General features: G+C 40.0%; 2 protein-coding genes across 3 annotated transcripts; both read left to right on the top strand.

Moving 5' to 3' along the window:
• The first annotated feature begins 8642 nt into the window (after positions 1-8642).
• GLB3 (hemoglobin 3) lies at positions 8643-14535 on the top strand. Its single transcript, XM_087371979.1, has 4 exons — positions 8643-8875; positions 13446-13576; positions 13858-14002; positions 14094-14535. The coding sequence occupies exons 1-4, from the start codon at positions 8739-8741 to the stop codon at positions 14170-14172; spliced, it is 492 nt and encodes a 163-aa protein (XP_087228105.1). The 5' UTR covers positions 8643-8738; the 3' UTR covers positions 14173-14535.
• Positions 14536-31155: 16620 nt separating this feature from the next.
• LOC147879872 (uncharacterized) lies at positions 31156-33717 on the top strand. 2 transcript variants are annotated; one of them, XM_087371684.1, is made up of 6 exons: positions 31156-31326; positions 31481-31610; positions 31920-32055; positions 32256-32292; positions 32535-32790; positions 32942-33717. In XM_087371684.1, the coding sequence occupies exons 1-6, from the start codon at positions 31237-31239 to the stop codon at positions 33076-33078; spliced, it is 786 nt and encodes a 261-aa protein (XP_087227810.1). In that variant the 5' UTR covers positions 31156-31236; the 3' UTR covers positions 33079-33717. The 2 variants fall into 2 exon arrangements, with proteins under 2 accessions (XP_087227810.1, XP_087227809.1); XM_087371683.1 differs by having other exon boundaries at positions 31170-31326; positions 32948-33717.
• The last annotated feature ends 38372 nt before the right edge of the window (positions 33718-72089 follow it).

Genomic DNA, 72089 nt, shown 5'->3' on the forward strand with positions numbered 1-72089 from the left:
TAACATTTAAAATTATGTAGATTATATACTAATAACCTTTCAATTTTAAAAAGTAGTCAATAAAAGAATTGAATTAATTTAAAAACTAAGAAAATATTAAAATTTACACACTTACTTTTAGCATGTATGCTTTTATTCCATGTGTATAATACTTGTTAGTTAGTCGAAGAATGAAAAATTAGATAATGTATTTGTAAGGTAGGTATTTAAAACCATAGAATGTAGAAGAGGTTTAGCATACTTACGTATCTTTATTACTATGTGTAATACTTTGCAAAAACCTTAAACAAAGTTTAAGGATTTGCACAAATCTATAGTATCATTGCATCCATATCATTTTTTTACTTGAGCAACCACCAGACATCCATGGTATCCATGATATGGAATACATATTTCTTCTGAATATTTATTATCACATACTTTTTCATTTCTTCTGATACACCATGTAGCATGAATGTAAGAAAATATGAATCGGTGTGCTTTTAGCCTATGTACTTGTCCCTAATCAGTAGGATACTTGGACTAGGTAGACTTATAACTACTTAAAGTAAAGCCTTTGCAAAGGATCGTACCTTCTCATACACCATGCAGCATGAATGTAAGAAAATATGAATCGGTGTGCTTTTAGCCTATGTGCTTATCCCTAATCAGTAGGATACTTTAACTAGGTAGACTTATACTTACTTAAAGTAAAGCCTTTTCAAAGGATCGTACCTATAAACAAAACACTTTGGAAAGCATATAACATATAGTCTATATATATTTAAACTAAATACTTTAGAATCCATATTTTATATAGTCTATATATCTTAAATCTTACACCCTAAATCTTAGATCCTAAAGTTCCCTAAATCTTAGGTTATACAATCTAAGCTCTTAAACTTATATAACAGTTATAATCCCTAAACCTTAAACCCTAACCCCTGTAACTTAAATTCTAAAACCTAATTTTTAATTCTAAACCCTAGATTCTAGACTCTAAGCTCATGATCTTATATACTAAGCCCTAAAACCTAAATCCTAAATCCTAAACCCTAAAACAATAATCATAAACCCTAAATGCTAAATCCTAAACCCTAAACCCTAGATTTTAAACATAAACCCTAAACCCTAAATCCTAAACCCTAAACCCTAAAAACATAATCATAAACACAAAACCCTAAACACTAAATCTTAAATCCTAAGCCCTAAATCCTTAACCCTAAATACTAAAACCTAAACCCTAACCCTAAAATACAATCAAAATTTTATGATTTTTTTCAATTTGTGCAAAAGGTTTGATATATCCTCCAAACTGTTGCAAGTCGAATAGATTAATGGTGCACTCAACCTATTGCAAATATCAAGGAATTTTCTTGATTTGTGCAACAGGTTGGATATACCCCCTAACCTGTTGCTTGAGCAACAGGTTGGGGGGTATATTGCACAAATCAAGAATTTTCTTGATTTGTGCAACAGATTGGATATACCCCCCAACCTGTTGCTCAAGCAACAGGTTGGGGGGTATATTGCACAAATCAAGAATTTTCTTGATTTGTGCAACAGATTGGATATACCCCCCAACCTGTTGCTCAAGCAACAGGTTGGGGGATATATCCAACAACATGCCTCGGTTGGGGTGACCCCAACCTGTTGCTCAAGCAACAGGTTGGGGGGTACCCCCAACCCGTTGCACATATTCTTGATTTGTGCAACAGGTTGGATATACCTCCCAACCTGTTGCTCGAGCAACAGGTTGGGGGTATATCCAACCTTGCACAAATCAAGAAAATTGTTAAGTTGTAGGTTGGATATATTCCCCAACTGTATATCAAATTGTTACACAAATAAGAAAAATTCTTGATTTGTGCAATAGGTTTAAAAAAATTCATTAAATTTTGGTTGTATTTTAGGGTTAAGGTTTAGGGTTTAGGATTTAAGATTTAGGGTTTAGGATTTAGAGTTTAGGGTTTAAGGTTTAGGATTTATTATTTAGGAGTTTAGGATTTAGGGTTTAGGAATTAAATGTTTAAAGTTTAGGATTTACGGTGGTTAAGATGTTTTGGTATTAATTATTTAAAGTTTAGGATGTAGGGTTTAGGTTTAATGCCTTCTCTGCTAGTTTTGATATAGAAGTTATTAAGTAATAATAAGCTCAATGATTATTTATTATGTTCATTTTGAGTGCTAATCTATTTTTGTACATAAAACAGGTATTCACCCTAACAGAGGGTATGGATGTGGTGTTATATAAGAAGAATGAAGTGGTGGCTTTTGGACGAATTCATAGTCTTGATCCTATGAATGTGTGTCATTTCCAACATTGTGGTGAGAGAAACTGTGTAGTGATAATCACCAACGTTGTAAATCCTGAAGTACATTTAAAATATCCACATGGAGACTTTGAAACATTGGGAGATATCTTACAATGTGATATATTTGATATGCAAGCACACAGAACACTCTGGGACCAAGACGAAATTGTTCCAAAGACATACTTTCAAGATATCAAGAAAACTTATTTTGAGGGGGAAAAAGTAGAGATGTTATCTTGCTCCGGAGAAGTTTTAGCAATTGGCAACTTTAAGGGCTATGCTCAGAGTTTTCTCTGTATAGTGGAGATAATTAAGTTGACTAGTGTAGGTGTCATTCAAAATGCAATGGATAGTACTTCACATTTAGACGTCCATGATACTGTGTCTCAACTACAAGTTCAAAGTACTTGTAAATGGGGGTTAGCTTTCTTGAAATCAAGTTTGCCCAAGATAGTTTCCTTCAATGTCATGGAAGACACAACGGAATATTATCAGAAGAAAAATACTATAACACAAATGGGATCCAAATTAATAAGAAGCTATAGTAGTAATCAAGAGTATCATAGTGGCATGCTCACAGGTATTGAGGACATTATAGTAATAGATGTTGATGTAGAAAAGGTTTCTTGTGTTGCAAGTGACTCAAATATACTCACTAGTTGTGTTGCAAGTGACTCAAACAGACTCACTGGTATAGAAGACTTGTCATGTGTTGCAAGTGACTCGAACAGGCTCACTGGTATAGAAGAATTGTCCTATGTTGCAAGTGACTCGAACAGGCTCACTGGTATAGAAGACTTGTCCTGTGTTGCAAGTGACTCGAACAGGCTCACTGGTATAGAAGACTTGTCTTGTGTTGCAAGTGACTCAAACATGCTTATTGATATAGGTGTTGAGAATAATAAGATGGGACCACAAAGAAAAATACATGCAAAGATCGATGGGATAAGTGATGCAATAACAGGAATTGATGATATTAGTGACAATGATCATGATGTTACCACTCGAACACAAGGCAAAAGGGGCAGAGAATCTGAGACTTGTCATGTTGTTCGTAATATTGTTGCTAGCATGCCAGAGAATATAGATGGGAGAATCTTGAGTTACGAAGGAGAAACAGTTCAACCACAAAATTCAAGAGGCATTGGCAACAAATTGACATCAATGAACATGTCTACCAGATTGCCATTTCCAAGATATTATAAGGTATCAAATAATTCTCAAGCCCACACAGCATTTGATTATAAAGATGAAGATTCAACGCAAGACACTATTTACAAAAAGAAAGTATGTGAGTGTGAAGAGGCGAAGAATCATGGCATCAATTCCAAAACCAAAGAGACATGTGATGCTATCCGAGGAGAATATGGAAAGGATGCTTATGCGAGTTTGTTGCAAGAGACTTTGCATTAGAAAAGTTGGGAAAGATGATTGTGCATCCATACGCCTTGGTATTTGGAGTAAGACAGCGCCTAATAGACATAACTATCTTCTTCAAGAGTTTTCATGCTTTCTTCATCAAGGCACTAATCAAGATTTGAGCACAAGACATTGTAAACCTAGATTGAAACCCATGGTTAATGGGAGACCCATTTGCAATCAAGGATATCAATGGTTGATATCAATGGTTAACTGGACTATCACATGGCACATATTGGACCATCTGGGCAGAGGTGAAAGAAAAAGTTATTCATACAATTCATGGAAATACCTACAAGCTTAAATGCCATGGAAGCACTATAAATGCAACCGCAACATTAAAGCAAGTTTTCGAAGACCATGCATTACCGCAGCCTCATCTTCAACAAACGATGCTAGATGGACGTGTCGAATGCCAACAACATCTTCCTTTGGGAATGACAAAGAAGGTCATCCTAGAAACTGTTAATAAATCTTTACAAGATAGAGACGAGAGCATGATTTCACGATCAACCTTGTACAAAATTTGGCGTAGAGATTTTTGCCATGTCAAGACACCATCAAAGCAAAGGATGTCAAAATGTAAGACATGTGATGAATTAAAAAATGCCATTGAACATAGTAAATGTGAGCAGCAGTGAGGAAGATATATTAAATGGCGATCAATCCATTTACATCATGTGCAGGATGCTCGAAAGTTGTATGCTTCTTGGAGAGAGGACACTATTTCACATGTCGATAAGTCCATGTGCATCACCATTGATGGCATGGACTAGAATACAACCACTTTGCCACGATATAGATGTATCCCACCGGCATTGGAGGGCAAACGTGGACTAAAAACACACTTATGTGGAGTATTAGTACATGGATACCGAATCTTTTGTGATGTATGGATTGATAGTTTGCATGACCATGATAGTAACCAAGTTGTTACATCAATCATGAAAGCAATAAGAAAGGTCAGAGATGCTCACAGATGTTTGCCTAACACATTGCGAATACAAGCTGATAATTGTTGGAGAGAGAACAAGAATAAATATATATTTGCTTTATGCTCTATGTTGGTTGGTTTGAAAATATTTGAAGAAATAGAAGTTGGCTTTCTTCTTGTCGGCCATACACATGAAGACATAGATCAAATCTTCAGTGTTATCTCTGGTGAGTTGAAGGCAATGGAAGTTTTGACAATGGAGGATATGCTATTTCGAATTGGGAAAAAAATTGGAGGTTCTCGCAAAGAAGAATCAGAAGTGGCTATCTTAGAGAGGATGGTAGATTGGAGAGAATTCATAGAGCCACATTTACAAACAGGAGATGATGCCCTAATAGGACACACAAATCCATACTACTTTCGGTTTCACATCCATAACAATATTCCAGTGATGCAATGGAAGCACTACTCAGTAGATGGAGATCATTTATGGAGTGAGTCATATGCTTTATTACAACGAATAATTCCATTAGAGGAAACTAGATTTGTTCTTGCAAAAAACAAATCACTTGACATAGATGAAATGAAAGGCTTGAAAGCCTTCATTAAACATCTTCAAAGTATGATGCAAAAATATCTTGAGCAATCAACTAAGAATTTGGAGACAATTAAATCAACTGAAGCACTTATCCAATCTTTAGAAATACAAGAAAACTTAATGAGCATTGAACACTGTGAATCCTTTTGGCCGGAACAAGCTAGGTCACCAAGTTTTCCTTTGGATATAAATATGTTAGTAGATATGGAGGAAGCAGAGGAATGCCTTTTGTGGCAGGAAGGGAGACAAACCCTTACCAGAGTTTATAACATCTAATGAGATTGAAGAGGGTCTATTTGTTGCAGTTTGGGCATCTGATCCAAGTTCAAAGTTGGATGACCAAGGTGGCCCAATTTGGGTTGCAAAGGTTGCTAAGATGGAAAGGGATGACAAGGGAACTCCTATAACATTTATAGCTTTATGGTATGAACCAAAGCCATTGAAAAATCTCTCGAGAAGATATACAATAAAATAACTCTATGAGGGATGCTTGCAAAAGAAACGTGAATGGGTTCCAAATAATGAGGGATTAACAGAGGTGGAAGTCAGTAGCATTATTCATTGCTGGAAATCGAGGACATGAAGTTTTAAAAAGAAGCATGGATACAATGTTGAAAAATGTATCACAATCCCTGATCCAAGTCATGTCCATATTAAACATCATTTGGCAAGACTTGACCCATCAAGTGCAAATACATTACCTGAATCTGATGACTCTGAACGAGATTCAGATGCATAAGATAATGTTTTGTATGCTTTTTTCCATACAAATGGTGTATCTATACACCACTAATAAGATAATTTATTGTATGGTTTGTTTTTCAAAAAAAGGGTGTATCTATACACCACTTATATATTGAATTCAACAAACTCTTTTTTGTCAAAAAAATGGTGTATCTATACACCACTTATATGTTGAATTCAACAAACTCTTTTCATATGGTGTCATATTTTCACTTCATAGTGTTAAAATTGAACTTGAGTTAGGAGACTACTATTATTATTATTATAGTTATTGGATGGGGCACCATGCACGAGTTTGGGAATTATAGCTTCACTAAGCCATTTTTTTAAAAATTAGAGGTCACCACTTGGCTTTTTAGCTTAATAAGGCCATATTTGTATATAAGTGACACATTTAGTGCTCTAAAAAACCCAATTTTTTAGCTCACTAAGTGAAGTTGAGTGGAGAGGATATGCTCCAAAAAAAAGTCCAAACCAAGAGAGAAAGTCTAAAAATTTTGAATAGTGTGTTTTAAGCAGTTCCAAGCTCCAACTATGAAGAAGCAATCAATCTCCCTCAGTGAAGCTCATGCTTCTGCGTCTAATGACTCTGACAATACTAGTGACTCATCTGATATGGATTTTAGCTACTCTGACTACTTTACTGAGATGATGATAATACAGAGGAATCCTCCTTTTAAGTCTGCTATTGTGATAAGCTTTGAAGTTTCCAAGTTCTTGAATATCTATCAGAAGTGTTTTGTTGATGTAACTTCTCCCCATGGGGGCTAGCTATTCTACTCTAAAGACTATGTATTGATCTTTGTTGATATAATATATTACAAACTTTTTCTGCCCAATAAAAAAATAAATTCTTTGTATATATAATATCATGTTACATTGTTTAAGTCCTTAAATTTGTTGAATATGAGGGTTTTATCATATTTTTTGGGTCTATCCAAATGAGGAATTATCGTAAGTCTGCCTAGAGAGTAATGTAGTGCAAAGTTAAAGGTAATATAGTCCTTAAGAAAAGTTTTAGGTCGTGCATGCTCACACATGATAATATGGGGTTATATGAGATACATTCCCACACTTTTATAGTAATATAAGTCCATTAGATGAGCTATAGAAAGTTTGAGATGCACATAATCTCAATTGTATCAGACGAGCTTTTAAACCCTAATTGAATGGTCAAAAAATGATCATTCATGAATTGATATTATATAATATCATGTAAAACAAAAGTTCAAGATTTTATTCTGTGTGTGTGTGTGTGTGTGTGTGTGTGTGTGTGTATATATATATATATATATATATATATATAGCTATAGATATATATTATATTTATTTATTTATATTTATAATTATATTTAACTTGTAGCCAATGATGACATACACATATTTGTCTAATTTTAAAGACCATAAGATATATTTTAGTATTGAAAGTTACACCTAACCTTGTTTTCTATACTAAGGCTATGTTCAAAAAATTTGATACCACTTGAATTAGACTTTTAAATATATCTTGAAATTTGTTCAGCCAACAGTTTTCATGATTCCAAACAGCAACCATGCAATTGTTGCAAAGAAAATGAAGGCTTTTGTCATAGCTTTTTGTCTATAGAAGTATTTTTTCCATGTTCTTGAAGAAGTCAAGAATAAATGTCTTGAAGGGTAATTACATTGGATAGAGGTTCAAACCACTAAAATACAAATTTAGAACCCTAAAAAGGACACTTTTTGTGTATGGAAGTATTTTTTTCGTGCTCTTGAAAAAATCATCAATATCTATCTTGAAGGGTAATTACATTGGATAGAGATTACATTGGAGGTAATCTCTATCTAGAAGGGTAATTACATTGGATAGAGATTCAAGCACTAAACAAACAAACTTTAGAAGTCTAAAAAAGACACTTTTATGTCCTATTGAGCTACCAAACTAGTGTTAAAGCATAAGGATTCATCGTAGAAAACAAGACATTAATAGTACTTTTACCATTGTAAGGGGCACTTGTATGGATCGTAGTTGGTTTGGTGCATGGTTCTTTGATTAAGCACCTTGGTATCATTTAAGCAATGTGCATGGTGGGATACAAGGAACTAAGTGGGGTTTAGGTGTGATGTTTGCATGGAAGATTGCTAAAAGGAGTATAGCATGGGTGAGAAGCCAAAGGCTAACTGAATCCTGAGTTGTCTTAGGAAGGAGATTTGCAATAAGTAAAGCAATAAGTGTGCAAGTAGGATCTTGAAGGAGACCTAGACCTCAAGGATACTGACTTTGATGGGCGTCATGGGATGAGATCCATGGGGAGAGATCCATGGGATCTTACTCAAAATTCAACCCCAACATGACTAATAGTCAAGGTGTTAGCCTTATTGTTGTTAATAGCATTTGAGTTAGTATTTTCTTAATGTCTAATGTAATCATTAGACTTATGGGATCTTACCCAAAATTCAATTCAACATGACTAATCGTCAAGGTGTCTCCTATCACTTGACACATTTTGCATGTTGGAATTGCAAGTGAGGAAGTAGGAGAAAGTCCGAGGTTTATGCCATTCTTGTGAGGGAGTCAAGATTTGTTGGGCCTCGGGATTCCACGTGGCTGTGCGGAATCCATGGAAGGGCAAGTTAGGGCGTCAAAGGTTAAGTCTGACTATTAAGGACCTTTACCTTTTTCGAAGGGACGCCACTGGTCCCTTAAATATGTCCTAATTCTATGCTTGTCTACTAAGTGATTGGCGCTGCCTTACGCTTCCGCCTCTCCATGCAGTCCTTGCAGCTGAAAGCCTCCGAATGGAGTGGCGTGGCTCACGAAGATGCGTTTGCAATCGACGAGACTGACTTGTATGGCAAGCTCGGGCATCAGACGTTCGTGAAGCTCTCCACCGAATTTTACAACAGGTTTTTCTTTGAGGGTTACGTTAATACAACACTGAATCATAGGGCCTTTATAGGTTGCATGTAGTACTTGTTTTGTCCTATTCATACAACTATTATACAATGTAGTGCCATGAAGTACAATGCTCATTTAGTGCGCCACTGCTACATTGAACTATATTCGTTCCTATAGGCAACTACGTTATGCAGCTATTAGAGGCTAGAGCCTTTTATGATCCTTTTGGATTGACACGACGCCATATTATCTATCTAGTAGCACGTCATTCTCGAGGTGTGTTGCTCGTAGCCACAAACAAGAAACGTTAGAGAACTTGCCAAACAAGCAACGGCTAAGAATACATGGGCAGCATCATCGTTGCCATGTGGGCAAGGATCAGAGAAAGAAAAGAGCCTTCTGGGAACCTGGAACAGTACGGAACAGATCTGCCATGAGCTCAGCCTGTACGGCTCTTTTGGAAGGTTTGTAGGGCCTTGGAGAGACAGGAACAGATGCAGCAAAGGGCGATATCAGAGGCGCCTCGTAAGAGTAGCACTAGGTGCTAGTTCGGGGCTGTTTGGAGCTCCAGACAAAGGTGGAAAGAGATGAGCAGGTACGACTGCACTACGGCAGCATGCGGGATCCATGGGCAGGGATACGACCTGCAAGAAGGTCCTGAAGAAGGGCTACAAAAAGGCCCTGGCAGCAGCACAAGAAAAGAGCAAAGGGGGGCTGGCCCCTTGCCCTCATATAGGACTGGTTGGGCTGAGCCAACCAAGTCGGTTGGGCCAGCCAACCAAGTCGGCCAGCAAGCAGCAAGCCAGTCGGCCCATTAGGGCGACTGGGTCGGTATTTTGGATTGCCATCAAGCTGAGATTTCTTTGCCTGGATCCTCTGCATTGAAATCATGATCTTAATGGGCTAAGCAGACTGGGCTGAATTTGCGATTAAATTAGAAACACTCTTTGTCTGAATTCTTGGCAGTGAATCCTCTCTTCTTTCTGGGTACAAGCTATCTTCTCCAAGTTGCAGCTGTCCTCTACAGTCTCCTTAAGCTTGGTCACCAAGGAGAGTGACAAAGCTGAGCTCTGATACCACTTAAACCTTTCTCGAACCCAAACACAGCTACAATATTCAATTCGCAGCAGATCTAGAGTTACGTAGCACTTCAAAAACGAATCTGAAGACTGGCTGGAAACTCAATTCAGCAATCGAAACTCTACCATGGAACTGGAACATGGATTGCAATAGAGGAACAGAGGGAGAAAGAGAACAAGACGCCACACTAGGGCCAATTGGCTCACGGCGGAGCATGAAGCTGATACAACTTGGATTCTCATACAACTAGGAGCCAAATAAAACTTGTTTTGGTTAACCGAAGTCAACTTCCTTTTGTTGAAGTCAATATTAAAGATTTCTGCTTATTTCTTGGCCACATAGACTTGTTGCCAACCATTGCAGCCCTTGCTGCTCTAGACAGTCTCCAATCAATTGCAGATAGATGCGCATTTCCTTGCTCCAAGTAATCCTAACTCCCTCTGCCCCCTGATCCCTTGTCCTCCTCATATGGGCACTCAGAATTGGGTCAGCGACACTTCTAACACTGAGCGTATTGTGGGTTCAACAAGGAAGTGCTTTTCTGCATCCTTGTGTGACAGCCGAAACATGTAAATTTTGAGGGAAAAATTCTATGGGAAGGGCTTAGTGATGGCTGTAATGAAGGGGGAAAAAGGTATTAATGTAGGATTACTCTAGGGAGAAAATTGAAGCAGCAAAGATGAAACAAGGTCCACTCAATCATTGGACGCTAGTGCCTCCTCCAACACAACGAGTTCAATTGATGCAGGAAGCCAAGGAGAAAAATGTTCTGTTAACCTCGAATTTGTCCACAATATAGTTTGTGGCCTATGAACCATAGCATATCGATCAGGATTGTGAGGTATACGTCTTAACCTGCTCTCAATTTTAAAAGGGAAAGAGTTATCATTTGATCCTACACCTAGGGTTATACCCAATCCAGATGTAGGGTCCTTGATTGAGAACGTGCAGTCTGATCTAGGGGTTCCCATCAAGAAACAATTCTAATGAGCATGTCTGACAATAGAGTCTTGAAGCCTAGATCGAAGGGCCACAGTGGAGGCCAAAAAATGGCATCTACCCCTCAAAGGCAGCTATGCTTCAACGCTGGGATCCACATCCAACTCTTCCAGCTCCGAATCCGAGAAACACTCTACAAAGTCCGAATTGGGAAGACAATCTATGGGCCCAGTGTCCAGAGTTGCACCTCAAAGCTTCGAACTCAATGAGAACCCATCGACGGAATCCTTGAGTCCCAAATAGCAGTCAAGGGCAAGTCCTAGAGCACCCATGTACTAGTATGAGAGGAAACCTCTTCTAGACTTTCAGCCATACAATATTGTTGAAGATCTGGTGTCCCATGCTACCGGCCATGATGTTATCTTCTGACATTCGTCAATGAGTCCGAAGTCTTTTTCAAGGTGCAACATAGAGAATTGGGACCTGTATCACATCTCACTTGCTTGACATCGTTGTAGTGACCATTGGGCAAAACGGCCCCCAGATCAACATCCTAATTGGAGGACAATTGATCAAGGATGCGGTCATAGATTCCAACTTGGCAATCAATGTGATGAACCTCGAAACATTCGCGAAACTTGAGTTGAACCTATCCGATCAAGCATTTCAAGCACTGAGGATGGCAAACAATCAGAGCGTTACATATGAAGGCATGCTCTATCAGCTGGTCAAGGTGGTAGGTATTCGAACTTTGAATGATTTCCATATACTCAAATGGAAGGAGGATCGCTCAATACCTAGTCTTTCTTGGAGATCATCCAAGCAGACTGCCAGGTGGGAATCCCCACTCGAAACCTCATATTTGGAAGAGGAAAAGACTGAGTTGTCTAAATGCTTATCCGGACGTGCTAGGTTCTGAAAGAGCTAGTGAATCCGATTCTAAGTCAAGAGAAGGAGATGAGGACACTGAAACCTCCTCCACTGGGTCTAGACTCAATGATGTCTACGGAATCTTCCAAGAGGAAATAGAAGATATGTTTTCCCATACACCGGAAGATGACAAACGAAAAGTCGGTGATAATTAAAAAAAAAAATAGGGAGAACATCATAGCGTTCCAGCACTTCTGTGAACTATCAATTTATCTTGCATTCTGTGAGGCACATTCCCTAGAAGAAGATAAGTATAACTAAATTGGACAGGCCCCTTATTGCTTTGGACAGCCTTCCAGACCTTCTGAGACTGACAACAGTTTCTGATTAGATGGGGGAGCCCCATGGCTTTTGTGATGCTACCCCTCACCCTACCCCATTGACCTCACTCTACTCTTAGTCCGCACTGCCCTGTGCATGATCAGCCACAGCAAGTAAGCTTGCTTTTCTGGCACATTTTTATTCTATCAGACCTGAGACCCAAATTTTGGGAGTCCTGTCTGTACAACTTTTTGTTAAGGTGATTAATTAAATCCATAGAACTCACATCGAAGACAATGACTGGGAAGAGGTGAGTATATAGGCTAACACCCATCCACATAAGAGAGACTTGGTCCCACAGCTGCATTCTATCATGAAGAAGTTGCAAATCAAAACAGTAAGGCTTGAATTGAATCTGCAAATCTTGTCTGTTCTCAATTCCTGTTTGCTCCTGTCTCATAGATCTCCCCAGGTCCTCAACCCTTCTTTGGCCGAAGGGCATCCTTGATAGAAACAATCTCTCATAGGCAGTCTTTCCAGATCACCAAAAACCAAATTCATTTGTGGCTGGTAAAATGCCTGTCTTTCTAGTGAATCCTTTCCATATCAGATAGGGTTTGAGAGATTCCCATGCCTTCCAAAGAGCCTTTCATGATTCTGACCCTTAATGCTGAGTATATTGATGCTGGTCATCCGCAGATTGAACAGGGTTCACTGCAAGCTAAATCCGCAGGGGCGCTTCATAACTTGGTTTCTCCTGATGATGCAGAACTATTGATTTCGCTGTCTCGGCACATCGACCATCAAGCGGGGTCAGCAGAACAAGCAGAGATGAAGAAGATGCCAAGTCAGTCCTAGAGACCAGATTGGCAGACCCTGACTGTGTCCGCCAAGTTCAGGGCCAGTTCTATAAGGCTGCTGTTGTGGGGGGCTTCAGGCATTCAGATACCCAGCATTGCAGACTATGTAGAGAGCCTTTTCAGAGTGCACCAAAGGCACTAGGAGAGAGCAGTAAGGGCACTAGGGAAGGGCAGCAGGAAAGCCATCAGTTTCAGCCTCCAGAAGTGCAGCATGACACTAGAGAAGGTGCTTTAAGATCACAGAGACAGTGTTCTCTTGTTTGCAGAGGTGTAAACACTGAAGGAGTGAGATTTCCACTGCCATGTTTTGTCTAGCTAGGAGATGCAAGTAACCTCCTATTTTGTGTTTCCATTCACACTATCTAGCTATGTGCTGTATCATCGTCTAAAACAATACTAAATGAAAAAGAAAATTGCACTTGAAGATGGATATCTACTGTGAAAGTGAACAGTGCCATTAGCAAGGGCAATCTTTTTTATTTCCTCATCTTTCACTTGATTGGAGCAGGGTGTATGCCGATGAAGACGAGTCCTTTCGCTCGATCTTTTCTAATTCTAAAAAGGAGGATGCTATACAGAATCAATATGAGTTTTTTATACAAAGGATGAAAGGGCCACCTTTATATTCTCAAAGGAAAGGTATGGTTGGTTTCTACTCTGAAGCACAGCACGGTTAGGAGACAATCCCTTCACGCTTGAATTGTGTGTGTCTTTTTTAGAGAAGTTGCAATGCTATGACTTTTCCAATCCAAAAGTCTCTGACAAACGAATCTTCTCAGGTCTTGTGCCATACCATTGAAGAAAGTTGGATTTATTACCACTTTAAGAGTCTTGGCCTTTGGTAAAATAGATTGACTAAAGGCTTTAAATTGCCAAGTTTGTAAACCCTGATAAGAACATTAGCTTGTCTGATCTTCCAGGACATCCGGCATTAATTGGTCGGCATGCAGCTTTCGACATCACAAAGAAGGCAGCTGAACGGTGGCTGGAGCACATGCAGGCAGCCCTCGACAGTGTTGAGGAAATTGATGCTGACTCTAAGAAAAGAATGCTTAATTTCTTCAGGTTTGTGCATGAGATTTTATGATTGTGTCTGCAATGGAGATGTTCCAATGATCTCTTAATGAATTCTTGCTGATATTTCTTGTGGTTTTAGGCATACGGCTTTCTTCCTAGTGGCTGGCAAGGAAATGATGAACAACCGGTCACAGGGCCATTCTGGCCAACAAGCATGACAATCACATTAGGCTTTTAAAACTCAGATTTATTTCACATCATTGCATGTCAGAACTTAAGACTTCCATGTAATCTTTGTGAAAGGCACAATTACCGAACCTGTAAACCTGATGGGCTCAGCACACATGTAGTTCAACCCTGGCAGATCACTTAAGCGTCAATAATGTAGAAGAATGGAGCTTGACGGACTGCCAATTCACATACTGCTTGTATGAAGCCTGTGTGATGGCACTATCTTATTGGTTCAGCTATTTCAAATTGTCATGGGGTCTTTTGCAGGTGATGGAGGTTATTGACATACTGATATGAGCTAGGGAAATTTATGTCTTCTTTTGTAGCGTCGGGTGAAATGTATGTTTAATTGGTCTGGCCTCATTGTAAGTTCTTTTTCTAAATTTTGTAAAACCATAGTTCTTCAGGTTAGATGCATTGTCTTAAATTGAGTACAGACATGGCTTTGGTACATGACCATGGCGGATGGTTGCAACTTGCTGTGCATATTTGTGTGTGTGGTTGCAAATAGTGTGGTTGCAAATAAGAGATACATATTCGCGTGTGTGTGCTTAGGTACAAACATGTGTATCTAATACATTTTGATATAGATACATGTACACATGCAAGCTATTAAGCGTCTTTCCTTTTAAAAGCTATTGATAAGGGAATCTCAAAGTTTGCTTTGCATTTAGAAGAAAGTTTGGGAGTTCAAATCAGAATGGAAAGGGAAGATTTTGAAGAAAGTTGCTCTGAAAGTAGAAGAAGTTCCTTCCGTTAATTGCTCAAAGCAAAGTAACCATCTTTCTAAAGAAGATGAAACTCTTCTTTGAAAATTCCATAGGAAATTTGCCATTTCTTGTATGGATAAATGTTATAACTTTGTTTTTAGTTACAAATTTTTTAACTTGAAATGCCTTTTGAGAGAAATGAACTCGTTTGCCAAAACTTGCCCCCTTTGCCTTAGTTTCTTAAAAGGATCTGATCTCAAAACATCGGAGTTTTTGCAAGTCTTCAGGGTTTATTTGTAATCCAAGTATCCCTTTTCTTTGTGCTGCTTGGGACATTCACAAAACTCCAAAAAAGCCAATATTTATCGCAGCTACTTGTGAGATTGAAATGAATTTACCACTCAATCTCATAACCCTTGTAAGTGAATGGACATTGTATTGACGATCCTCTTTTGAGTTTTAGAAGAGCATTAGCTTGAACTTCTATATATTCGATAGTTGACCCAATGTGTTAACGAAACTAATCCAACACTTTCATAAGATGTTGTGTATCTTCTTGTGCATGTGACAACTTTCAACATCATTTCTATAAAAGAACAGGTTCAATAATCCCTTTAGCACTTGAGATTCCATCACCATTGACTCAACTTATGGGGCCACACAAAGTCGAATAGAGTAGACATCCCCACCTTTTCTTAATAATGCTCAGACACTTCGGAGTGTATGACTCTTATGACTCATACATTTTGCTGTACTTTCTCATATACATGGTTTATAAATGCCAAATATTGCCTTGTTATCTCGACCTCTGTCATTCCTTGGAAAACACTTTAGAAGGATACTATCTTGAATGCCTTTTCATATTTGACAAAAACCACTATAGGCCCATGGCCTTCAACTCGGTTTTCTTCCATTAAGACCCTCAATGTAACCAAATGTATTTGTGGGTTGAACTAGTCTTGAGGCTTGAACTTAGTCAATTTTTAGGAATTCACCCACGAAGCTTATTTACTAGATTCGTGTAACTTAGTAACTAGTAGAGATTTGCACCATTCTTAGTTTTGCACCATTCTTAGTCGTAGTGCTTATTCAATTATTAAAGACGAATTATAGTTGCTTGTTATCACAATTAGTTATGGTCTATGGAACACCTACCAAAGAACGAATGCCATTACACAAAAAAAGATATAAGAGAGAAAAGGTAACATTAGACTATTATTGTATTGTGACTTGCCTTGTACAAGAAAGGTTGTAAGTAGCACAACCTATTATTGGGTGTAGCTTCCAATGTTGCTTACTTAAGATTCAAGACATGATTATGAAAGCAAGGACTACTGATAGAAGACAAGATGTAATCTTCACCCCCTTGGCACTGCCAAATTGGGGCACTTGAACCCAAATTAGAAGTTAATACAAGTCCCCTACCACACATTGCATCTATCTTTTGTGCATATTTCTCAAAGAGCATCTCCTACTTTGCTCCTCTCATATGTACATATCAAAATCCTCCATGTAAAAGTGCATTTATAGCTTTGGAATCTTGAATCAAGAACTAGACTCATGGTTTGAAGAAAGCATTCTACTTTCCAATTGCCACGAACTCTTCCCATCATTGTGATATTCTATGATGCCCTATTTGCATGATTATGATTCCTCGTCCTAGCATGGATCCTTAGCGCACTCCTCTTTGCCATAAGTTGCTTGTGCATCCCATATATCTTGGTAGTTGCTCCCTCACAAGCATATCTAGTGAACTCTTCTATCACTAGGGTAGGGGCATCAACCACTTGGCTCTCTCACATGTTAGCACTATTTGTTGTGGTAGTTGGTAGCGAGCAAGGCCTTCTTGATCCTTGTTGAACTCATGGCTGACTTGGTTATTGGAGTGCTTCTTGGTAGAGTATCTTCTTGGTTTGCCCTCAAGGAAAAACATGTTTAATTAGCTAATGATAATTGTGTCTTCCTATCTCAAAATTTGAAGGTTGTTGTATAGTTAATCAAGTCTTCTATCTTCTTCTTCTTAATATGTTTTAGTAAAAAATCTTTTAAATAGGTACGAGGAATGGATAATTGCAACACAACTTTTCTTGGTTGGTTGATCCTAAGCTTGAGTTCAAAGTGGTGCTCTATGAGTGTGTGCATGCATGCATGTGTGTGTGTGTGTGTGTGTGTGTGCATGCGCGCATGCGTATTGTCAAGAAATAGAAATCACTAGTGATGAAGTGAGTGGTCTATCCCATGATAGACCACAAAGTGATGTGAATACAAGGGTATCATGTATGTTCATCTTGTTTAAGCATGAATCTAGATTGTAGTTGTACTACCAACTTGTTAGTAGACTTTGTACTAGGAGTTAGAGATGAAAGTGGCTACAATCATAGTAAAGGGTTTGAGTTCCACATGCATGAATCTAGACTGTGGTTGTACTACCAACTTGTCACTAGACTTTGACTAGGAGTTAGGGATGACGTGGTTAGAATCATATTAAAGAGTTTGAGTTTTTGGCTATTGATTAGCTAAGGCAGATGCTCTCCTCAAAGGTGTTTGAGTTGTGAAATTTTGTCTATATGTATTTGTGCTTTGGAATGGGACATTCAAGCCCATCTGCAGGTTAGTATTGTTTGATGCAAGCTTGAATTATACAAAATCACTAACATGCCCTTCTTGAGGGCATGAGTAAATGTTCAATATGCCAGGCTTTTCTCCATCGTTGAATCACTTCTTGCAATAACGTTACTTAAACTTCAATCTGATTAGGGTATACTGGTTGTTTAAGTGTTGACCCCGAGCCACTCACAAACTTGATACGATAAACTTTAGTGGCACTATTTCTTTCAAGATAAAATCTAAACAAATGTGCATGTTAGGTAGCTAGCTCATTGCCATTCTATAGGTCCATAATGTGCTATGCAATTTGAAATCCCTATTGGTTCACCTAGTATTAATCATCTTTGTAAAGATTACCTTGAGAATCTTGTCTATCGACTTGGCTTGGATGTCCACGAAGGATAGCATGCAACTATCCTATGCATTATTACAGAACTCACAATTTTGCATAGAAAACACTTTGTTCATGAATGAGAGCCTTGATAGTCTACAACTACATAAGACATCCAGAATAGTAAACATAGTTCTTGAGCACAAATTGAAATGTGCTCCAAGTTGAATTGTCTTAGAGTTGCTTTGGCTTTAGCCCACTTCATACCATAACCATACACAACAATAACATAGTTATTTTGAGCTTGTTTGTTGACTCCTTTGAATGTACCCTTGACATCGAGTCACCTCTTTGTACAGCCTCCCATGCTTGACTCATTTCTAGGGGCCTATGATTGCTCAGTAGTGGATGCCCCTACTAGATGGAAGACGTTACATAACTTGCAATGCTTTACAATGTCTTGAAACACAAGCATCCACTAAATACTTGCATGCATTACTTTAGGGTCATTACCTCACCTTCAAATTACCTCTTACAACATCTTAGTGAGTTTCTTCTAGACCAAATGTCTCTTGTGAGGAGGAAAAAGCTATTTGTTCTTTAGTAGTATAAATGTCCTACAATCAATGTATATAACCGAGATTTAAGGGCTATTTCTTTATGCCTATGTTGGGACTTTTGATTGGGAAAAGTAACTAAGGACAAGTATCATATCAGTTTCTCATGTTAAGATCAATTGCCTCTACTTCAAGTAATGAGACATTAGGTAACTAGATTGATATTCTTGTCTTGATCTTTACCATCAACATATGAAATAAGTAATCCGATCCACGATGAAATCATTTATTTAGATTATGATATATTTTTAATTTAATTATTGCAACAAAAGCATCCATCTTGATAGCCTTCCTTGGATAGTTATTCTGTGAGGTACGTGCTATGTAAACATCAATACACCATACAATATACCTCATGCTTCTCTCTTAGTGGTGCTGTAATTGCGTTCAAGAGATGCACGGATCATGCTAGCATAGAAAAATAGGTAATCTACCTTTCTTTATGGTTGAACTAATTGTTCTCTAATCGTGAACACAAGGCATCATTGTGAACATGGATGATAAAATTGTAGCCAAGCTCAAATTCCACCTTGGTTGCCTTACAACAAGAGATCTCACTACTTGATCCTTTGATTATTAGAGAATTGAGTCTTGCTTCTTGGCCTAATGAAAGCAAGTATCCTTTCAAGAAAATTTGTGGAGGGGCTCAGCTTATGAACTACCAATAAATATAACCTATGAATGACCTTGGTTGGTGCAATCTTTAACTTTTGTACATGGAAGATCAAATTCTAGCCAAGATCAAATTCCACCTTGGCTGCCTAACAACGTGAGATCTCACTATTAGACCCTTGATTATTGGTACATTGAAGCTTTCTTCTTGGCCCAATGGAAGCAAGTCTCCTTGAGATAGATATAGCCTATGAATGACTTACATGTTACATAGTAAACTATTTTTTTGGGGCACCTCTTTATGGCCTAGATCTTGCACTCTTGCCTTCTTTGGAAATGGTTTGATGAGAGTAACACTTTATATTTCACAAAAAATACACACTTGGTAGGATTTAGATAGAACTTATCTCTTGACATTGGAAGTATTTGCTAATGCATGCAAGATAAGCGAACTTCTAGAGCTCAACATGTGACATCATTCCATAGATGATAAGTGTTACGAAAACTGAAAATCTAACATGCTCACAAATTCAAGGTTTACCAAAACTATAGAAACCAAGAACAAGGAAACAAGTGGGGAAGAGAAGAGAAAGAGAGAGCGACACTGCATGGGGTCCAATCTATCCCTCCTAGATGGTGGCTCTTGGTTCCCATCTAGAGTATTTATAATTGTAATTCCAAAAAGCAAAGAGCCAATAATAGTACATCCAAAAGCATCCCTTTTCCATAATTAGAGGGATTGCTCAACAATGCTCCACGAGCTTAAAATAATACAAGGCTTAATATGCCCTCATCCACAATTAATTAAAATAAAATAGCCCACGGCTTAAAATTAATTACTTTACAATATGGCCCATGGCCTTTGACAACCAATAGATACTTCGATCAATCCAAATCACCTTCACCATCTCTATTCCTTGTTATCTAACTCATCATATGTACTCAAGCTACCAATTGTGTTATTTGTTACAATTAATTGATGAATCATCGCACCAACTAATCCCAACACAATTGTACGCTTGATATATAGACATCAAAATACACACCTTGTGACCAATTGCGATAACACCAGTAACACTAGCGACATTAGTATTGAATCACCCACAATACTAACCATCTAGCCTAGCAAAAACACAGGTAGTTAGGAGTTCCCAACTAAACTCCATAAAGCATCCACTAGGACCGCCATTGTGTCCGGTGCGCTCCTATGGAATAATTTTCCATAGTCACACTTGACTAAAATAAAATAATTTTCATAGCAAGAAATTTTGAAAATACAATTTTCGTAACATCTCTCTTGCTTGGATTGCAACTGACCTTTGTTGTGTATTTGACTTTCCGAGTCAACAAGTAGACATGTGAAGAGTAATCTCTTGGATATTTATCAAGTATCATAATGGTCAAAAAATTTCTCCAAGAGATCTTAAGCTCTCATTAACCAAGTAATAATGAATTTAGCGAATTCAAAACTTATGAAAGATTATTTTTATTCTTATCTTGTACCAAGAGAAAACACTATACCACATCTATCCATTGCTTATGTTATTTTGTTACAGGTTATATTTGTCATATTCCTCAATATCTATATCATCCCATACCAATATGATATTGAGAAATAATAACAAATACAAAGCATAATTATTTTTCCTTTTGATGTGACTAGGAATAAGTGACATATACTTTTCAGTGAAATATGATAGCCTATATGGGATCTAGGACACTCTGGGTGAGCTAAGAGTTTTTTGTGGATTAAATAAGCATGATTATGTGCATTAATAAGGATAACAAGATATATATCATGTGGTATGTATGAAATAAGAAATACAATTACTTAGAGGGCTGGTTTCCTCATAGCTTGCTTGAGTAGATGCCAATCCTAGCTTAACTGTAGATGATAAAATAATTATTGTGTGATACATATGGTATGCTTCAATAAAGTGTTCTGCTTATATGAAGTGAAATAGAGAAAATTAAAGAGAAGAAAAAGCATATGACAGTTTTGCTAAGCAAGAGGGAAGGCATGATTGTTCGGTGGTGGCAAGATTTTTACTCTAGTAGTTTCTTTACAAAAATGCTTTTATAGATAATGAAAAACAATTGGTATGTCAGATAATATCTTCTATGTATTTTCTAGCAATTGAAGAAAATGCAAATTGGATCATTAGTAGCTACCAACCTAAATCAAAAACTTTGACGTGTGATTAAAAAATGACGTACATATACCCTTCTACTAATCATATGCAACTAAAGAAAAAACAATTAAATAAAGCAAAGAAAAAGGATAAAAGATCTATCTAGAGATGCCTTGGCTATCTCATCACAATGCTTGTATGCTTGATTGTGTCTACTAAGCTAACAAGAGAAATCTTTGATTGTTATCGAAGCAAGAACATGCATATCATGCATCTATTTGTCCTTGTTTCATCTACAACTCTCAATTCATAATTTAGTCCTATTACTTTCTTCCAAATAGTCGTGATCTTTCGCTTAGGAGAGTGACATCCAGGTTGCGATTTTCATACGACTTCCATTCTTGAAATCACATGATGCTACTATTACTTTAAATATCATTAATTATATAAGAATATGAATCTTTATTATCCTCATGCCCTAAGCTTAAGTCATCCTAGCCATGGGTGTTCATCTTCCTATCCAAAGACTGCTTCTACCAATTGATTGATATTAGGTAGTGAAAAGGAAACAACCATAAATTTCTTACCTAAAGTTGGAACATATTGATCCAACCACTCAAAAGAGCCAGCACATACCCTTTGAACATGCCTACACAAGCAGTTTTCATCAATTGCAATTGTAGCATTGATTTTCAAAGCATCTTAATAACTTTTGCATGCAAACTCAAAACCTAGTGATCAAGTAGTTGAAACAATAAGAAAGAACATTCTGAGAACAAATATATCATCAGACTGCAAAAGCTCATGTTTCTTGCCTCTTGCAATCAGGCTAGAGCATAGCTAGGCTCTGATACCATTGTTACGAAAGCTGATTCAAATCTAACATGCTCACAAATTCAAGATTTACCAAAACCATAGAAACCAAGAACAAGGAAACAAGTGGGGAAGAGAAGAGAAGGAAAGAGCGACACTGCATGAGGTCCAATCTGCCCCCCCTAGATGGTGGCTCTTCGTTCCCATCTAGAGTATTTATAATTGTAATTCCAAAAAGCAAAGAGCCTGTAATAGTACATCCAAAAGCATCCCTTGTCCATAATTAGAGGGATTGCTCAACAAAGCTCCACGAGCTTAAAATATTACAAGGCTTAATATGCCCTTATCCACAATTAATTAAAATAAAATAGCCCACAGCTTAAAATTCATTACTTTACAATATGGCCCATGGCCTTTGACAGCCAATAGATACTTTGATCAATCCAAATCACCTTCACCATCTCTGTTCCTTGTTATCCAACTCATCATATGTACTCAAGCTGCCAATTGTGTTATTTGTTACAATCAATTAATGAATCATCACACCAACTAATCCCAACACAATTGTACGCTTGATATACAGACATCAAAATACACACCTTGTGACCAATTGTGATAACAGTAGTAACACTAGCGACATTAGTATTGAATCACCCACAATACTATCCATCTCGCCTAGGAAAAACACAGGTAGTTAGGAGTTCCCAACTAAACTCCACAAAGCATCCACTAGGACACCTGCTGAGTCCGGTGCGCTCCTATGGAATAATTTGCCATAGTCACACGACTAAAATAAAATAATTTCCATGCAAGAAATATCAAAAATACAATTTTCGTAACAATAAGTGGCATGGGCCATGAATTCTATCAAATAATCTCAGATGGTCTCCAATGTGAATAACAAATTTAGGGTACATTCCTAAATCCAAAAGGCATCAATTTGACAAATGCAAGCTCCAGCAGTGGTAAAGTATATTTTTTGTTAATCTTCCTCAACTATTGAAATTTGGTTGTATGTGTTGTAAGATCATGATTAATTCTAAGTCATGACTTGCACTTTGATCTGGAATCTCATCCATGAAGGGTAAGTAAACATGAATCTGGAATTATTTAGGCATTCATCTTCCTGTAATCCATACAAACTCATATCTTTCGATTCTTATTGGGCATTGCTATGATCTAGAAGAGTCAATCAATCCATCAAGTGCATAGACAAATCTAGTTAGTAAATGTTGATTAGCCTCTTTGTTTACTCTCTTAGCATCATTTGGGTTTATCATGTATCTTTGCTGCCTTATTTGTGCATTAGGTCATCAACAAATTCTATGTTGATGTATTTTAGGTGGAACACCCCTTACCTTAGTGTAATTCCACATAAAATGTATTGGTATTATAAAACCAAATCACAAACTTGGAAGAGAAACACATGACCTAGTAGGCAACTTACTGAAAGGGTGCAAGACTTCTCCTTGTTCTCCACAATTCCCATACAAGTAAGTATATTACCTCTTTGATACTTCCATGTTGATGTGATTGCTACACAATCCTTCTTGAATGACACACGCTCCTTGTGTTTTGTAAATTTTTTGCTATCTAGCTCTTATCTTAGTCATATGAGCTTCTCAGAGACTCCCTAGACATCAATTGTCACCTAGAATGAATCAAATTGTTTTATTAAATGAATATTCACAACTATTAATCTAGCCTAGTCTCAACATCTTGTGGGAATTGGTCTTCTACTTCTAGCTCCTTGGGTTTGAGATTCCTTGGTAGGCATCAAGGATTAGTGTGCATTTGGACTTGGCTCTCCTTAATTCACCTTGTCACATCATTTTAATGGTCCAGTTGTTTAGTATCTTGGCCCTTTTTTCTTAGTAAGGATCTTCTCTTCATCTTTATTTTGAATAGTAAATCTTTTGATTCTATCAATTAGAGCTTCACTTATGCTCATTTATGTGTTTGACATTTATTCTAGGAATTATGGAGTATTATATTAGATTTTGTGTGCTTGATACTCCCTCTGTAGGAACCTTTAGTAAGGATATCTTTATACTCCCTCTATAAGGACATATAGTAAGGAATTTTTTGTGCTTGATACTCCCTCTATAAGGACCTTTAGTAAGGATATCTTTATAAGGATCTTGAGCTTGAGACCCAACCATGGAATGGGGCTGCATCATTGTAGACATTGGTAGTTTCTTTGGTGGTTTGGAAGAAATAAAGCAATGCAACCTACAAATGTACGACGAGCAACCAAGCAAAGACACATAAAAAATAGATACAATAATAGCAAAGCAAGCATAGTAATATCTGACAACTACGACACTACAATAGCATACACAAGAATTACCAACAAAGTATAAGAAAATAAATGGACTAGACTCAACAAAACACAACTGCAGCAAATCATACAAAACTACGCAATGTGGTTACATGACAACTATAACATGCAACTTAGCTTCAATGTAAGCAAGAGTAGTGGCCTAAACTATCATAACTCATAATGACACGTTATTGATAGCTCAATGCAACACAATGACGATCAACAACCAAGCATTTGATGACCTATAAACAGGAAAACAAGAGCAATGGTGTGGATCTATGCCTAGGTTCTAGGATTGTCAATAGTTTGGGATTATAGATAGCTTTCACTTCTCTGCTTGAAATGGAAATGCTGGGTTGACTCCTTTTGTGCTACTGGGAGCCTTTGTAATATTGACCGAGGAATTTAGAGGACCTTTTGAAACTATCCTTGTGATTTGAGTTGCATTAGGAGCATCTTCCACTTGGAATTTTTTCCCTCTCTAAGTATCAATAGCCCTCCATAGTCCTTAACATCTCCATCATTTCCCATCCTCCTCCATAGACATGTGGTAAGGAAACCTTTAGTGGGATATTCTTTTAGGTCATTTCATTTTAGTGACAAATTGTAGAAAATAATATGGGGAGAGGAGGAACTTGAGACACAAAGAACCAATACGTACTTAAACTCTATAGTGTTATAGGACATAATTCTCTAAGAAGAAAGAAATATGCATAGCTCACTATACCATAGAGTTGGTAGTAGGAAAGAGTTCAATGCATGTGCATGCATGTGTGTTTTATGTATGCATGTGTATATACATGTGTGTCTATATGTATATGTATGCATGCATGTATATGTGTATGCATGTGTGTGTATATATGTATGCATGCATGTATGTATGCATACATGCATATGTATATATAGTTTATATGTATGTAAGTCCATACATATGCATACATGCATGTTTGTACATAATCTTTGTAGACATATGTATCTAGATTGAGATGAAGGTGCGTGTTTCTATTTAATGGTGACCTTAAAATGAAAGGAAACACACTCAAGATGCCCCCTGGAGTTGCAAATGATGCTTAGTAGTATAGGATGAAGGGAATTTCGCTAGATGGTTTTGGTGGCTTCCATACCCCTTCCATAGCTCTCAAGAAAAATACACAATTGAGAATTCCAACAAAAATTCCATTGTGCACTCACGTGATGGGGATGTAGTGCTTTCCAAGGGATATTGTTCAAGCTTGTGTGTGTGCACGTGTGCATGCATGCATGCTCAAGCGTGTGTGTGTCTTTTTGTGTGTTAGGGAAAGGTGAAAGTGTGTTAGGCGGCTACAAATACCATCAAAGTGGAATATATTTTAAGCCTTAATAGAGGGGTCTTAGGAATGTCTTATCAACTTTTTGGTTGGCCAAGATCGAAGGATGCATTAACGATGGAATAGGGGGTGAACTGTATACATAAGGTATACGAGGTGAATTAAATACACATGTTTTATGAATGGGTGAAGCCATCATTCACCTATGTGGATATCCATAACTCATGGGCTTCTCTAGAGGATGGATGCTACATTCATAGAATCCATCCTCTAGAGGTGCCCATGGTAGAATCCATCCTCTATAGATGCCCATGGTAGATCCTTTACTATGATTTTGATGCTGTTGTATATCCAAGACCTAATGGCCAATGGCTCCCACCTAATTGAAGACCTAATGGCTAACAACTGTCACCACCTATTCCTCCATTAAGGCTCGAGGGGTGTACTACTAAGAAACCCTATGTATCACGTGTGTTCAAAGGGTATTAAAAAACCCCTCAACTAAAATTTCTCCCACAATAAAAACACTCCTCTTTACTTTTTCCCACAATTGAATTAAAAAACCCCTCCTGTTATTGTAATTTTGTTAAATTTTTGCAAAAGGTTGGATTAAAATACCCCTCATTTCGAATGCACGTATAAACTAAAATTTTGTAGGTGAACCCCTAAGCATTAAGGGCTTTCACATAATTCCTCCATTAGTTTTCTCATCTATACTTTCTAAAGGCTCTTACACTCAACAAATTATTCCATACATATAACTTCATTACTTAACCTAAGTAATTGAAAAGGCCTTCATTTTTCAATTGGAAATTCAATTGATTTCTTAGGTGAAAAGATGGAGTACCACAATTAATCTAAGGTCAAAGGGATAACTTCAAAATCTCATGCATAAGGGACTTGAACTCACTACATCCAAAAACCCACTCAAAAGGTATTTACTACTGGGCTACATGAAGATGGAGTGAAGATATTGTTAAAGAATTAGAGTTTTAAAACTTCACTCTCAAAAAATAGAGGTGAGAGAACACCACCGTCATATACAGAGAGAGGTCCTAATAAGTCACTCTCCTCTTTACCCTCTCCTTGCCTTTCCACACCTCTTCTCTCCCTCATATATAGAGGAAGGTCCTCATTAATCACTCTCTTCACTTTACCCCTCCCCTCACTCGCCCTCATATATAGAGGGATGTCCTCATTAATTACTTGCCTTCCCTTGTGTTGCCACCCATCCCCTTCTACCTTTCCCACTAACTAATACATTTTTGAATTCTTCTCAATTTGGGCCATCTACTTGAACATCTGTAGTTCTCTTTCCTTTCTATTTGGGGCAAGATCCTTATGAGAGAGAGAGAGAGAGAGAGAGAGAGAGAGAGAGAGAGAGAGAGAGAGGCTTAGGTCATACATGGCATAGTTTTGACTAGGTTGTAAGAGTGATGATGTGTTCATGGTTTGTGATTTGCGTTGATCACATCAATGTGCTTTACTATCATGCTTTAGATATAGAGACCCCTTGGGATTTATTGTTCATTGGTCTCCTTGAGCTTTATTGTTATACCATATGGAGCGATGCTTACAAAAACAATTACCCTATGGAATTGTTTGAAAATTGAGATCTGTCACATTTGGTCCCTTCTTACATAAAACATTACAATTCTTCATAACTTATTTTAATAAAAAAATGCATCCTCATCTACAAATAGGTGGCCATATAAATATGACATGAGATGCCTATGTCATAAACCATTAGTAGGCCACTTTAAATGAAATTTGATAAGCAGTTTTATTAAGGAGTCTTAGCGATCACTTTGAATGATTGTTACATCACATAGATACAATTATCATTCGCTCGACAACAAGTCTTGGGGTCATGCTTGCAATAATGTTGTTCTTGAGACCATGGTTATGGAAATTGTAAAGATTGTGTAATAAGCTATTGCAATTGGATCTTTGCAATAAGCTATTGTAATAAGCTTATTGCAATTGGATCTTTGCACTGAAATTATGATGATCATAGGTGTGAATGGTAGACCCATAATACAATTTTGTGAGATGCATCTATTTGCTATTTACAACATACTGCATTTAGACATGTGTCCATACACTATATACACTCACACAAATGCATCTATGTGCATTTGTTTGGGTGTGTATGCACACATGTGCACGTGCGCATGAACACACATAGAGATGGTCATCAAAATAAATGAGAAGGCATGTGTGCAACATTATTTAAACCTTTTGACAATAAGGTGATAAGATTTTTTATAAAAACTGTTGTTAACATCATGTGTATGTTTTGAGATGCCTAAACTGGCTATCTTGGAGAGTGTCTTTATTTTAAATGATTGGGAATTTTTTTTGCTGCTAGCCATGGTAGGATTGAAGAGTACAAGTACAAGACTATGAAGGGAAGGAGTGTTTACCAATTTGAAAATTGAAGGGAGGGAGTGCGGTAGTTGCCTTGAGTCAAAAGTCTTTCAATGTGCTTGGCACAATGAAGTGTAGCCTTGCTTCCATAATGTGTGGAAGAACCATAATACTAGTGCTTGAGATTGAATTGTCTTTTCCATCATCCACCATGCAATTACACCCAATGGAGACCATGATTTAGATGGCATAGGAGCTACATGCCAAGCAAAACTTAGGATATGTTTGCAAACCTCATGCATCTCCATTTAGTGACAAGCTAACTAGTTTCCCTTAAAAGGTGAAACTATGAAGACTTATTAGATGCATGTTAAAGATTAAGTGGTTAGCTACTATAGAATTATTTCGTGCAAATATATATTAAGATATATTTCATCAATGTAATGTTTGATTTATATAGTGTTCACTATGCACACCCTGTGGTACATGAGCCATACACGCGCACACATTATAGGTAAATGATAGTTTGGAATGCCGCATCTAACTGTGATGAGATGTTTTGAGGAAAAACTTACATGACCTTGTACAATCCATTACTTTGAGCCTCTCTCTCTCTCTCTCTCTCTCTCTCTCTCTCTCTCTCTCCCCCCCCCTTTTATTTGTGTTGTGTGACCTTAGAGGAGCTTGGTGTCCCTTTTGCTCATAATTTGGATGGAACACAACCTAATGGCTCACTCATCTCAAAAAATCTATAGCTCGTAAACCACTAACGCTTTTGAACTCAAATCAATTGCACAACATTCCTAATTTTTCAAAGAGAACTCCTCCGCCTCCTTGTGCCTCTCCATCGCTCTGCCTTTGTTGCTCCCTCAAATTGTAATTAACCTATTAACCTAAGCTATACTAACCTATCTAATAGCCTCTCTACCTTTGCCTCTCCCTCCCCCTCCCCCTCTATCTCCCCCAAGGCTTCCAAGGCTTCACCTCTCTTTCTAGCTTATCTTTCATGCTAGAATTGCCGTTGTCTCCTATAGCATAGGATGTGACATGGAGCCGTTCGCTGCCTTGGCTCTTGGTATCAGCATGCAACCATTGTCGCTCTTTTGATCACCTGTCTAGGCCTACAACTGCCATACAGGCTGAGCAATTTTGGTGCCCAGTTCAACGAATCCCCGAACACTAGCAGCATTAAAATCGAGAGATTGTATAGTGATATCAATGTTCAAGCATCCTCCCCTTGCCCACCTCGATCCATCAACTTACTCTTCTTCGCTTCCCCTAGAATCGTCAAAGCGCAATGCGATCCTGACAATCGATCCCGACTTCTACAAGATACCTCACGTGGAGTACAAAAGCTTATACTCTTCAATTTGCCCCCGGATGACGACCTACTCTCAAGCTACTGTGCCTACAATTTACTTCTGCTCCTACTCAAGAATTGCAGCTATGGTAGCATCCTTCTGCTCCTGCATGCAAGCTAGCAAAGCATGCTCCCTTATAGAGATCTGCATGCCTCTCTTGTCAAGAGCGGAGGCGCTTATCTTTTTCTCTAAGGCATTCTCCTTGGTTGAGACTCTTCTGAGATCTCCCCCCCTTGCCCTTTGCGTCTCACCCCGCACCCCTGCGGCTTGCCCTCTCTAGTGATTTATATTGTGGGCAAGGGCGTGGAGAAGCATCTAGAACACAGATTTTCATTTCCTCACAGTCTTTTATCTCACGACACGTGTCCATAAGGCTTAGGTTAATTGAAATTGACCAGTTAATCCTCCATAACATTACCTTAATTCTACTAACTCCCCCTGCACTAATACTAATGTAAATTTTTCAATAACGTGGACACCTATTAATCTCTTCATTTTCACATCCCCGCGGGAGTCTAGAAGGGTTTAATTCAAAAAATTAAAGCCTTAATCATTCGTAGGCCTTTGCAGGTCTGCTAGTAGACCTCTTCCATGCGCGAGGCTACCGTTTGCCTCCATATCTTTGCCCTCCTGGTCTGGGGGACTTATATTTATAAGTGTCCAAGGCGGTTCAAAAGATTCTAATGATTCCTAGTGCTTCTGGCGATTTCATTTTTGCACTCTCAATTGCGCCACGATTCATCCTGTTGCCTGTAATGACTAGTTCTTACAATTTATTTTTGGGCCCTCTATTAGAGTGCATTCCCGTGTTGGGCAAAGCCATTGCCCTACAAATCGGAAGACCATTTTTGGTGCAGTCCTAGGGGTTATGCCGGCTATTGAGGAGATAAAATGAGCTCCGTTAACATCGGCATTTTCGTTGATGTTAGCCGGAAGAATAGGGTGGCTATGGATTTGCCTTGCTTTGTGCTAGTTCCAACGAGTAGAAGGGCTGAAATGCCTGTGGATTTCACGTTTATCTACCTTTGAAGTCCTAAATTTCAGGCTGCCTCAAGTTGGAGAAGGCATGGGAACAACTCGTTGCATGAGACGCCCTTGAGCTTTGGATTGAAGTTGAGAAAGGCGTGGGAATGCCCTCTTAGTCGTTTGCAAAGGGACCCTTAGACATAGGGATTATATTGAGTGGAGAAAAGGAGGAATGGTAAAACCAAAATTTAAATCCAAAAGCAGAGGGAGCCCAGCGGTGGAGAAGGGAATCTTTGTGTGGGGAGGCGTGCTCACCAATGGGACTCACATGGGAACGGATAATCTCTAGTAGCGCGGCGGGCGATGGCGGGAAAGGAGCAGGCGCCGGTGAGAGGGTGGCGGTCAAAAGTCAACGAGGGAAGTGGATAGAGGATAGCGTGCGCGCCAGAGAAGATGAGCTGGAGAGACACGTGGAAGGGATCCGGGGGACAAGTGGAAGAAGGGCCCAGGGAAACCATACTTACAGGCGCGCTCTCTATATAATTCTCTCTCTGTAGCGGCGGCGTGTGGATTCTCTCTCTATCTTTCTGGTTGGTGTGTTTTTTGGGTAGTAGCTAGGGGCTTTCTAATCTGGTCGCCCAGATCCCAATTCCCCCTTCCAGTAGCTTTGTAGCTATGGCCTCCTGCTCCTGCTCATTTCCACAGCTTTGAGCTTCTAAATGGCTCGCCCTACCCCCCCCCCATTCCCTAGCGACCCCATGGCCTCCCCCTCCCCCTCCCCCTCCCCCTCAGCCACGCCTCCCCCTCCCCACCCCTCCTCCTCCTCCTCCTCCCACTTCGGTGACACCTCCCTCACTAAGGTCTTCGTGGGTGGCCTCGCCTGGGAAACCCAACGTGACACCATGCGCCGCTACTTCGAGCAGTTTGGCGAGATCCTTGAGGCCGTCGTCATCACGGACAAGGCCACCGGTCGCTCCAAGGGCTATGGCTTCGTATGCTCCCTGCCTCCATCCTCTCTCGCGCGCGCTCTCTCTCTCTCTCTCTCTTCATATGCCTCCTGGTTTGTGAGCTTCACGGTCCGATCACAACCCTTCCCAAGCAGTTTTTCCTTCCTTCTCATTCTCGTGGGTGTCCTTTCCTGCGCAGGTTACCTTCCGTGACCCTGAGGGTGCAAGGCGAGCCTGCGCGGATCCCACTCCTGTCATCGATGGTAGAAGGGCCAACTGCAATCTCGCTTCCCTCGGAATCCGCTCTCGCCCTGGAACGCCCCATCACGGTAGGAAACCTCATCGCTTACACCTGCCACAAGCAAACCCATATCCGATCTCCATCATACTCTTTGATCAGTCGTGAACAGAAAGTTCAACTCGATCATCCGTGATAGACCGAGTCAGTCCTCAAAGAATGACAGTTCTTCTCTGGACGCTGACTGTACCTCTAGGACGGTTTCGTTCGTGTAAACCGCACTACTTTGCGTAGTCATTCAATCAGCAGTTGATCATTCATGGTCTTGTCAAGATTTTGGGCATTCGAATTTCGGAGGACGTCTGTGTATGAGACGCTTGTAGTCGCTTGGATATTTCAGGTGGACGATTTCGTGCAGCGAGCCCTTACACTGGGGGCTCTGCATCCGGGACTCAACTTTACAGTGGCGCGACTGCAACCTATTCTCTACCCTTCCCATACGCTTACAACCAAGGTTTTCCTTGCCCCCCCTATGGGTGAGTGAGATTCATCTTCTGCCGGCCACTGGGCGGACCGACCAGTCTGTGAACACTGCTTTGAAGCTCCGTTACAGTAGGCCAACTCACAAACACGATTGTACAGCTGCTAAAACCTATTCTCGTAGCTATGCTTACACTAAGATTTTGCAGCGTTACATGACAAATTAACATCAAGCAACTGAATGTGTCTTTCTCAGATATCCTCCGTACAACCCGGAGTACCCTTACCCGCCGGTATGTAGCCTTTCCCTGCTGCGTCATTTTGATTCTTGATCCGATAGAGTCCGAAAACTTACGAGTTACTTCCTTCTTACAGTTTAGGGTTGTCTCCCGGCTCCGTTTCCTTAGTTTCCGTTGATTTGGGGGCGGCAGATCGCAGATCTCATGTAATGATGTTTGAAATGTGTTCTCTCGCAGACTTTCCGTGAGGTCTAGTACTGACGATCCCCGCCTCGTGATGTGCGTACTGTGCGCAGAACATGTACAGTCTCTATGTGACACCACAATTTCCTCCCTTTTATGGAGGTCCCGGGACCTTGGGCAGTCCTACAGGCTTGTATCCTTATCCGTTTAGTCAGGCTCCGCAAGGTACGAGTGGGTTATCACCGCAACAAGTGAGTTACGGATTGCAAGTTCCTCCCCAGGTCGTACCCTATGCCAACCCAGGAGTGAGTACCATTACGACTTTGCCACCGTTCGGTGGTGCATTGCCTATGCCAGTGCAATCCACAGGTAAAATAAAGCTAGTCTTTTGTGATTGGAGAGAGATCTGCGGAGTAGTACAAGACAATCGCATTGGACTTATATACTTTGTTTTTATATTGATCAAGCGGAAGTAACGAGTTTCTTTGGTAGTGCATTCGTATTGATCTGCTTTGTCTAGATGCAGGCTTGACTGCAGACCACATGCCCCCAAGCGGTTTAGCAGTGTCGGGCTCTTCACAAGCACAGTTCGCCATCCCCGGCCCTACTCAACACCAGTTCCTGCCCGGAGTCGGTTCCCAACAGTCTTCCGGCTGAAATGTAGAATGATCTGCAATTGCCATACCCGATGCATAGGCGACATTCTCCTCTCAATTGTTGAGGGCGCTGTTTCGAGCACTTGTTGTGTATATTCGACCGCAGTTTCCACCACTGCCAACAAGAAGATCTCTGATGAGTTAGCTGGGTCCTCTAGTAGAACCTCAAGATGCATCCCTCAGGGAGTGCTGCCATCTGCTTTTCGTGCCCTGGCATGATATTCAGTCTATCGGGGGATCGCATATCAGTGCGGCGGAAACAATGGAGGGTTCCTTCTTCGATGGAGGCCGTATACATGAATTCAAGGAAAGCATTCTTGCTGCTATGGTTCTTCAGAGAGCTTCAAGCTCATACATGACCATAGATTTTTCCTTTGCCTATAATGTTGCATTTTGCGAGTAACGTAGACCGTAGCCATTTTTGCTAAAGCCGGGAAAGACGATAATGTAATGTAGCACATTCCGGAGAGGAAATTAGATTTCATTTTTTCGTGTGGAGTCGCTGCCGTTCAATTCTTCCCCGGTGGAAACTTACACACAACGAAGAGCTGAGTCTTTGCTCAGCGGTTTTTCTCAGCTGTCTGACTGACAGCCATTCATTGATTTAAATGTAGCGCAATTGCATACTTAGTGGGTAACAATTCCGACTTTCCATGCGGCTTTGCATCTTCCAACCTACATGTGAGGTCTGCTGTTATATGTCTTTTTCCTTGTTCTCTAGACTTTGGTCAAACTCGACCTTTCTGTGAGAAGTCTTTCTTAGATTTACGTGTTTACGACCTCGAATCTTATGTCATTGTAACTCCGGTGAGTATCTACACCCTTTTTTTTTCACTTGATCCTAATCAGATTCTTCTTTGAGATTTCCAAGAGCTTATTAATTATAAATTACCATCCTCACTAATCGATGGGATAAGGATGAATCGGGAATCATTAGAGTAGTGTACCCTCTACCCAATACATTCATACAGAAATATTAGTATCTTTCTATTAACGTGTGAGAACCACTTCTAATTCGAAGTTTCTTAAACTCACCATTTAAATTATGAAGGGCGAGACAACATGCTAGAGGATGAGCTTGCATATTTCAAGGAAAGTGCTAGGGTTCATAGGGCTGCATTTAACAGTACTAACAAACATTTTATTGTATATAACTCAAGTCTATGCTTGAACTACCTCCACGTTTATGGGATCTACACAGAGCAAAGGCAATGGAAAACATCTTCCCTCCTAGCATAGTTGGGTCACATACGGTTTGCTTGTGGAAAGAAGGTTTACTTGTCTCATTATTAGTTTAAACTCATTATTAGTTTAAACGGCTATAGGTCTCATGGTGACGTAGATATCCTTTCATAAATGATTGGTCTTATGTCTCATTGATCATCTTTTTAAATCATTGTTACGGTAAGTTCGAAGTAGAAAACAAAACGTAAAAGTTAATTTGTCTTATTTCAATCTATTCTGATCAACTCAGCTAGACTATAACCCTTGGTTGCCAAGGGTACAGGGGTTAACTTTTGAAAGGCCTACCCACTCATTGGCAAGTGTCGCACCTTTTGTTGTGCCTTGTTATGTCCAAATACATTGTGATCCACCATAACCAGCATTCAATATTTTTTGACTGTGATGTCTGTTGCAAAATGACCCATTGCCACTCCTTGATGTGCTTCGTCCATTACTATCTGCCTCTCATGTGGAAAGTCACATCTTGGGAGGATTATAAATGATCTTGAAATTGAACTCTTCTAGTAGAAGCATCCTTTTGACAACCAATCTTGGATTCATGACTGTTTTGTCAATCAAATGTAGGAATGGTAGCCCACAAATAAAGTCAATTTTAAACATTGTGGACCATTCCAATGGCCTCACTTTTGTGGTGGAGTAATTCGTTTCTTTTGTAGAGAACATTTGGTTGGCATAAAACATGGGGAAATTCATGTTGACATCAAGTTGAGACAAAATGGACCTGATTGCTATTTTTGATGCATTGACATACATGCACATGGTTTACTCTGGTGATCTCTTATAGAAGCTCAAGAATCCTATGAACACAAGCAAACTTGGTTGATATTTCTTTGCTCTTTCATTTCTTGAATGGCATCAATCTTTGATTTGTCTATCATTATGCTTCTATATGGAGTGATGTGCCCCAACACACAAAATACTTTTTATACAATTTAAGTGCATTGGCTTCATATTGTATACTATCAAAGTAATTCAGGAAAATGGTTATGACTCTTGAAGGGTTTTCTTCATGAACCAAGTTGAAATGTAGCTAGTGCATTCTTAAACCTGAATGACATCACTTTGCTTAAGTATGCCCCTCATTCGGTGATGGTGGTCGTTTCTTTGTCTTCTTTAGCTAGCATGATTTGGTTGTACGCATTGTATTGAGACTGTATTCATCCTCAATAGCCAATCAATTTTAGTTTTGATAGAATTTGCATAGTTGGGATTCATTTGGTATCTTTGTTTCTAATCAACTTCGCATCTAGGATCAAGGGGCTTCATTGTTGAATAAAATTTAGCGATAGACATAGTTGTAAAAGAGTTCTTTGGGCTTGCTTGATGAAGCCTTTAGGCAAGTTGTCATTGATCTATACTAGCTTCAGCTATTCTTTGAAACCCACATTGATGGCTTCCCCCTCAGTAATTTGGCCATTGTTGTTAATTTGGTCGATCCAATGCAAATGCTTCCCTTTGATTTTCATGCCTCGTCCTTCGTCTTTAGTGAACCCTTCGAAATGAGCAACTTTGGCTCCTCTTCATCCCCTAGCAACTATGTGGCTACTCTCATGGCATCAATACAATGTTCACTGCCGATAGCTTCTCTTCTATGTACATGCAAAATGTTTCCTTTGCTTCTAAGCATTCCTAGCTTGCATTCTTTCAAGATTGTTCTTTTTGCCATTTGTAAATGCAATTCCTTGCCTTTTTTTTCAATTTTGAGCGTACCATCTTCCCAATTGTGTCTCACTTTTGTGCCTTTCAACCATGGCCTACCTGCTACAACATCGGTGATCCTTGCTCATCCCATATTCACCACAATGAACTCATCATGAAGTAAGCCCCACTTATCTTTAGGCATGCCTCCTTGAGCATACACTTTGGCATCACTACTCATTGATATGCCATATTAATCTTGAAGGGTCATGGTTTCAAGTTCTTTGGCTTAAGCCATTGCTAGACTTAAATCTAGTGCCTCTCAATGTGGAATCTCTTAATCACGTGGTTCCTAAAAACCTTCATGTTGATAATTGGAACTTCTTCACCCTAGATCTTTATCTCAATCAATTATGCTCTACATCTTGCCCCCTAATTGGTGGGCGATCTTGGAAGACTTTAGTGAAGTAGAGAGTGATTTCCAACAATTGGTCTATTGAAATCATTACAGGTGATTCATGAAATTTCTCTCAAGCAGAATTGATCTTATTCTACTCCACTAGGGTGTGTTCTATTTTATCTCTTGCTCGACAAAGTTATCAACAAACCACAAAAATGTTAATCCTAAGAGGTCAACATGGACCCTCTTGCTTCTTTTCAAAAGCAAGTGCAATGAGGATTTCTAGAAAATTACACTATATTAAAAATGACATCCCATTTGTTAAACTAATAACTTTTACACAGAAGGTACCCAAATTTAGATTTTGAAGGTATATAACATAAAATGCAATTTTTAAAAGCCATGAGCTTTAAGCAACTATCATTGGTGATTTTGATAGCATGCTTTGTGCACATCGTCTACCTAGAAATGTTCTTGAGCATATTGAGAATGGAGAGTGAAGACCCCAAAGCAAATAGAGGTAGAGACTTCATTGTTGTGGGGGCATATATTAATCATCTCCTAGAAGATGACTATTATATAGAGTGTTGTGTTTTTTAGGAAATGGATTTCTATCAAAGGCACTTGTTTGAGATGCCATCTCAAAGGTTTCCACGTGCATTCATGAGAATTGATTCATGTGATAGGCCAACGTGAAGTTTTTGTATCCCCCTTGTGTTAAAGGTTATGTTATGGTGGAGACTTGAGCCTTCATAGGATGACATATGAACTAAAATAAGCCAACATAGCTTGGTCCCAAGCAATTGACAATATCATCATGGTGATCTACATCACTTGTATTTTTCCAGCCCTAAATTCATGAGTGGATAAATGGATTGTCATCAATTAGTCCAAGGATGAATTGGTCATTTATGGTGATGACCAAGTCATCCTTTTACATCTCAAAGTTTTGTATTCATATGTATATGTGATTCTTTGTGAGGGGTAGCATAGACTTGCTCATCAATTCTCTAATACTTGGAAGGTAGCTCATATATTCAAATGGACTCACTCCGGTAAATCTAGACTAGAAGGTCTGCTAGTTCGATTGAATGGGAACTAAGTCTATATAGTTCAAGTACAGGGAACTAAATTCCCTCCCATTAGTTTAGATGGGAACTAAGTTCATCTAGTTTGATTGGTTTCAAAACTAAGTCCATCTAGTTTAGTTGGATGGGAACTAGATCCATTACATGAACTAAGCTCATTTAGTTTGGTTACATTAGAACTAAGTCCATTTGATTCGTTCTCCAAACTATTGTGGCAATGAGTCATCTAATTAGATATGGCTAGTAGGTAGGATGTGATTAGATAAGGCTAACTACAGTTGCCACGAACTTGTGGGCTTTGAATTTTTGGTGGGCTAATAAGGAACTATGCTAGTTTTCAACCAAATTTTACCTAGGAAAAAAGGCACCCTCAAGGAACCTTCCACCTATGCCATTGGACCGAGATGTTGCTAGAAAGGGAACCTTTGATTCCTTCCCTCTTCTATGCTTGTAGCAACACTTCCTATCACAATTTTGTGGACTGCCAACAAGCGCATTTGTCTCCCATGACCTTTTCTTCATGGGTGGCCCGTTCTTCACTAAGAGAGCTTCATGGTGTAGGGGATTTCGGGCAGCAAGTGCTTTGAAGTGGAGGAAATATCCTTCCCCCCTCTTCTTAGTGCTTTTTTCCAACCTTTCCATGCCTTATGCATGAGAAATGCATGAACAAAACTCTTTGATGGCATCTTCATCAGGATACAAGAGTTTTTAGTTTGTTTTCTTACATTCTGTACTCTCTAGTGAGTGTTGCAAGCTATGTTGTGAAGAAAATCGCATTCAAGGAATAACTTACCTTGCAATTTATTCAAATAATATTTACCTTGCAACTTCTTTGTGCTGGTATCATTTCCCTCTCTTTGTAGAGGTAAGAATACTAAGGTAAATGCTTCAATAAAGGACAATGTTTTTCCTTTTGTTTTCATACAATTCACATGTTATGTGCATGCTGAAAATACCTTGAGTTCTAGATGAGCATGGATGATTGTGAAAGTTCTTTCCATTGATGTGCTTCTTCCTTGGATTCTAGGAAGCATGAGACATTGATGATGGAATGAAATATCATGCAAGACCATGAAATGTTTGTGGTTATCTAACTAAACATGAAAATCCACCATTCCTTGAAGAAGCTAAGCCCATCTCCATTGCTGTAACCATTGACACCTTTAGTAGCTTCCAACGACCAGACCAACGAGACGCCCTACAACGACCTCCCATAGCCACAAGGTCCAAACAGGACGGCAGAACTCTGCCACCCTCTGCAAAAATGTTCCACCTACCGCCTGCAATCAATGGCTGACCTGAATGGCACAACACCTATCCAAGATGTGAAGAAGACGGAATGTCAATAGAATCTTTGAGATTCTATCAAAATCTCAAAGATTCTGATACCTTATACCCTTTGGGTAGTTATCTGACATGTGGCCATTCTTCAACCCACTACAAGGTTTGGTCACCAGGCTACCATGTGGCAGCCTTATCACTCCACTATGCCACATCAGAACCATCTACCACATCAAGCACTGACCCCTTGCCATGTAGAGTGTCCTGTAGGTCTCGTCTACCATGTCAGTAGAGGCCACTCCGTGCCACATCATCTTATCCTACCATGTCATCACTGACTGCCATGTTATCAGCGACTACCACATCACACATGACACATCTACAACATCATTGGCCACATCATCATGACACCTCAACCTCGACATGCCATCATTGACTGCCACCTATGCATTGACTACCATGTCATCAAGGACACCTCACCAATGCCACATGGCACATAGTCCCTTGGCAGTCATAGTTACCCCTTGTCAAGCCCTACATGTGAACTAGGTTGCCACCTTACCAATGCTCTGCTAGGACACCTCTCCATAGGCACTATTTTTGCATATGACCCCCTCTTGCCACATCATCATTTTCACCCTTTTGGCCCCACCACCCTTTTTCATGCTCTACATGCTCATCACATCACGCACACATTTCGGTGCAAGTCTCACACACTTTTGAGCCTCGTCGACAAATCCACTTCGTGCATGTACATCAACCTCTACATCAGCGCATCTGACCCAGCACCTAAAATGGATAAAGAAAAGGAATTATTTGTTGCTTTTACATCGCTTGGCGGTTGGTCTAGATCTAGTTCAGACTACAATAGATCATCCATAACAGAGAGAACTCCAAAGTAGCCAATCAAGCCATGCTGAAATATTTCTAAATAGTTCCTACTCGGAGTTAGTCCCTTCGCTCACATGCGATTTCACATCATCACATTACCTGAGATCTGACGTTCCATAGTTCAGTGAGCAGACTTTAGAGTGTTCAGAGGCATTGACCAATTGTTCAGTGGGCAGATTGCACATGATTTGATTTCACACACACATGCCATCATTGTAAACCCTATTTGGCTATTTTTCGGCATTGTGCACATCCTTTCAAGCCTTGTAAAGCCTCTTGGCTATTCCTGGCATCATTTGCCACAAGCCTTGTAACAGATTTGATTATATATTATAGTTTTATCTTCATCGACAATTTAGATTACACTTGACAGTTGATTCACAAAATGATCCCACAGACACTTGGAGTACATTTCTTGCACCATGTCTACGACTAGCAACCTCAATTTGGAGCCATCTACTAAGCTAGACAACTCCAATTACGACACATGGAAATAACGAATGAGGACCATTCTTGTACTTCATGAAAAATGGGAGTATGTCGATGGATCTACACCTAGACCATTGGATGATCCAGCCAGTAGTAGCTCTACTCTACCTGTTGCCATAACACCAACAGCAAGATATATAGCTACACCAACAATGATCACATCGAGCACCGGTAGAATGGGACAAGAAAGACAAATATGCATATCATAGAATGTCCAAGATGTCATGCTCGAACATATCAACACCGTCAAGACATCAAAAGAAGCATGGGATATGTGCGCAGCTCTTTACAAGTCCAAGAACATTTCCAAGATTCTCACACTCAGAAACCAAATAAACTAGAGTTTTTGCAATAGCAGTGAAACTAGTTATGGCTCAAGTCGTCCTAAATGGACTAGGAGAGGGATACAAGAATCTAGTCTAGAGTATTGCCATTCAACAACAAACTTCAACATTGGAAGAACTTCAGTCAGTATTACTTGGTGAAGAAGTCAGGATGCAAGCCATTCACGCACACAGAGGTCATTCCAATGATCAAGCATTCACAACTTCAGATAGAAGTAGAGGCAGAAACAGAGGTAGAGGTAGATCATTTCAGCGAAGCGGTCATCATTAACAAAAAAATCATCGACAAATTCAGAATCAGCATCAACATCATCCTCAGCAACATTAGCATCAGCAAAGAGGAAATCATTCCGAGGAAGATTCCAAAAACAAGGAAATGCATCCACCAATGTGTCGAACATTTAGTGCAATTACTGTCATAAGTTTGGACACTATGAAAGAGATTGCTGCAAGAAGAAGTACGACCAAGGCGGTCAATCTATCAGCAATCGAGGGAATTTCCACAAAAGAGGAAATCATCGTGGTGGACATTCAAGTCACAGTCATTATGCCAATGAACTTGATAATATGTTCCTTGCAAGCAAGGATATGCAAAAGACTGAAACAATGTATCTTGACATTGATTGCAATTCGAAAGGAGAATGTAGTTATCAAGTCGACCAAGCAGATCAGGATCCTTGGTACATCAATAGCGGTGCATCATCTCATATGACAAAGAATCAAGAATGGTTCACAGAGATGTAACCATTTGAAGGACAGAAGAATGTCATCTACACGACAGATAATACAACGATTCAAGGGAAAGGCATTGTCCCTATGAACAATTTCACTAGTACGAAAGGATTGGTGAAAGATGTACTCTATGTTCCGAAACTCAACAAGAACCTCTTATCTATTGGTCAAATGACGGAAAACAACTACCAAGTCATCTTCTTGGAGATGAATGCACGAACATAGACAAATACAGAGGATATCAACTAGTAGGAAAAGCAGTCAAGGAAGGACGCTTATTTAGAATGCTAGCTTCAGTACTAGATTTGCATGCCATGTCATCTCAACTGCAAAACAGATGCCACTTTCTGCAAAATGGTACAAGAGATATGGACATGTCATTTTCAAAAGCATGATAGAGCTAAGAAATTAGAATATGGTAATTGGAATTCCTAAGCTTCAGTTTCTTGGAAAAGTTTGCGAAGCATCTGCTTAGGTAAACAAAAATGAACCAATTTCGGCAGAAGTACCTTGCAAGCATGAGGTATTCTTGATTTGATTCATACTGATGTATGGTGTAATGCCCAAACCCGCAACGTCAATGGTTCACTTTACTACTTGACTTTCATCAAAGACTACAATAGATATTGTTGGGTCTACTTTCTAAATGAGAAATCTGAAGTCTTTTCCAGATTTCAAGAATTCAAAGCCATGGTAGAAAACCAGACAGGCAGATAGGTCAAAGTCTCATGAGATCAGACAGAGGAGGTGAATATATGTCTTCACCATTCATGAACTTTTGCAGAAGTCATGGCATTCGAAGACAATTCACTTGTGCAGATAGAATGGAATAGCTGAAAGAAATAATGATACTTTAGTAGATAGTGCTAGAGCAATGCTGAGTGAGAAGAATCTTCCAAATCGGTATTGGGCAGAAGCAATAGCCACTATAGACTACTTGCTTAATTGGCTTCCAACCAAACCGATTCAGGGTATGACACCTTATGAAGCATTCTCTGGACACAAGCCATGCATTGGGCATCTCTATATATTTGGTTGCATAGCATATGCCCACATACATGATGACCATCGCAACAAATTGGATGCAAAGTCACGTAAATGCATCATGGTTGGCTATAGTAAAGAAAGAAAAGCATACAAGCTGTATGATCCCATCAATCGAAAGGTCATTATCTCCAAAGACGTAATCTTTGACAACGAATTGGAATGGAAAACCTTAAATACACAGGAGATAAACACAACGATTACACAGTCATCTACAGAAAAGGCTGATGAAGAAGAGCAAGAATTGCTAGAAGTACCTCGAGAAGAGCAAAAACAACTCAGACAGTCTAGTAGGGAAATTAGACCTCCAGCTAGATTGACATATGCTTAGAAAGGTAAAGCCATTCAAGCTGAGAACACCAATTATGCTCTTATGACTACCACCATGGCTACAGAGGAGCCAGTGTAGTTTGAAGATGCAGTTGACAAGCCAGAATGGCAAACTGCTATGAATGAAGAAATGGAAGCTTTGTACAAGAATAATACTTGGGAATTATGCAACCTTCCACTAGGAAAGAAGGCCATAACAAACCCTAAATGGGTATACAAAGGTAAGTATAATCCAGATGGAAGCATTGAAAGATTCAAAGCCAGACAAGTTGCAAAAGTATTTGCCCAGCAATATGGTTAAGACTATGATGAGACTTATTCTCCAATAGCAAAGATGGATTCCATACGGTTCTTGATAGCACTAGCAACACTCAGCAGATGGAATGTGTACTAGCTCGATGTCAAGAATGCTTTTATCAATGGTCACCTAGACGAGGAAGTCTACATGCAACAACCAGCAAGTTGTGTGGAATTAGGAAAAGTGTTATTGCATAACCATGTGGGTTAGCAGCAGTGACCAAGAGGGGTGTGCGAGGGTAGGTTAGCCACAAGGGTTGACAGTTTGGATCTCCAAATGGTTGGGGTCTTCAACGGTTGCTTTCCCAACCGTCAGACGGTTCTGTGCGCATGCTATTACTAGCATTCCGATGACATTTTGTACATAGTTGTTATGCGAGCTATTGCTTTGGAATACAGTGATCTTCATTGTTCTGTCTATCTTGCATATCTATATTCCGTTCTCATGGATGTTACGCGTATCGTTGTCTTTGTTTCCTATAGCATCTGCACGTATTTATGACGCTACACATTGGCGATGACGATGCACATTCTTACCATCACACAAGGAATTCGCGATCTGGCAATTGATTCCCTTTTGGCAAAGTCTTTTGGGTGCGCTCATGTCATCCGCTCCTTGCCGTCATTGCGGAGGCACTTTACATGGAGGCTTGCACACAGTTGCACTCATTCCAAAGGAGATTCGGGAGGAGATTGCTGTGGTAAGGAGGCAAATCCATGGATTTCAAGATGAACTCCATCGGATGCAATCTGACCCCTAGCACCCTGCTTACGGTCAAGCGATGTGGCAGTGAAGAACCTCATCCGGTGGTCATGGCAGTGAATTTTGCGATTGTTATCTTCCCAGTAGGCATGCATGCATAATGCTCGCAAGAACCTCCTGATCCCTTGACACCGACAATGCCGCTGCGGCGGCGTAAAACGATTCCGAGCATGGAGACATCAGTCTGCAAGAAGCTCCAGGAGGAGTCGATTGGAGTTAGAGTCCACGTGCTCAGTCAGTTTCACCACCAAGGCTGAGTGCAATTTCATCTCCAACTGCGATTTTGGCGGCTTTTTGCAATCTCTTCGGTCAAGGAAGGCCATCTAGAGGAGCACCAAACATTGGAGGTGCTGTGATGGCTGCGGCGGGTCACGTTAAGTATGCCAAGTTTTTAGGGTGAAAGTAAGACGACCCCGATGCACATGTCCATCAGGTTGAGAAGGTGTATGAAATCGACAATCTGGGAGCTGTGGTACTGCTTCGATAGGAGGTGGTTTTTTAGTCAACTTTATCGGGCAAGGCGGCACGTTGGTTGGCAGAGTACGCAGTGAACCATTTTGCCACATATGATGCAGCCCGCGATGCATTCTTGAGATGGTTTCATCGAGAAAAAACGATTCCACAAACTTTGGATAGATTGCATTGCTTGGAGCAAGGAGATCAGGATGTGAAAGGTTATGCATCCAAATTCAACTTACTCTTGCAACGTGTGCCTGTGGCTCAACGGCCTTGCTCAAGAGGTACTCAATGACTACTTCATTTCGGGGCTATCACGGGATCTGTGGACGGCATTGGCCATAGTGGATCGAACACAGACAATGCTTGTGGCGGTCATGGCGCAAGTAGTGCAAGCGGGGGAGTCGATGAACGGGAGGACATCCAAGAACCGCAAATTTGCGAAGAGTAAAACCAAGAAGAAAATGCCAAAATCTAAGAAGTCGGATGACAGTGATGAAGATTTGGATGTGACTACTTCGAATGGAAGCTTTGAAGGTACCAGTTTGGAGGAATCCAACTGGGAAGCAGAGACGAAGACCTGGAGAGGCTCTAAAGGAGGTAAGGGTGTGCCAGCGGTTTTTGGAGAAGGATCCGTATGTAAAGGCTTGAAGGGTATATTGTGCACTCACTGCCGCAATCCTAGTCACTTTGTAGTCGAGTGTGCTCTTAATGCAAATTGTTGCACGATTTGCTTAACTAATACACACAACACGGTGGGATGCCACTACAATGGGCGTGGGTAGAGCAAGATGCGGCTGCATCTTTTGTGCAAGAAGAGCCACATCAGCAAGCATTTCAGCCCCAGCAACAAATGTTCCAATGAGGCAGAGGTGATGGTGGTCGTGAACACAAATGCAGAGGTGGGGGTCATGGTCAAAATCGATCAAAAACTAATCTGTTTTGCTTGGGCGAAGGCCATTGGCGGAACGAATGCCTGGAGGCTCAAGAATGGGATTGGCAATGCATAGAGTGGCAAAAGATGTCAGAGAAAATGCTTGGCACTTTGATGGTACACATTGTTGATGATGATCCGCTAGTGTGGCCAGAGACTAGGATAATCACCCATGCTGGTACCAAGCTGCAAGTATCAACTCCCAAGAACGGTGACAAGCTGCTAGATTGGCCAGTCTAGGAAGATGTCCGATGCCAAGTCTGCAAGTTGGTGATGAAGAAGCCACCATTGATGTCCCTGGTAGAGTCCGCAACGATGCCCAGTGAAGCACGTAAGGTGCGGTTTACCAAACCGGTTGTCCAATCAGAGGCAGAGAATCAAGCCAATTTTAAGCTACACTTAGTAGGGAATGGTCCGAAGGCGGCAACTCTGTTGTTGGTCACAAACCAACCCAAGAGGAGGCAAATTCTTTGCAAAGGGAGCTAGGGTTGGAGTGTCGAGGAGCACCTGGCGCATTTGTGGAAGTGTTTCCAACGATGCAGGGAAGTCTCCTTCAATGTGAATCCTATGAAATGCGTGTTCGCAGTCTGCTACGGTCGACCCCTAGGGCATGTGATCTCGGTAGAAGGAATTGCGGTGGATCCCAACAAAGTGGCAGTAATTATGCAAGCCCTGGCACCAACCACCTAAGGAGTGCTTGTGATTCTTGGGCCAAATTCAATGGCATGGCAAACATCTGCAGTTCCTGGCTCACATGGCAATTCCCGTGAATGCATTGGCACGTGGAACCAAAGGCATTTGTGTGGACTGCAGAGTGCGACCAAGCGTACCGACAACTCAAGATTCAGCTTTCCAGAGCACCAGTGCTGCTATATCTGAATTGGGAAAAGAATTTTCATGTATTCATGGATGCCTCGGATAGGGCTATTGGGAGTATCTTGATGCAAGAAGATGCGAATAAATGGTGTTGCCCAGTCTACTACGCAAGCTGACGGCTCTCAATGACCAAGAGAATTATTCTGTCACGGAGTGGGAAGGATAGGGCATGATCTATTCTGTCAAGAAATTCTTGCATTATTTGTTGGGCTGACCTTTTATATTCCATGTTGATCATTCCGCATTGTTGTATTTGGTAAAGCAGCAAAGATTTACGGGCCAATTGGCACGATGTGTGTTGCTCTTATAGGAACATGATTTTGATGTGATTCATTGCCTGGGCTTGTAGCATGCAGTTGCAGATTACCTTTCTTGATTGGAGTCTGGACAGCTAATAGTGGGAGTAGAGGACGAGTTTTCTAATGCGGAGCTAGCAGTAATTTTTTGGGTAGATCCAATCATAGTAGAGGCTGAAGTCGTCCCAGAAGGACCTTGGTCATGGTATGATGAGATGCTCTCATTCCTATCTACTGGCATCATGCCCAAGTACATGAATCGAGACCAGAGGAAAAGCTTGGAATTGTGGAGCCGATCCTTTGAAGTAGTCCTGGGACAGTTGTACCCGTGACACCTGACAGAGGCACTGTTGTGGTGTGTTCCACCTCATGAGTAGGAGACAGTGTTAATGGAAGCCCATTGGGGGGTTTTGGGTGACCATTTTGTAGGCAAAGTCACTGCAAAGAAATTTTTGTAGGCAGGTTCATGGTGGCCAACCATGCAAAAGGATGCCCGATGGTTTGCAAAAGTTGCGACCTTTGCCAACAGTTGGGCCAGCCTACTGATTGAGATCGCATGCCACTTAACCCCATATTGCCTCTAGAGCCATTTTAGAAATGGGGCTTGGATTTCATGGGGCCATTCAAGCCCCCACAACTGCCATTCATGGAAGCTTGGGCTTTGCGAGACAATACCACAAAGTTGGTTGCAAAGTGCTTATACCGTGATGTGTTCACTCAGTTTGGGTGCCCAATTGAGATTGTTAGTGACAGAGGGACTCACTTTGTCAACAAGGTCATCAAGTGGATGGATTCTTTTTATATGGTGATTTACAAGAAGTCTTTCCCTTATTATCCACAGGCAAATGGATTGGCAGAGTCTACAAATCATACTTTCAAGCAGATTATGTCGCTATTGGTGAATGAGCATCGCACAAATTGGGATGAGAAGTTAATGGCGGCATTATGGGCTTACCGCACATCATTCAAGGTGGCCACAGGACTCTATGGTATTCCGGTTGGGTGTTCTAGATCAATTGGATGATATGCGGCTGGAAAGTTGTTATCTCACCCTAGAGGTTCAAGCACATTGCAAGCGGAGGGTGAATTTGGCTTTGAAAAAGAAATCTTTTGAGCACACGCACTGGTTCTTCTATTCAACACTCGCCTTGGAAGGATGTTGGGGAAGTTGAAATTGCGATGGTCCATTCTGGGTTTTTCATGATTGCGGATCGACATCATTTTATCTTGGGGATTTGCAAGGGCACGTACTTCCACATCTAGTTAATGGTTTTCTGCTTCGTCCATACCATCATGACGGCAATCTTTAGTGCCCATTCCCCATCTCTAATGAGGCGCAGATTTCTTGGGTTGAGGTGGAGGCAGTAGAGCTATCGCATGAGGACATGTGCCAGAAGGGTTCACGGCATGATGATAGCATTCTTCTGCGAGGTCCTAGCCTAACCGCCATGCAACTACCTATCGTAAGGGCAAGGTATTGGCAATCTGGATTTCAAGTCTTGAGCATTTATTTGCATGTACCAGTTGCTTGCTGCTTTCTCTTCATCGCACTTATAGTTCTCTTGAGTTCACTCGCCTTCCAGCTCTCATCTACGTTCATCGTTATCTCTTTTCTTCTCCTTCACATCGCCATGGGAATGGCTTATGCATAGTTTCTTCCTCTTCTTCCGTTGGTGTATATTGATTCCCAGTCGACTGATGCTCGCCTTCAGTTGTTACGGATTCGAAGTTTCAGTAGCATTGATTGGGAGAGGGTGCTTGTTCATCCATCAGTGTCGGCGATTTGCTAGTAGTTGGCGGTAGGCTTTGTTGTGGAGTTTTTGGATGAGCATCGGGAGCTGATGGTTCAATTGATTTATTAGCGTCTCTTTTTGCCTATGGATGGAGGGTTGATCGCACAACCAATGTCTTCACTGGCGGCGATGGAGGCAGAGTTTGGAGTTCATTCTAGGGGTGAGTACAAGCTGAGTGGGTGTCAGGATGCTCAGATGAGGGATCTCTATCATTGAATACTTCAGTTGGTGTTTTTGCAGGCCAAAACTTACACCATCACTCCTCGAACTCGAGGGATGATCGCGGCTGCTAAGGAGCGGGTGGTGCCATGGGCTCGAATCCTAAAGGAGCGGATCCATGTAGAGGCTTTACAGGTGGTGACAATAGTAGATAACAAGCAAGAAGTGAATTCAAAGGGTAGGTCCTAGAGATACTGTTCCCACTACATCTGGAGTCTACCGTGCCTTGATAGTCGTCTGCCTTGGTACTTAGTCTTGCGCTTGAGGGGCCTACACAGGATGAAGCTGAGGGCTTTGCTGGAGGAGTGGCTACAAAGCAATAGAGGAAAAAACCTCGTATTAGTCAGGGGGTGGTCTCTACCCTTGCCCCCTTGGCTCCTTCCCATGCAGGTGGCATGGCGGGTGTCTTCACCAGTGGGGTGGCATCCACGCAGCTTTCTATGTCTACACCACTAGCATTACCAGTCATGGTAGAATGGGTGACGGTGACTCCAATGACCACTGCATCGGTGATTCTCGGAGGTACTCTGCTGGTGGGAGGCTGCCTTAATAGTGGATGGAGCAGCTTCAGCACTGTTTAGTAATAACGATGACTATGGTGTCCTCTACAATGGTAGTAGCGGTATCTGAGGTAGTGCGGGTATCGGCACCAGAGGTTTCCACAATGAACCTTGAGTCTATGGGTGTTTCTCAAGTGTCATCAACTGGGTTTTCTTTTCGAGCGCAACCTCTGAATGTTCAGCTGCAATTTTTCTCACAGTTGCTCACTCGGTTGGCCTCACAATATTGTTCGAGTGGTGATTCTGCGAGACTGACCAGTTTATAGGTAGAAGTCACACAGCTGCGGATGGAAAATGAGACTCTGTGGGGTTAGTAGGAGCAGGTGCGGCAACTAGAGGACAAGGTGGCAGTTCTTGAAGCCATGGTTCAAGTGGCGGAAGCACATTCGGAGGCCACTCAGCAGCTACATTTGGAGTATGTTTCAGGCATTGAGCATGAATTATTACATCGACATACTACCGATGCACTGGCGGAGTATTTAAGGGCCTTTGCCGAGAATGTAAGTGTCAATATGGAGTAGATGGGCTCGCTCTTGGAAACTCATCAGGGTGATGTGTGGGTAGAATGGGACAGATAGGTGGCAAGATGGAGTGCGACTGTTGTTCCACAGACATGTCGAGAGCTAGTTCTGCACGAACGCCAACCCAAGATGGACGGAGATGCAAGAGATGGTGTGGGTTCCAGTACGCTGGTCTGCAGGTGTCGACTAGTTCTAGAACAAAGGGGCCTAGTACATCTTTCGGTGGTGGTGGTGGTGTAGATAAGGAAAATGGAGTGGTTGCAAAGTCATTGCAGATTGTGGAGGATTGGCAAGCCAAGTATGAAGAGTAGGAAAAGGAATTGTGGAAGCCGTTGTTCGCAACAGCAAAAGAGTGGATGCGCTGAAGCGACAGAGGCGTTCACTATGTTTGTGGTTGGAATTGTGCACCTATTCCTTCAGTTTGGCACGTCCTCCTTGGTGGAAAGAAGTAGATAAGTTTTTGGGAAAGTTTTATAATAAGCACATGCCTTTTCCTGAATTGCCAAATCCTCCTTCTTATGAACCGATGGTGATTCAGAGATAGTGACGGCACACAAACGATGGTAGAAGTAATTACCACTGGGTGCATGGATAGATAAGGTGCTTCCCCCACGAGGTAATGGCCTGAACAGCAGGTGGTGGATAGATCCAAGCCGCATCCTTTGCAGTGGCTGATGCATCTGGAGCAGGATTGTAGACTGAAAATGTGGTTGCGGAAGAGGCAGCTAGAGACTACTATGGCTGGTTCGAGTGGAGCGATGACAAAGTTGCAGACAAAGTTACCTGAGAGTAGTGATGCAGGACTGAGCAAGGTGGGTGTCATTAGTGCACCTGTTCAGTACATTTCTAGTTCGAATGAAGAGTAGAACTACGATGATGGTTGTGGAAGGGCCCCGTGGAATAAATATAGGAGATGTCTAAAATGTGGGTTGCTTTTGGATAGGCAAAATCGAAGATGTTCGAAATGCAGAGATGCTTTTGGATAGGGAGGACAAACAACAAAGGATGTTCAGATAGGCATTTCGACTAATGAGAGTGGATGTTTTTCTGAGTGTTTTCGCAATGAGATGCTTTGTAATGCATGTGTGCTGAGCGAAGGGTGAGAATTAACTTACTGCACCTGGCTCTTTGCCAAGCCTAGGCCTAAAATGATTGTTGCACATACATTATGCACTATGTATGCATCTGCTGACTTCGGTTCTAAAGATGTGCATGTGTGGTTCGCACAGTCCACCATGAGTGCCATGTGTTATTGCATAAGCATGTGGGTTAGCAACATTGAGGTGTGCGAGGGTAGGTTAGCTAAGGGTTGACGGTTCAGATTTCCAAGGGGTTGGGCTCTTCAACGGCTACTTTCCTAACTATCAGACGGTTCTGTGCACATGCTATTACTAGCATTCCGATGTCATTCTGTACACAGTTTTTATGTGAGCTATTGCTCCAAAATACAGTGATCTTTGGTGTTCTGTCTATCTTGCATATCTGTATTCCATTCTCATGGATGTTATGCGTATCATTGTCTTTGTTTCGTGTAGTGTCTGCGCATATTTATGATGCTACAAAAAGAGAATCAAGTTTGCCATCTCAAAAAAGTCTATGGCTTAAAACAAGCACCCAAAATTTGGTACAGTAAAATCGACAAGAATGTTGCTAATCTAGGATACATGAAATCCAATGCAGATCATACTCTCTACTACAAAGTTCAAGGGGAAGACATTACTATTGCACTTTTGTATGTAGGTGATCTGGGATACATGAAATCCAATGTAGATCATACTCTCTACTACAAAGTTCACTGGCTCTTCTGTGGCCATGATGGTAGTCGTAAGAGCATAATTGGTGGTTTTGTCTTTTTGAGCTTATGTCAATCTTGTTGGTGGTCAGCTTTCACTCGTAGGCCATCTGAGTTGTTGCTCTTCTCGAGGTGTCTCTGGTAATTCTTGCTCTTCTTCAGGGGAAGACATTACTATTACACTTTTGTATGTAGATGATCTGATTGTGACTGAAAGCAATGATAGCTTCATCAAAAAGTTAAAACAAGACGTACCTGTAGAGTTCAACATGAAAGATCTTGGAATTATGCACTGTTCTCTTGGAATTGATTTCTAGAGAGATCCAGACAACACCTTCATGAGTCAGCTAAAGTATGTTGACAGTCTCCTGAAGAAGTTTCATATGGAAGATTGCAAGATTCTAGCCACTCCCATGGAACCGAAATTGAAACTTACAAAATATTTAAAAAAGCCTATAGTCAATGACATACTATCGGCAGCTCATCAAATCTCTTATATATTTGCCTATCACACGGCCAGATATTTGTTATGCAGTAAGCTCACTTGCATAGTTTATGGCAAATCCAAAATAGTCTCATTGGTTGAGATACATCAAAGGTGCAAGATAGTTTGGAATAGAGTACGGAGGAAGTCATCCAAGGTTGCATGGATATTGTGATAGTGACTATGCTGGAGATCATGAGACCTGGAGATCGACATAGGAATATGAATTTTTCCTTGGTCAAGGTGCAATATAATTTTTGTCAAACAAACAGCCAACTATTTCTTTGTCTTTAATTGAAGAAGACTATAGAGCACTTACTACAGGTACATGTGAGGCTATATGGCTCAGAAGACTTTTGTCAGAAATAGATTACTTTGATGAATCAAAGCTAACAACAATGTCCTGTGATAATTAATCGCCTCAAGCACTGGCTAAGAATCTAGTATATCACTCCAAGAAAAAACACATTGATGTCAAAGAGCACTTCATTAGAGAAAAGAGTGTTACTTGGTGACATCACAATGCAGCATTGTGATAGCAAAGAAAATGTTGCAGACATCTTTACCAAACCACTCGGTAAAGATCTTTTTGAGAAGCATCGACAAGCTCTTGGTTTGACCCAGAGGAAGGATATTCCCATTAAAGGGGCGTGATGGAATGTAGTGCTCTAGTACTTCTTTGATTTCCCAAAATCATCATCTTGAGGGAAGGCCTACTTCATGATGTTGATCTTGAGGGAAGGTGTTGAGAAACCATGCTCAACATCATGTGATCATACATGCATAGCACTAACACATAGAGAGTGCTATAAAGGAAAGGGTTAGATACCCTAACCCTATCCCTAATCCTAACCCTAAAAGGTTTGTATATATTCTACAATCTCAACTAAATCTAGTGTACAGTTTGTCATTTGTGGTGTGCCCTCTCTCCTCATCTCCACTCTTCTCCTCTCGCCTCTTCAGATTTTGTCAGTCCCAAGTGGGGCCAATGACAGTAATAGGGGGTTTGGGGGCATCGCCCCCAAAACCAAAAATACATGAAAATTGATGCATGAATTGTGTGGTAAAAATTTGTAAAAATGTGTGCAGGAGAGTAATGGATATATACTTGTATCTTGTATCTTCTCACTAGCTAGAGTAGAAAAATGCAAGACTAGTTGTTTCTCTGTGGTCATAGCCCACACTGAGTGAACCACGTATATAGGTGTATCTCTTTCTCTATCATTTTGTGCACTTTCTATATTATGTACTTAATGCATTTTTCTTCTTGCATTGTTGCTTTGTTATCACGTTGCTCCTAACAACTAGTTTTAGAGTGTTTGTTTGAGCATCGTCTCTTTGACTCATTTGGAACAAGGTTCTCGGTTTGAGTGGGAGCAATCTTAAAAGAAGGCAAGTTCAAAATTGAGAATTTCAATGGGAAGAACCACCAGCATTGGAAGATACATATTGAGGACCATTTATACTAGAATGATCTTTTCTTACCATTAGGCAAGATCACAAAGATGCCTATGAGTATGTTATCCCGAAACTAGGAGGTTCTTGACAAAAAGGCACTAGGAACAATACGATTATATTTGGCAATATTAGTGTCTTTCAATGTCCTTACTTAGAACAAAACAAAGGATTTGATGAGCACGTTGGATACATTGTATGAAAAAACGTCATTCCACAAGAAGCATTTCTTCAACATACAATAACAAGATTACATATCTACCATTGTCTCGTTTCTATGAATAAACACTATTGTTTGAATGACATCTACTATGACCTTGTTCTTCCATCAACCTATCAAACTTCAAACACCGCCATCTTGGAGCTTTCTTAAGGCATACAAGCTTTTCTTCAACCTGGATTCCAATTCCTCCTTTCCTTTGACCTCATATCCTTGTGGCTACTACATATAAATATCTTCCTCTAAATCTCCATGAAGAAAGGTTGTCTTCACATATAATTGTTCAAGATGCAAGACTTCTACACACACAAGACTAAAAATAGTTTTGATTGAAGTCGTTTTAACAACAAGAGAGAATATTGCATCAAAAGTCTATACCTTTATTTTGTGCAAATTCCTTTACAACAACGTTGCCTTGTACCTCCTTTTTTTTTAACTTCTTCCTTCGCCCTACAAACCCATTTATTCTACAATGCTATCTATCCCATAAGTGAACCAAATCCCAAGCTTGGTTTTATAGAAAAGAGTCCATTTCATCTTTCATGACTTGCTCCCACTCCTTTTTGGATTCCCACCTACATTTCTTCTTCATACATTTTTGGTTCACTAGAATTAGTCAACAGAATGTGATTGAAAGAACGAAAAAATTGCTAGGGTAGTCTACTTACCCTCGTAGACCTTCTAAGTGCACCTAGAGAATTTGAGATTCTTGTTGTTGCTGCTACTTCATATTCTAATTTTATGTAACCTTTAGAATTTCATCTCTTGTGATTTCATCAAGAGTTGTGTATTCTATGTCTACATTTTCTTTATTCCCTTTTTGCAAGTGATCTTTATACATAACTATCTCATAGATTTGCTACTTCAAAGCCAAGAACATTTAGAAAGGAATAGTTGACTTTTTACATGTCCATGCCTTGTTTGGAATGCCACCATCCAAGGAACTTTAAGGTTATATGTTTATCAAATAAATAGCTATATTCACTTCTTTAGCCCAAATCTATTAGCAAAACCCTGCATGTTGTCTTACATTACAAAAAAAGGGAGCTCATTTTGGGGCCCTTTGGCCAAAATGAAAATTAGCTCTCAAAAAATGGTAAGAGGGCCAACATAACATGGTGGAAATTAGAAAAAAGAAAAAATATTCCAAACTATCAGACCAAGAACTAATATTTTATGTATACACAACTGTCAAGTACGAACAAAAAAGTCTTTTTTGAGATACAGAATAGATTCTCAGTCTGACAATGTCTTATTCAAAAAAGATCACGTATTGAAATGTGGTTTCCCGCTCCCTCCATCCCCCCTCCCTCCCCCCTCCCTCTCTCTCTCTCTCTCTCTCTCTCTCTCTCTCTCTCTCTCTCTCTCTCTCTCTCACTCCATTTCTCTCGCGTTGGCTCTATTACCCCTCCCTCCCCCCTCCCTCCCTCCCTCTCTCTCTCTCTCTCTCTCTCTCTCTCTCTCTCTCTCTCTCTCTCTCCTCTCTTGCTCACTCCATTTCTCTCGCGTTGGCTCTGTTACCCAACGTTCTCTCTATTCCTCTACTTTTCTTTAAACTAGTATTTTTGTTCGCCTCCTCTCTCTCTCTCTCTCTATCTCTCTCTCATGGCATGTATTGTGGTGCTTTCTTACCTATAGCTTCGTTCTTAGACTTCTTCTCTTCAATTTCACCCATTGTTGTCTTTCAAATTTTAAAATATTTAAGCTTATCATTGATCATTTTTGGCACTTGGTCGCAATTGATTGCAGAGAATCACGATTGTGCAAGAGAAGTTTTTGGCACTTGGTTGTGAGGCTGATACAAAATTTTGCATTGACTTCTCTATCAAGGAACAAGGCTACACTCTCTTTCCTTTATATTTTGACTCTTCCAGTTTACAAATGCTTCAAAAGGTTGCCTTCTCTGAGTTTACAAGTGCTTCAGTTTTGGGTTGGATTGTATTTGACAGGCTAGGAAGAAGCTGGTGGTTATGACACTAGAGACGACATTAAAACCTTGGTATCTCTTAATTACTCTTGGTTTTTTATCTTGGTCCCTTAACTTTACTCTTAGTCTTTATCTTTGATTTTGGTTATATACATGTTAAATTGAGTGCTGATCATAGGTTTGTAGTTCGAGTGCTCGATTGTACTATTGATATTCTTTCTTATGTTTTAGGTGTTCAACTTCCAAGAGTTTGAAACCTCTTTAAGTCAACCATGTGGGATCTTCTCATCCACATCTCTCCAGATCATAGGTTTGTAGTTCGAGTGCTAGATTGTATTGTTTTTTTTTTCTATGTTTTAGGTGTTCAACTTCCAAGAGTTTTAAACCTCTTTAAGTCAACCATGTGGGATCTTCTCATCCACATCTCTCCTTGTGGATATCCTCAATCCACATCTCCATATCATGTAGTCCACATCCTAGGGTGGCTACTTTAATTCTTTCCTATACCATACCTTAGCCTTTAATCTATGTGCTCATGGCACCATATCTCAAGACCTCCCCTTGGTGCCATGATCCTTTGGCTACTACAACGTGGTTAGATGTGAGTTACAAATCCATCACCTCCGATTAGTGCATGCATTGCTACTTAAGGTGGTCAAGTGTGGGTATTACAAGATCAAATCCTCCCCTAGGTGCTTACATGGCTACTCTCAGGTGGTCAGGTTTGATTTACAAACATATGGGCTGAAGGTGGAAAGGTTGTTGCTTCTCAATGCTTGATGTTGATGGCATTTGCATCTTTATTCAATCTAGCTTGATGCATGATGCTTTGTTCTTCCATGTGCCTTGATACTTTATGTGTGGATGCCATGCTCTATGCTATGGTCATCTCATACACTTGTGCTTTTGGCATCCCTTGTGCATTCATGCGTTGCTTTTTGATTTGCAAAGGTCTTACCATGAGATTTGTTTTGCTTCAATGGTAGTATCTAATTGCTAACAATGATTTTGACTTGACAGCACGTAGAGCTCAAAAAGGCGATCACTTTTCCTTTTTGGAGCATGTGCAAATTCCTCCTGGATTGCAAGTTACGCTTTGTCGAATATTTTGTGAAGAAGAGGGGCCTTGATGATGTGGCATAGGGGTTCATATGCTGCTTGCAGGATTGTTCTTGGCAAGGGGTTACTGTGCTGAGGTGGCCCTGTGCCATGTGGCAATCTTTTAACCCAAATAGGTTGGTCCAAGGTTAGATTAACTTTACCATGGTCCACCTAAACTGAACCTAACTATAAACTTAACCAAAGTTGAACTTAACCACATACACACCCAACCTTATCTGCCATGTCAATGGACTACCACATGGCCTAAGGTTCATCCTTAGAGAAGAAAGAGAGAGAAGATTTGCAGGGAGCTAGGATGCAGACAACGAGGCAAGCACATTTTGAGAAAAAAGTTTTGATGGCGACGAGGCAAGCACATAGTACATGACCTTAATACTTCCTCAGTTCCTCGCAATATAATAGTGTTGGCATATCCCCTCTCGATGAACACAAACATCCGTGAAAGGATCTATGATGGTGTGTTACATAACACAGTTTAACGCTTATGGGGTCATGAATGTAAATGAGCTCTATAGAGGATGAACAGCACTGCTTTTAGCACTGTAACAAAAATTGAATTTAGACATGCCCACAAATTCATTATTTTCCAAAACCATGGATTCCAAGAATAAGGAAACAAGAATGAAAGAAGAGAGACAATGCCTCATGGGGTCCAATCTACCCCCTCTAGATGGTGGCTCTTGCTTCCCATCGAGAGTATTTATAATTGTGTATTCCAAAAAGCAAAGAGCAAAAAATAGTGCATCCAAAAGCATCTCTTGTCTACAATTGGAGGGATTGTTTAACATATCTTCACTAGCTCAAAATATCATAAGGCTTAATATGCCCTTATCCACAATTAATAGCCCATGGCTTAGTATTCATTATTGGCTCATGGCCATATAGCATGCACCATGCGACACCTTGATTGGTACCCTCGCACTAATTCCAACCCTCATAAGTAGTTCCATCACCTATACTCAAACCACAAACTACATTAGTTATTAATAATCAATTTAACAAATCACCAAATCAATGGATCCCAATATAATTTGGTCAAACCAGTACAATAATCGAACATAACACCAATAACACTAGCGAAATCAGTATTAACATGGAATCACCCATAATACCGACCATATAGCATGGCAAATTACAAGCTAGTTAGGTGTCCCCCTGGTGTCCCCAGCTGAAACCACACAAAGCATCCACTAGGACCCTCGCCACATCTGGTGCGCTCCTATATTGGAATACTTTGTGATAGTCACATTTGACTAAAATAATAAAATAATATCCAAAGCAAGAAATCCATAACATCCCTCTTGCTTGGATTGCAACTAACCTTAGTTGCATGTTTGATTATAGGAATTACACTATTATGGACTGTTTGAGTAATTGCAAAGGTTTCTCCTTAAAGATTGTCTCAAAATTAGAACTTTGGCTATTTTTAAACAAATGTGCATATAATTTACAGTAGCAATTTATCAAAAGGCTAAAATATACAGTACTTTAGGCTCTTTAAAAAAATTATAACATAGAATATACAATACTCACTAAAACTAGACACTCAAACTTCTCATTTTGGGATGCAAGGAAATTATAATGAAAAAGTATGTAATTCAATAACTTTTTGAATCCTTTTATTGAATTGGCTCTAGTGCTTGTATATACACATAATTTATTTCTAAATTTCTTGAAATTTAAATTAGCTGGCATTATTTCTTTTACATGCACATATGATACCTCAAATTTATTAAATTTATGAAATGATCATGCTTGAAATTATGAATATCATAAGACAAGTGCAGCAATTCAAATTTTAGTTTCATACTCTAAAAGATAAGAAATGAAACTATTATATACATCATAACTTATATTTGTTATTTAAGTTTGTTAAAATTTGGATTACTAAATATTACATTGTTTGTCATATCAAGGATGCTTTGGATTATTCATGCTCGAGACACAAACATAGTCTTTCTCTTGACATAGAAGAGATATGCAACATATTGCAAATGCTTTGGGTAACATTGACAATTACAAAAAAAGTTGCATTTTTACAAGATAAAGACCAAAGTCTAAAACATAAGAAACCAAACTAAAGTATCCATTAACAACATTGATCTTATAACATAAAGTTGTGTATCAATCTCATTGAAATATTCATGGTAATTATACTTGACTCTCATTATGTCACACTAGTATTCAATACAAAAAATAAATTGCATACAACACAAGCTAACTGTTGTTTACATCATGCTTTGATTTTAAAAACATGATGATAAATTATTACGTATAAACTACATGTAACAAAAACAATGTTTGCACGTTCACATGCTTCAATAAGTTTTCATGAACAAAAATACACTATATAGTTTACATGGATATTTAAGCACTTAAAATTACACTTTTGAAAGAGCTAAAGCATGAAGAAAAAGGGTTCCATGTAAAAGTAGCATACTGTAAAGCTGTTTTGAGACATTACAATCAATAGTAATAACTACTCAATTAAACATATTTATTACAATCACAACTTTAAAAAAAGAACTATCTCAAATATCTAATCAATAGTCAAACTTAAAAATTCAATGATTTGTCATGTGGTTCTTTGGATACTTCATCTTGAAAAGGCAACCATCAAGTTAAAGCTTCAATTCGATGTTTTACATCAAGTTGAATCTTTAATTTGACATTTTGCATCAAGTTGAGGCTCAATTTTGTGATCAAATTGAACCTTCAACTTGATGTTTTACATTAAGTTTAGACCTTAATTAGATGTTTTGCATCAGTTGAAGCTCCAATTCAATGCAAATCACAAAATTGAGCCTCAACTTGATGCAAAATGTCGAATTAAAGATTCAACTTGATGAAGGTTCAATTTGATGATTTGCATCAAGCTAGACTTGATGTAAAACATTGAAGTTGATGTTTGACATCAAGTTAAAGCTTAAAGTTGATGTCTAAGGTCAAGTTTAAGCATGATCTTAATATTTATTTTTAAAATTTGTACCACGATTTGATTTACAAGGAAATATTATCAGTTGTACATGGTTATATTTCCTTATATTTAGCATAGCCAAGGGGGCATAGGGGACGTAGGGGTGCAATGATGAATACATGCATAGGGGTTGTAGGTGCAAAGGGGGAATAGGGGCGAGTAGGGTTGAAGAGGTGCAAGGCAAGTAGGGGCACAAGGGCTTCAAAGTGTTGCATCGAGTTGAAGCTTCAACTCATGCAAAACTTCACATTGGCTTAAACTTTATGTAAAACATCAAGTTAAAGGTACAATTTGATGTTTTGCATCGAGTTAAAGCCTCGAATTCATGTAAAAACATCACATTTTTTAATCTTTAACTTGATGCAAAACATCAAATTGAAGCTCAGACTTGATGTAAAAACATCAAGTTGGAGGTTTAATTTCATGTTTTGCATCAAGTTAAAGCCTAAACATGATGTAAAACATTGAATTTGATGTTTAACATCAAGTTAAAGCTTAAATTTAATGTCCAAACTCAAGTTGGAGCATGAACATAATATTCAATTGTAATTTTTGTTTCATAATTTGATTTACAAAGACACACTTTATTTTGGCTCTCTCTCTCTCTCTCTCTCTCTCTCTCTCTCTCTCTCTCTCTCTCTCTCTCTCTCGGGGTGCACTAATAAGAAACCCTAGGTATCATGTGCGTTCAAGGGATATTTTAAAAACTCCTCAACTAAAATATTTCCTCCAATAAAGTCACCCCTCTTTACTTATGAACTAATGGTTTTTTTCTAGAGTTGAGTTTTAAAACCCCTCCCCTCCTATTATTGTAATCCTGTTAATTTTGTCCAAAAGTGGAATTAAGATACCCCTTCTATTAAATGCATGTGGTACACTAAAATTTTTGGAGATGAACCCCCTGAGCTCTCTCTCTCTCTCTCTCTCTCTCTCTCTCATGCGCATGCATGCCTTGCATCTCTCTCCCTCTTTCTCTATCTCGCTCACATGCAACTCTACCCCCCCCCCTCTCTCTCTCTCTCTCTCTCTCTCCTTCTCTCTCTCTCTCTCTCTCTCTCTCTCTCTCTCTCTCTCTCTCTCTCTCTCTCTCCTCTCTCTGTGTACAATAGAACTCGATTTGGGGCTTTGGGCATCCACCAAACCTTTCAAATTGCTTTCATTTGTACACTTTTCACCCAAATCCCCAAATCACATTCTATTGTACAACTTGAAATTGTTAGGGGTGAGGAAGGGGGAGAGAGAGAGAGAGAGTACCTGAGATGGAACAAGAAGGATCTAGAGGAGCTCGAGAGATTTTTTACGTGAGGAGTACATGACTTTGAGGAGCACACAAGGAGGGAGGACAAGGGATTGAGACAAAACTACCTCAACCGGGGCACTTGAAGAACACATGGGCACGTTTCTTGATGCGCACGTGTGGGCCATAAATGTGCACATGTGTCATTTAATGTGCACGTGTGTGATCATTCAATTCGCATGTGGGACCTTTCAATCCGCATGTGTGAGCCATTACTATGCATGATACCCAAGAACAATGGCTCTCTCTCTCTCTCTCTCGCTCTTGTTGAAATGAAAATATAGAATTCTCTCTCTCTCTCTCTCTCTCTCTCTCTCTCTCTCTCTCTCTCTCTCTCTCTCCCTCTCTCCCCCTCTCGCTGTCTCTCTCTCCCTCTCTCTCCCTCTCCCCCCCCCCCTCTCTCTCTCTCTCTCTCTCTCTCTCTCTCATGCACGCATGCGCATGCATGCCATTGACCCCCACCACTGAGAGTCTCTCTCCACCGCCCCCATCGAACTCTCTCTCCAGTGCCCCCCACCGAACTCTCTCTCTCTCTCTCTCTGTGGCTTGTACAAAAGAATGCGATTTGGGGGTCCAGGCATTTCCAGACCCCCAAATTGCTTTCATTTGTACAATTTTCTAGAGTGTAAAAATGAAAGTGATTTGGGGGTCTAGGAAATGCCCAGGACTCCAAATGGCATTCTTTTGCACTATGGTGGGATCTTAAATGACTAGAGTTTAAATTATATGGAGGCTATGGAGCAACAATATTTTGTACCCATCTCCCTTGGCTGGCTTGGAACCCAGCCAAGTATCCATCATCTTTGGCTCTGCCGATTCTCATTCAACAACCACATCTTCATTGAAATTACTAGGATAGAGGTTCCGCTACTCTACTAGGCTTTTAGCCTTCATCTTTTACTTGAGCTCAATAGCCACTTGAAACAAGTCGAGCTCTCCAATAGACAATACGTGAATTTCCATTACTCGAGTTTAAACGTCAAGTCGAGCTCTCCAACAAGAAATATGTGAAGTTCCATTCATCAAATTTTAACACCAAGTTAAGCTCTCCAATATGCAATATGTGAAGATCCATTAGTTGAGTTTCAACATCTTGTGGAAAGTGATCTTGGACCTCCAAGTCTTTTTGTCTGCAACTTCGATGGATTTTTCTTTGGATTAGTTGGAATTTGCAATTTTGATTCTCCTATCTTGATACTCATTAATTCAGATCCACAATCATGCAGTAGCTTGGCTCTCTTCAACCAAGGTTGGTTTCATTGGAATTATGAGTAGACTACTGGTATAATGCACTCTGCCAATGGTATTAATATTCAAAAGCATACCTAGTGGCTCCACTAGTTGTTGATCCACCATGCTTACTCAAAATGAAGAAGGCCTCAGATGCTTGAGATTCACTTATTTGGCAATAGCTTCTGAGATTATATTGACTCCAGAACTACCATCTATGATCACATCCAGACATTCTGCTTCTTGATCTTCATGGGGTGATTATTGGGACTTCTTCATCGACCATTAGGGAGTCAATGATCAAGATGGTCATGAAAGAATCCACCTCTTTGATGGGATTCTCTTCATCTTGGAGCTGGTGCAAGAAAAATTCTTTGCAATACGAGGCAATTTCTAGCAATTTAGCCATTGTAAAGGTTGATCTTCATATTGCAAAATAATTCCCATGCTTTAGTCATCTTTGGACTTGGGTCTTCATCAAAACTCGGTTCATTATATGATTAATTTGCACAAGCTTCAGCTAACCTATGAGACCATGTTGTCATATTCGTATCAAAAGGCAAGTCAACAGCTGGTGCTTTGCCCTGCAATTATTTGACTATCTAGGATGCAAATTGCTTCTATACCTTCCAATTTATGTCTCTCATCAATGGCAAAAGGTCAATGTCATCATCCACTTGGCCTTGTGATCGAGTAATTGCATGAGCATCCATCGAGTTTGGAGTTTTCTAACAATATACCTTGGCATATGGGATCCACTTCGGCCTTTCTATATTATTCTTGAGCAACTTAGGATGCTCTTGCCATGGTTGACACTTGGCCTTTGTATGATTATCTCCATAGAAGTAGCAATAAATTTGTGATGGGCCTTGATTCTTCCCCTTGTCACTTTTACCTTTTCCCTTGCCTTTCTCGAGTCTAGGTGGGCATCCATATTTTTCCTTAGTATCAGTTTCCACTTGATTTATGCATGTAGTCCTCTTCTTTGTGAAATGGTAGCATGACCATATTGGTATAGGTATCACAATACTTTGTTTTGTATTCATTTTCTTTGTCCCTTTTTTGAGAACACTTGTTACATCATTTTGTATTCCTCCTAGGCTTCTTGCAAAAACCTATATCTCTTAATGAAAACCAAAGATGTGGCTCTATTCTTGCTCCACCTCAGACTCATGGGGAAGATCTTCTTCCTTGTTGTTCCTAGTTTGAGACATATCTAACCTTTGTATCAGTTTCTTCTCTTCTACTTGGGGATTTGTGGTCGTGGCTTGGTCCATGGGTAGACTCTTTGGACTCGCTCACTATTGATATAGGCACGATAGCCCAAAGCCATCTCTCTCCATATGTGGGTAGGTCTTCTTCTACCTCATGATAGTCTGAAGCCATCTCTCTCCACATGTGGCTCTCTATTACCTCCTCTTGGTTCCAACGTTCATCCATTAACTGGCTCAAAATTTATTGTAGCCTCTCGGTCATCCAAAATTTTCCAACCTCTTCTACCTTGGGATAGGTGCTCCTCTCCTAGACACCTATCTTTGCATCCTTGGCGAATCTGTTCCAAACATTTTTAGTGCCTATAAAATATGAATATCCTTCTCGAGAACAATCCTCAATCTAGACATCGGTTGTCAAAAAGGTCTGCACGATTCTAAAATTATTGGATGATACTGGGAGATATATTTTGAAATAATTTTCCAATCCAAGAAATTGATGTAGCTCTACTCGAGTCAACACATACTACTAAATTTGAAAATCTATGCACATCTATAGACCACTATGCTCAATGCATTCAATTCCCCAATCACATTTTCAACACATCTATCCCTAAGAGGATCACCAAATTTTGATGGTCTTTCTCTCACCCATCAACTTGATTGATAGCCATGTGCCCAACTTGATGTGCATGGTTGGCTGAATAGGAAGATGACCTCTCTTGCAATCCTAAGGTTGCTCTGTTAGGATTTCTTATGGTTGCTTGAGATGCAAAAATAAATATCAATGGGAAATACTAATAATCAAGGTTTGAGCTATGTGGGAACAACCATATGGAGATGGGTGATTAAGCAATTGAACAAAAAATACAAGTATTGCAAAATAAGAATATATCAAGGCAACACACTTGTCTTATTGAATGAGGTTTGTTCAAATTAGAAACGGTCATAGCCATAGAACCACCAACACTCAAATGACCCAGGCACAAGACTCTATGATGATTTGACTCAATCCTTTTAGTCTATACATATGAAACTAGACTAGAACTAGTACAAGAAAGAGACTATTAGAAGCTATTAAAAATTCCTATATACTAAGACTCCAGACTTAGACTTGTGTGGTCGAGCTATGTAGCCTTCCTAATTTATTCCTTCCAAATGGCTAAACCACTGATTGGTATTGTCTCATTGACTCTCTTGACCTTTATCCTTCTTGGTAACTTGGAGACACATTGCCTGGCTATTAGTTTTGTCCAAATTCCAAATTTTCTCTCCTATGTGGTCTTGACTTGAGCTTACCTCTGACTTGAGCTGCCACTTGAAGATTGTATAGGTTACATTCTAGGGCTTCATGGTGCTAAGAGATATGGATCTCCCTCAACCCCTACTAATGGGTGTTTTGTGTGCTCTTAGCATTCTTGCTAGGACACATGATCTTAGGGGAAGGAATTATGACTAAACAGTAAAAAATAAATGCCATACAAAGATGAAAGAGCCAAATAATGTCAAGAAAGTTTACCCATTCATAGCTTCCCTAGTTTCTAGTACAAGTAGTTCATGAGAAAATTTGTTGATGTAGACAAAACCCTTCATCAACTCACAAGATGGAAACAAGAAGCAAAACCCACTCTAGATCTTCTAAGAGATGGCCATCAAGGCACCCATCCTCAAGAAGCTAGATTATAATTGGAGTGGAAACAAGAAGCAAAACCCACTCTAGATCTTGTAAGAGATGGCCATTAGGCACCCATCCTTGATAAAGACTCAGTCTCCACCTACGTGGCCAATAACCTAGGGTCATCATAGGTTAGGATAAGTCAGTCCCATGGCACAAGACAGTTACTAAGTATGTAGTGGATACCACTTTCTGTAACTCATAAGTAGTGGGCTAATGCAATAGTATGATGTTTTGTAACAAGGGCTATTACTAAAAGATATAACTGACTGCAGACTTATAACGGTCGGAATGGATCTGGACAGCTCTAAAAGTCCTATAACAACCCATTTTGAGGTTGAGTTGTGGTTTATCTCTATTGAAGCATAATACAATATATTAGTTTTGCAAATTCACGAGTTCTCTACTATTCTTTCCATTGTTTAGTTTAGCCTACATGCAATCCGACTCCTGTCAGTCTCTTGTCCAACTCCTTGTACCTGTTGCATTTGAGTTGATGTGTGTTCTGTGTTTTCATTTGTTGAATGCACTCTGAACACATTTGGCGATCCTCATATCATTCATTCCTAGAGTCTCTGGTTCACGCTGCTTCACGCTGATAACAAATAGCAGAGATAGCAAAATGACAACTCCAAAAAAATAAAAGTAAGTTAAAGTAGAAACAATTGTACTAGATAATCTTTGTCTACAAGTATGCCACTCATAAAAACCACAGCCCAACCAAATACCGTAGTGAGGCTGGAGCGATGAATGATCATTCATAGTTCACATACCAAATCTACATAGTTTGCATTACTACAAAAGTGACGTATAATTCACTCACATCAAATCGCCAGGTGCAAATGGCCACCGAGGCAAGCTACAACCAATCAAGCTAGGCTACATCAATACAGAATTCCTCAGACAACAATAGTTGGATTACTGAGATGAAAAGAAGACCAACAATAGACAACAACAAATCAAGACAACATTTGGATTACCAGTAGAAAGAAGACCAACAACATGTTAGATATGCTCAATGCCCCACTCTCTTGGTAACCAGTAGTGGTCCAAGGTCCTCAAGTTGTAAGGCCCCCATATGAGGAGAAGCCGTGTGTGAGCCCAGGACACTGGATGGATCCTGACTTGCATGTCAAATGAGGTCTATCAACAATGAGACCGTTGATGGTAGAAAGGTGATTGTGTGGGAGCCCCTTATTCTTGCTGGGGCCTGGGGGCTAGCTAGCCCCCCTAGTGAGGGTTTGGAGGCAGGAGCTCCTGAGGTGATGGTATAGGGAACAGACTAGTTGGTTCCACCGACTACGTTGATCCGACTACCGCCCTCATAGCTATAAAGAGGCAACCTCCCCAATCCATTATATCAGATTAGTTTAGAACAGATCAGATATTCTAGCTAGTAGCTCTTCACCTAGTATCTGTCTAGATTGCCATCTAAGCTCCACTGTGGGAGTGCATGGGTGGACGGAGCCATCATCTGTACTACATTAGTATAGAAGGAAAATTTTCTTCCTCTCCAATTTGCTATGTACTCTCTATTCTTTGTTCAGTTTATGTTCCATTGCGCCATGTAATTTAACACAACAGATGACAACAAATCAAGATAACAATAGTCGAATTACCGACGAAAAGAAGACCAACAATAGACAACAACAAATCAAGACAACAACAATTGGATTACTGGTGGAAAAACGATGAGCAATAGGTGACATTAAACACAACGACAAGCAACTACAACAAATACAATCCAACATCAACATGGAGTCGCAATAGGCAGAGCAGCATTCGAGGCTTCAAACTCAAGCACAATCAATTGACTAAATTCCCATGAGTAAAACTTTCTCCATTTATTTCATGGAAAGAACAGTCCATGTCAAATAGGCCTAAGGAATATATCTCTCCATGTCACATTGGTATTGCATACTTCACACGAAATAGAAGTCGGGGGGTAGAGACTGCATCACAAACGGAAGATCGAGATGACATTCTACACGACTCTGATTATATTCCAAGTGGCACAAGTTCCTCAAATAATCAAAAAATACACAGAAAAAGCTTCCTCAGAACAAGACACATCTGCAAAACAGCATATGTATTTTGCAATTAAAACGGGGTTGGAAACACTAGAAAGGCAAAACACAAATATAACAGCATGACCGCAAGATGTGCTACATTCCACCACAGTAGGAAAAAGTCAGATGCCTGTGACAACAGACAATAAGTAGAAAGAAGACATCAATACAAAACAAGAAGACCATACACTCTTTTACCAAAAGCTTATGGAGTCCCAAGTTCAAATCACTCTTGACCAGTTATTGGACTTGGTCCCAGCCTTCAAACATCAGATTTGCAAGGGATCGCTAATAGAGTCAGATACATGCAAAGATTATAAAGCAAGTGATGATGATGAAGAGACTCTAGAAATTTATACATCTATAATTGAAGATGTGGACTATCAAGTACCACTCATTGATGTCATATACAAAAGGAAAAAAATTCCAGAAGTTTTACTTGATGGAGGTTCAGGTGTGAATATCCTATCAGAGGATATATTTAAAAAATTTTGCTATAATGAGCTGGTTCTAGCACCATTCCAAGTGAGGATGGCTAACCAAAGAAGAATCCAACCTCTTGGAATCTTGAGAGGGCAAGAAATTACAATCATGGGTATGATCATATTCACAGTTACATTTGTGGTACTCAGAATGGAGGAAAAAGATTATGCTTACAACATGCTCTTGGGTAGGCCATGGTTGAGAGCTGCCAAAGTCAAGCAAGATTGGGGCTCAAAGAGAATCACTATCAGGAAGGGAAAAAAGAAAATCAAAGTTATCTTCCACAAAAAGTTTTCCCAGAAAAACACCACCACTAGAAGTAGAAGGCATCAATATAATTTTTGATATTGATGACCGACAAAGAAATTTTTCTCAAAAGAAACCCCACTATCTTGCCTATTTTTGAAATTGATGTTGTGAAGATTATTGATCAATATATTGACCCAGATGAACAAAAAAACCAGTCCGACACACTTCCAACTACTATAGGATAGAATAGAATCGAAACACAGTCAGAAAAGCTTCTGATAGCAGAATCTACAAAAAAGGATATACATGCAAACAACAGTGATACAAAAAGATCTCTTGCTTCTACATCACCAGAACAAGCAATTCAAGAAGTAGAAATTTAGTTTGAAGAGCAAATGCAAAGGAGTGCCAAGGTAAGACAAGATGACGTGGAAGAAATGAATTTGGGTGATAATGACAACCCACAAATAGTCATGGTAAGTGCAAATCTCCCCCCACTATTGAAAGTGGCTCTCAAAGAGTTATTAGGCTAGTACAAGGACATTTTTGCATGGCATTCCACTGATATGAAGGGGGTAGATCCATCATTCTATCAACATAGAATAAATCTAAAGACTGATGCAGTACCAATCATTCAAGGGAGATATAGAATGAATCCAAATCATGCCAAGTTGGTAAAGGAGAAAATTGACAAGTTGCTGAGGGTTGGTTTCATATATTCCCTAACATGTGACATGGTTACCTCCAATTGTTATTATTCCAAAGAAAAATGGGGAACTGAGAATATGTGTTGATTATAGAAAGTTGAATGCAGCAACCATCACTGATCCATTCCCTCTTCCATTTTGTGATTCATTGCTTGATCCTATGGCAGACATGAGATTTACAGTTTTTTAGATGGTTTTAGTGGGTATAACCAGATCAGAATGGCTCCAAAAGATAGAAATAAAATTGCATTTGTAACATAATGGGGTGTATTTGCATCCAATGTCATGACCTTTGGATTGAAAAATGCACCACCCACTTTCCAAAAATATATACAAGAAGTATTTGCAGAGTACGTGACCTCATTCATGAAGGTATTTTTGGATGACTTCTCAGTATTTGGAAAAAGGATAGATCATTTGTATCACTTGTCATTATGCTTTGCTAAATGCAAATTTGTTGGATTGAGCTTAAACCCAGCAAAATGTGCTTTTGCTGTTAGTAGAGGTATTCTACTAGGACATATTATCTCACAAGAAGGCATGGAGATTGACCCTAACAAGGTCTCAGCAATCCAGAATGCTAAAGCTCCAAAAAATGTCAAGCAACTACAGAGCTTCATTGGCCAAATAAAATGGCACTATAGATTTTTGAGATACCTTACTGATATCTATTATCCTCTCACTAAACTCACAAGGGATATTGAACCATTCATCTTGGACACTCCTCAAGATTAAGCTTTCAACATTCTCAAGAAGATACTGATGGTTGCTCTTGTCAAAGTGCGGATCGTACTAGCCTAGTGCACACAAGATCAGCGGAAGAACTAAGGAGGCTCAAACCACACTAAGTAAGACATGAGAGGGAGATAGCAAATCTATATCTCTTGCAATAGGTGTGTTCAACAATACATGATAGGCCTCTTATATAGAGAGTGCCCTTTGAATAGTCAACACTTGTGTGATCCTCTCATCCACATCTCTCCTTGTGGATATCCTCAATCCACATCTCCAAATCATGTAGTCCACATCCTAGGGTGGCTACTTTAATTCTTTCCTATACCATACCTTAGCCCTTTAATTCATGTGCACATGGCATCATATCTCAACACCTCCCCTTGGTGCCATGATCCTTTGGCTACTACAAGGTGGTCAGATGTGAGTTACAAATCCATCACCTCTCCTTAGTGCATGCATTGCTACTTAAGGTGGTCAAGTGTGGTTTTTACATGTCAATACCTCCCCTGGGTGCTTTCATAACTCAGGTGGTCAGGTTTGATTTACAAAATATAGGCAAGGTTGGCAAGGTATTTGTTTCTCAATACATTCCATTGATGTCACCTTTTGGCTCATGGCTTGATGATGATGGCATTTGCTTCTTTGCTTGACGTAGCTGGTTGCATGATGCTTTGTTCTTCCCTGTGCCTTAATGCTTTCTGTGTGGATGCCATGCTCTATGCTATGGTCATCTCATACACTTGTGCTTTTGGCATGCTTATGACAATGATGTGTGCATTCATGCATCGCTTTTCCATTCATTGCTAAGCTCTTACCAATTGATTTCTTTCAATATTGGCTGTGTATGATTGCATACAATGATTTTGACTTGATAGGTGCGTAGAGCTCAAAAAGACGATCACTTTTCCCTTTTGGAGCATGTACAAATTCTTCTTGGATTGCAAGTTATGGCTTGTTGAATTTTTTTGTGAAGAGAGGGGCTTTTGATGATGTGGTAAAGGAGTCACATGCTGCTTACATGCTGTGCTTGGCAAGGGGTTATTGTGCTGAGGTAGCCTTGTGCCATGTGGTAGTCTTTTAACCCAAGACTAAGAAATTTAACTATGGTCCAAACAACTGAACCTAACCCCACTAACTTAACCACCCCTAACCATGGAATCTATAACTATAGTTTTATCTTTGCCATGTGTCCTAAGGTGTAACCTTAGGAGAGAAAAAAGAAGAGAAAACTCTGGTTCTCTACAGCGACATCGATGGCGTGGGAATCTATAGCTATGGCGAATCGGCGTTGAAGAAGTCGAGTCATCTTTGTTGAGGATGCTACAGAGTTGATTGGTCGAGGCGACTGTGACTAGTGCTGGACTTTGGAGACCGTAGGCCATAGAGGCATCGTCGTTCAAGATGTTGGAGGAGAAGTCATGGGACGTGCAGGAGCCATCGTTGCTGTTGGAAGCTGCATTGGCATTGGTGCTGGAGCTATGTGCTCTCATTCTCGGCATTCCTAGCGGAGGGTGGGTTGAGAAGCTAGAACCATCGTTGCTTTTCCTCTTTACTACCATTGCAATGGCATGTTGGAAACTTGTGTGTCGGTTGATGGGCACTACTCGTGTGCTGCTCTTGCGGGTCTGCTAGCTTTCATGTAGGACTTATCGTTCACTGGAGGGTGTTTGAAGCACCGAGTCTTCCTTTGACTTGGCTCTTTGCCTGAGTCGTGGTGAAGGGAGCATCTCACTGGAAATGGCCCGTGTGCTCGGGATCCTTCTTGGCTTTGAAGCACTCGTACAAGGCGATAGCAACCCCGGGGGATTCACTCTTCATTAAAGGGGGGCATGACCTGCATGCATGAACTTCAAGAAAATCCCCTATTTAAGATCCATGTAGGATGATAAAACACCCTATTTAAGCTTATAAGATACCACCAAAATTCTATTATGTCCCCCCCTTTCCTTAAATCTACGTTATTTCTCAAGCATTTAGATTACACAAAAAGCAAATTTTGATTACTTTCCCTATGACTATTTAAAACCATAAACAAAACCAAACTTGTTCAGACTAGTTACGCAAGGTAGCCTATACTAAGTCCCCCCCTTTTAAATATGGCATGGCCCCCAAACTTAAATTCAATATTGGGAAAAAATAAAAAGGGCCCCCACCCCTAATGTATAAGCATATGCCTCATTTCAAAAAAACCCCCTATTGTACACTCACGTGATATCATAAGTTTCCCCCTGTGAATCCCCCGGGACAGCAACATCACCAAATTCTCCCAAGTGTTCCTTATTCTTGGCCGACTTCAGCTCTTTCTTGGCTTTCTCCTCATCATCATAGGTACTCTGGCTATAATTACTGTCTACATAACCTTCGTCAGCACCGTCAGTGGATTGAGTCGCAGTATAATCAGCCTGATTGGAATACCGATCATTCCTGGTAGTTGCAAATAGCCAGGAGCTTGCATTGGGCTGCTGGTATCCTGTGTCCCTTCCTTCTTTTCCACCACCCTTCCTCTCCTTCTGTGGGTCTTTGAGGCGATGCTTTATGCTTTGGAGACCTAAGCACAATGGATGGCAATGACTATGGAGAAACTTCGAGGCTCATTGGGAGCCTTCGCTTTGGAGCTGGCCCATTTGGCTGAGTGCTGGCAGTCGAGGCTTGTGTGCCTTCTTACAAAATGAAACTCTCTCTTTCACTCCTTTACGATGAAGAAGAAACAAATCTCTCTCTTTCACACTCTCAAACTCTCTAGGAAGAAGAGTGGGCGAAAACAGAAATCTCTAATGAATGGAAATGCACGATGGAGATTTCTCTTGGACTCTCAATATAAACTATTCTAGGCTTAGCTAACCTGCTCTGATACCATGTCAAAGTGCAGATCGTACTAGCCTAGTGCACACAAGATCAATGGAAGAACTAAGGAGGCTCAAACCACACTAAGTAAGACATGAGAGGGAGATAGCAAATCTATATCTCTTGCAATAGGTGTGTTCAACAATACATGATAGGCCTCTTATATAGAGAGTGCCCTTTGAATAGTCTACACTTGTGTGATCCTCTCATCCACATCTCTCCTTGTGGATATCCTCAATCCACATCTCCACATCATGTAGTCCACATCCTAGGGTGGCTACTTCAATTCTTTCCTATACCATACCTTAGCCCTTTAATTCATGTGCACATGGCATCAT

Source organism: Dipteris shenzhenensis, chromosome 33 (genome assembly GCF_047967505.1).
Source record: "Dipteris shenzhenensis isolate YYH24624 ecotype China chromosome 33, Dip_SZ_1.0, whole genome shotgun sequence".
Lineage (NCBI taxonomy): Eukaryota > Viridiplantae > Streptophyta > Polypodiopsida > Gleicheniales > Dipteridaceae > Dipteris > Dipteris shenzhenensis.

Bases quoted from the DNA above. Each gene is read 5' to 3' on its own strand.
- GLB3 (XM_087371979.1), top strand. From the start codon at position 8,739: ATGCAGTCCTTGCAGCTGAAAGCCTCCGAATGGAGTGGCGTGGCTCAC. The intron at 8,876-13,445 runs GTTTTTCTTTGA...TGATTGGAGCAG, and splicing joins TCCACCGAATTTTACAACAG to GGTGTATGCCGATGAAGACG. The intron at 13,577-13,857 runs GTATGGTTGGTT...CTGATCTTCCAG, and splicing joins TTTATATTCTCAAAGGAAAG to GACATCCGGCATTAATTGGT.
- LOC147879872 (XM_087371684.1), top strand. From the start codon at position 31,237: ATGCGCCGCTACTTCGAGCAGTTTGGCGAGATCCTTGAGGCCGTCGTC. The intron at 32,056-32,255 runs GTGAGTGAGATT...TGTCTTTCTCAG, and splicing joins TTTCCTTGCCCCCCCTATGG to ATATCCTCCGTACAACCCGG. The intron at 32,293-32,534 runs GTATGTAGCCTT...TACTGTGCGCAG, and splicing joins CGGAGTACCCTTACCCGCCG to AACATGTACAGTCTCTATGT.